A 72089-nucleotide genomic window follows, 5' to 3' on the forward strand; every position below is an offset into this window, starting at 1 on the left:
GAGGTAAAGATACTTCAATTTATTACCTTATTAATCACAGTGAAATGTTTACAGTTTCTTGCAAAAATTAATCTTTATTCTTGAGAAATACCAGTTCTGTGTCTTGAATTGTTTAGATGTCTCAGCCCAAAGGTTTTCCAAGCCATTCCCCAGTGTTAAAACTTTACTAGAATATTGCAGGAAGGGACACAAAAATGTGCATTGATAATGTCTTTTCCATATCCATATGGAAATGCAGCATCAAAATTGGACAGAAAAGTGAACTTCCTCTTTATAAGAAGGCCATATGTGCCAACACACACATTAATTTCTTTTAAAACTATAGAAATTTATGCAACTCATTTACAAAAAATCTTTTATTTCTGAAAGTACTACAAAAAAATCTTTTATTTCTGAAAGTGGCTGCAGTCGGTTTTGGGAATTGTGCATGACCTAAGAAGTTGATATGAAATAATAGCTGATATGAAATAGGTTGTGATTTACCAGCCTGTTACCTGCATTGGTAAATCACAGTATTTGATGGAGGAACAACAGAGGGAAGAAAGTATGTATATAATTAGGGAGCTAAACAATTCACACTCTTTGAAAAATAGGACCCACCACATTATGAACTTGTCCTGGACATGAATGAAAATGCACAAGCAATGATCCTTCCAGTATTATAACACTACGGTGGTTTGCACTGGACTTTCTCTAAGAACTCTTTCAAGTCATTCCATGCTCTGGGACATACAGGAGCACTATGAAACCCCAGCTCGTGGAAGGAAAAAAAAGCAGTGCTGGCACAAATGTTCCAGAAATAAGCAAGTAAGACTGTTTAATTTTAGTCTGTATGCATCATTAAGAAAAGAAATAAATCTTAAATGCAGTATTCAGGTGCTAAATGTGGAACTAGATTGTACACAGATGCATTGGCGTAAGGCTAGGGGAACATATTTTTAGTACAGGCAACACAGAAGCCATGGAGCTGATCTGCAGACCTCAGTGGGTGAAGTGACTCTCCATGCCCTTGGCACAGATTCCCCCCTTCTCTGTAGAAGACTGTGCCCAGGACAGCTGTAAGCAGGACTACTTACCTTGGCTATTTCTTTGGCTGCCATGGCAGGTTAAGTGGATTCGTGCCACAGATGCCAGTAACTCAGTTTCAGTAACTCTGATTTCAGTAACTCAGTTGTACTGTACCTCTCTTCAGAAGGCTGTTAATGCCTTCTGGAAGTGAACAGGGAGAGAACAGTTCTTCCCCTCCACAGAACAGTCAAATTGTTCTGGATAGAACATTCCTGCCCAGGGCATGTGATTTCAGTAAAAACCAGACTTCATATCTGCAGTAAAGAATGGTTGCTAATAACAAAAATCATCTCCTCATTTTTATGTTACTGTAGATGGAAACAGAAAAAAAAACCCAACCCTAAGAACTGAAAAGATTACATGAAAGACCCTTCAATCAATGCAAAAAAGTGGATATTATCCACACATTTTCAAATATAATATAGTAAATATTTCACCCCCACCTTGAAAATATTCCATAGATATTATTTGTCTTAATAATAAACTCAGATAATATATTGAATACCAGGGTCATTTTTTTTAAATTAGGCATTAGCTCCAGAACATTTTTCTGTACTGAAAACTACAGATGTGTTTGAAAGTCTAGACCTTACAGTGTCAACCTGCCAAATATAACAGGTTAGCAATAAAGAGTTCTTTTCATCTATGCCTCCAGCATAGTGCCCCGTAGTTGAATGAATAACTAGAAGGTAAGATTGCCTATCTTAATTTCTCTTAAAGGGATGTCAATTCATTTTTAGAGGAAATTCTGAACAGGAAATAGCAGGAGCTGATTTTTTTTTTATTGTTGTCATAATGACTTGTGCCTTCATGTTTTAGAACAGATGGTCTTGTGATAGTCATTGCCCCAGTGTTCAGAATCTCTCTGATTAATTTCTGTTCAGCTACAGATTCCTTTTTCTTTATGTTTAGGAGCAGGAGGATATTATCTTCACACACCACAGTGATGGCTGATGCTAGGCATGAAGAACAACAGGTTTCTTGATTATCCAGTGATGAACAATACAGTTTCTATGCTGAGTTGAGAAATTTTCCTATATATAACCATGAATGGCTTAATTTCATTCCATTTTATGAATACTGATTTAAGGTGTATTTTAAGTTCGGACACCAGTCTTTGGTGGAGACATCAAATAAGCTGACCCAAAAAGATAATTTATCATTATTGACCATTTTAATAGTGTTAAATAAACACAGAAAACTATAAAGTCTTCAACAAAAAGCAATTAATTAAATCCTATGGAGGAATTTGGAACTGCAGAAAAAAGTAATTGTCTCAGTGTCCTCTGTGTAAAATTGAGTTTGCTTCCTTCTCAAATAAGTGCGAGCTTTACATTGATATATAACAAATCTGAAAGAAAAGAGACTCTTTATATCTGTCTTTAAAAAAAATACTTAAAAGGAAAAATTTCCAAGAAAAAAAAATGTGGTCTATTTCCATTTTACTGCCTGTATATGCTCCACTTCTCTGAAAACTGCGCAGATCTTAATCTGAGCATTTAACAAGGTTCTGGTTTCCTTCCCTCTCCTTTACGAGCATTGGCACTTTTTAAATGGAGAACTGTTGTTCTCTATAGCAGTGATTGACAATATCTTTGGAACTTATTCTCACTTGAGAAGGCAATTGATCTCCCAGTTGTCACTAGTTTCAGCTCAAAACACCGTCCCTATTTCTTCAGCATCCAGGGTGAGCTACTGCATATAGTTAAACCCACTGGATTACATCCACATCAAGATGGGTGGTCTTTTGCTTCTGGCTGCAAAAACCTAGACACTGAGCTGATTCTTTGAAAACCAGGACAGATTAATTTTCTTGGGTTCTAGCTCTGAAATGCTGTAAACTCAAAAGTACTCCAGTCTCACCAGCAAGGAGTGCCTTAACAATGTCTTTCTAGTGGAGGTTATTGCTATTTGCAAGAAGGCAGAAGCAGCAGCTCCAGGAAGTACACTGGATTGAATGATCAGCTGAAGACTTCCTTGCATGAAACTGAAACCATTAGGTTTCTTTTTCTTCACTCATATGAAGAAAAAGCATTGATCAAAATTATCCTTTTCAGCTGCTCACTGCGCCTGCAGCTTGCTATCCTTTCCTTTGTTTTCTTTTCCATCAACATTATTTAAAGAGAAAAAATCAGCTCCTAAAGGGGGTGTCAAGACTATCTGCCAGAAGTTACTGAATGACTCTGTAATCTCAATGACTAAAATAATTTTCTAAATTAAAAGTTACCTTAGAACAGCTGTTGCTAAGATTTGAAGTGTGACTTGTAATGCAATCCTCCAGCTTCCAGAGGCTTTTGCATTTAGCAGTGCTGAAAAGAATTCAGAAATGACAGCAGTGTCTAAAAAGGAATTCACTTGCTTCTAAAAGAGAACCAAACACTTCCAGCTCTAAATATATCAAGAAGAACAGGTAATGATCAGTGACAATTGACAAGGGAAAAGAGGTCTGTCCATCTCATTTGCCTGATTCCAACTGTGGCCAGTAGCAGCTGGCTAGGGAAGGCATTAAGAACAAGCCAAGCACAGAATGATACTTAACCTTTGCAAAATATGTAGATTTTTCTCTCTATGTGTGCATGTGCATATATATAACACCTCTGCACAAGAGCTAAAATGATAGATTTGGAGAAGGCCATAAACATGGGGAGCATCCTGTACCTACAACAAAATATCAACAACACTACAGCTGATCTTTTCAGCAAGCAGAGGAAATTCTTCTACCTTTGATGTACCACATGAACCCATTACAGACACTTGCACAAAGCAGTAAAGTAGGATATTGTTTTTCTAACGCACAGTTTTATGATGAAATATATGTTATTAATTCCTTTCCTAAATCTGGGAGAAATCAAGCCTGTCAATGAAATTAAACAGCAACAGATCTGAAATTGGTAAAAAGGAAATTTATACTGTACAGAATATATAATCAATCTCCAGAGTTCTCAATAGGAGGAGAATTGGGATTAAAAATCTGGGATATTTTCATGAATAACAATAATATTTGCAGTTATCTTAGTGCAAAATAAAGCAGGCAGGCACAAAGGCAGACCCACCCATTTTCTGCCTGGGGCTAAGAATTATGTTTTCCTTCGAGGAGTGCTAATGTATGGTTTTTAATGATAAATACTTGACACCTTCTTCTAGTGAATTAGATACAGGCAGCTTTCAAGAAGTAGGATAATAGATTAGAAGAACCTTTGGTTTAATCAGCACCAGGTTTCTTTTTCTTCAAAGCCCCCCTTCCTCATCTACAAGGGTGGTCTTCTCCACAATGGAAACAATGCTGTGCCAAGTTATTACATAGTTATAATTTTTTTTTCAAATGGCTTTAGAGAGCAGATGTTCCCATGCAAGCATTAGAGCTCTTGCTCTGTGGATGTCTGCAGCACAAACCAAAGACTGAATCTCATCCAGCTATCACTCAAGCAAAGCTCCCACTGAGCTGACCAAGACAAGGGTTTGGCCCTCTGACTGTGACAGTCTGTAGCAGCTCCTGTCCTATCGTGTGGCTAGCAGGGAGTACACACGTATGTTAGTATTCATCATATATTATTTGGGCTGCTTGATGTACAAAATCACAGGTATAATCCTTGGGTGGAATTATTTCCTTTCTTTCTGGAAGAAACCATGGCAAATCTTCTTCTCTTATAATGGACAAATCCTTAAATACTGTGAGCTCATCTTAACTTTTCAGAATTCAATGGCTTATCCAAAGTGTACCCAAAACCCCCACATTTTAGAAGGGGTCAAGAAGTCTCATCAGAACATAATTTTAGAACAGTTTCAGGATTTCACGCTTTCCTGTTTTTCTGGCTGGTCCAAAACCAGTTAGATACACACAAGACGTAACAAGTATTTTAAAGGTGAGGAAATGTATCACTAAATTTTAGTAGGTGGGAATATGATGCCCAGGATAGTGAAAAAAATTTTGCCTAGTATTACTCATATATTAGTGGCAGAATCCTCACCTGCTCTACTCAGCTTCCCCTTGTGAGGAAAAACAGCCTCTCCAAAGGAATTTCAGACCTTCTTCCATACCCATCTCTTTTTGGGAACCAGATGTGGCAGACACTGTATAATTTTTAAATGTCTTTTTACCAGGTTATGCAAATACTTGAGTACGTTCAAAAGCCTTAAAAAAGGTGGTTAGACCAATGGACACAGGTCAGAGGATGCCACTGCTTTAGGTGAATCTGCTCATTCCCAGAAAATTTGCTTTTTTTGGTCCTTCCCTTCTGCTTTTCTGAGAGATGCTGTATTAGTGCTAAAGTGCTGCTGTTATGTTTTCACACATTTCCAGTCATTTTATTTCCTTGTCTTTAGTTTTGTGGGTGGTTTTTTGGTGCCATGAAGAGATTTTTTTCCCCATAGAACCATAAATAAGTGCTCATGTTCAAAACTCATGAAGATCCGTACCAAAGAGCTTACAAAACTCTTGAGAAAGTGGAGAATAAGTTCTTGGTCACACTCTATTACCTGAATAATGTCAATCATTGATGTCCTTACACATACCTACAAGACTGAACATTTGTATTGTTTTAAAGGACTCACAAAGGAATGTACTGAAGGCCACATGGCTTTCTTGTGTAATGTTTCAAGTACTCTCATGGGAATCAAAAGCCAAGGAAACCAAATCGTTGGGATATTTGTAAGGCCAAGAAAAGTTAGAACTAGTGTTCACAGTCCAAAACTGGCATTTGACATGCTCGGCATTCTTATTTTTCCTAATGCAATTCAAATTCCCCTCCCTGTGAGTTGTTTATATTCATAGGAAAGATGTCTCATGCTAAGAATTATTTTCTTGTATTTTATTCTCTTTGGTTTGTGATGATTCATTGGTTCCTGAAATTCTCCAGCAGGAAGGCAATCCCCACTCACACCAACGAATCCCAATGACTCAGATGGGACTCAGAGAAGCAGCAGTTGCAAAATAAGATATATTTGTTCAAACACATGGGCCAAGACACAATACAGAGAAGCAGGACCAAAATTTCTCATTCACAATGCTATAAATAAAATTTGTGATTGTTTGCCAGATAAAGACTTCATGGGGAATGATGTCTTGTCAGAGATCCTAGGAAACCTGCTGTTTACAAACTTAAGACAGTCAGTGATCTTTTAGGAAAGCAACAGATTTCTTGGTTTGCTTGAAATGAACTGGTTTCCAGCAAGGCAAGAGGCTTAGCTAAGAGCTTAGCAAAATGGAATATTTTCTTTAAAGAAAAACTGTAACTATAAAAAAGGTAAAGAGATTTTGGATTATAAAACCTTTTTACAGTTTATTTCCTATTATTAATTTCTTAAAATATATATATAAAAATGAGGATCTGACTAAATGAATCAGGACGTCAATTGATAAATGTCTGTCCTTGTAAACAAATAAATAATTATATACAGTCTTTGGCAAAACAAAATGAAATTTCATCAGTCTCACTCTCTCACACACACTTGCAAGGAAAAAAAAAGAAAAAGAAATTAAAAAAACCCATCATAAATAATTTACATAGAATAGGAAAATTATGATACAGTCCAAATATTAACATCTTCATCCCTAAATTGATGTCTCTGACAAAACAAAAAACCCTACACAGCCATTACTCATTATATTTAATGAAGTCATCCTCCCTTCCACTTGGAAATTGGAGATGCCATTTGAAACACCAAAAGAAACTGAAATATTTAAAACCTCATGAAGAGGATTTGTGAAAACAACAAAAAATCCAAAACAAAAGAAAAACCAGCAACAAAACAAATTGAAATAAAATAAAAAATATTTGATAATATGAATATTATAAAATGTGCAATAAAGCCAGCAATTGTTGATTCCTTTCTAATGAATATAGCCACAAAACCTATTTCAAAGGAGAAAAAGTTGATTCAACATTTAGCTCACTGTGCCCTAGAAGAAGGCAGAGGTACTGTATTCTTCCATCAGGTATCGCATCTATGAATAAAATTACACCAGCCTGTGTTCTTTTTGTGAACAAAGCTCATACATCTTAAACAAAACAAAAATGTTAAACATGTCTATACTATTGTTTATCTGAGTAACTGTTGTATCTGTTTAGAATAAACACTGGTACCCCTTCAGCATTATTTAAGAAGTTCTATATACAGCAGACATAGGTAACAATACAAAAATATTAAAATTAGGGTAACTGGATATATATTAAGGTTCCATTTGTAAATTCCTTATTATTATTCATTTAACTTTAAAGTATACATGACTATAATCCATGGAACTATACTTAAATGTAGGCTATGCTTTGACAATATCTACATATTGTGATATGCTTTCAAAAATAGCTTTAAAATACCATTATTTGTGAATGTATTATTGATGGATTATATGCTTTAAAATCAATTATCAGAGAAGGTAGCTTGGTGTGATAATCACAATAAATACTAACAAAATATTTATAAATGGAACCTTAAATTCATATGTTACCAAATTAAGTAATGGCAGCATTGCCACCTTTTCAAAAACCCACATCAGGGTTCAGGATGTCAAAGTGCTTTTTGCAGCAGAGGTGGAAAAGTGGTTCAGGTTCATTTTGCTCCACATAGTCACGGTATATTCTTTATTACAAGGCAATGCAGAATATGATGAAAACAGGGCAACTGGAAATAATTTTTTGAAAGTCAGACAGTAGTGATAGCCTCAGATGTTTCAATGAATCACTCTTCCCTTTCACATGAGAGTTTCTAGTTCAATTCTCTTTGGCCTAAATAAAGCCCCTACTAAAGAATGCTTTAGGTTGCAAATTTGACAGTTCTACCAATAATCATTTTAAAGAGTGCTACTAAGAGCATCCTTATCAACTAAGCACCTTTTTGAATCAAGCAATGTTTATAATTGATCTTTAATAGCCAAAGTAATTTTCACTGTTGGTGTGGCCCACCATTACTCTGCTAAAATTAGACCCAGAAGCTCTGTGTTACTGAAGTCCAGTCTTTGTCAGAGCTAGGAAGTGTCAACCATGCACCCAAAAAATTAAGACACATTTTTCCTCACTTAAACATAACAACTGACAATCATCATCCCCCCTCTTTTTCTCCATATATATAAATACATTAAGTAATTACATTTTTATATGTAAACGTCATTCTTTAAAAAAGACAAGTAAACAAACAAACATGTTTTGCTAAGTTTTCACTCTACAAAAGTGTTCTAATGTATCAATCTGCTTTTGCTTCAGTGGTGGGTCCGACGTTCACGTTTAGGTTTCATTAGTCCTGGCTGTGAGAAGGCACTTGGGTGGAAGGGTGGCTGAAGCACTCCTGGCAGCTGGGAGGATCCTGGAGAGTGGAGCATGAGGAGAGAGGACAGGAGGTACACAAAAATAGAAACTGGGAGTACCAGGGTGTACTGAGGTGTCTGGGTTGCATAGCATCTACAGTACTTTGCTGGTAATGCAGCAACCACTGCTCAAGCATCTGAAAGAAATGGGAAAAATATATTAATTGTGATTGGGGTTTTTTTTGGTTAGGAACTCAATCAAAAAAGAACTCCACCATGATACACTTAAGAGATGCAGCATAACACTTTCTGTTCTTCATTTTCCTACAAACGGGAGGACATTTATATAAAACCACATGTGCCTACATAGAGAAAGAGACAAGCATGTGTATGTGCAGCTATGTATCTAGCTGCACGAAATAATATACAAGAAAACCTGGAAAAGCATTATCTGTATTTCAAAACATTTCAGACAAGGCATTACAGACAGACGTGCTCATTAAAGATATCTGCTCTCTTTTCCATGCCTCTCGAAAGAGGGGTGATCCAGAAGTATCTCTCTGCCTGCAGGTCATACTGAAATAGCCTACAGAGGACAGTGGATATATAGAGAGAATTCTAAGCAAGTCTTTCTCAGAAATTTCTACCTCATTTTTTCCAGGTGGATAGTATTAAACATCTGGGGTTTATTATTCAAATTGCGATTATTCTAGGGGCATTCATGGCATTTCACCAAAGGTCTTTGCCATGTTATGATATTACAGATTGCTTTTCATTTACAGGATACTTTTCATTTAGACACTTTGTGCTTGTTCCACAAGTTATGAAAGGCTTAAGCATTTTTCAGACATTTTTTGTAACTAACCTCTGCATTCATATTTGAGGTCAGAGAAATAGACCATCTCTTGAGAGAAGACAAAAAGACCTAATCGTCCACCAGCAAAAGTTGTATCATAGATTGGTCCAGAATCCACCATGACTTGTTTCCCTTCATAAACCAGAACTCTGTAAAGAAGGACATAAATTAAACAAAGAGGATAATACAGTATCCAGTGTAAGAGCTGGTAACAGTCTGTAAAACCTGGAGCAGAATTAATTTTAACAAGGCACCAGAAAGCCCAACCTCGTTGTAGGGATCACTTCTCATCTCTATCTCACACCCACGTGGCTGGCAGCCATAACACATTAATCAGAAGCAGTGGGACTGCTCCTTTAGTGTTTTCATGCACACCATCTGCAAAAGATTTCCCAGTTCTTTATTTAGAACAGTCATGTCTCCTGGAATGAACTATGTCATGTACTAGCATTCACTGATAAGCCCCTGTCCCAGTGAACTCAGGGGTTAGCACATGGCCTTCCTTGTCACATCACTGAACAAAGCTGTCTTTGCAGCTGTGTGAGCAGCTGATTTATTTATCTTTAGGTGCAAGGGCCAACATCAGAAATTGGAAGAACCATCCCTTTAGATTCAAACAAAGCATTAATTGGAGACATGCTGAATCTCAATTTCAGGCATTTTAAGAGCTTAATGAAAGCTAGAAGGATTTGGACACAAAGAGCTAGACTAACAATAAATTGGAAAAGGAGAACTTGGTTTTTTTGGTTCTTGGAGGTTTTTTTTTAGTCTTTCAGGCATCGACCCTGGAGACAAAAGACCTCGAAAGTCAGCACTTCATTTTCTTTCTTTATCAGAGAGACTGAATTTCCACAAACTTGGATCCTCTGCTTCTCCTGGGAAACTTTGAGACAGTCTAGATTTTTAGGCTCTCAGTCTCCTTGGCCAAATGAGAAATTACTCTATAGTTTATTAATTAGACTAGCTTTTGGAGTCAGAGATTATTGTCCTGCTTCAACTGACAATACATTAGTTATACACAGCAAGATGGCTTCACATGAGGATGACAACACTTGAGCAGCCTCCTAGAACACAGCAGTTAGGTAGGGGCAGATTTCTGTTTAGACAGAAATATATGTCCAGCACTTGTAATAAAGTGTTCTTTTCCCTGAAAAGTGCACAAAGAAAATTACAAAACTGCTCCCTGAGATCAGTATTTAATGAATGGTGAAAAGAACAGTAAAAAAAAGACAGATTTTCATGTTCATGTAATCCTATTTAATATAATTCTCAAAATATCAAAAACCCAAAACATATGGGAAGAGTTTAATAGTTCATTCAACCCATCAAAAATTACATAGCCCTTATCATGTTCATATGGAATTTATATTTCTGTACAAATAAATTGTTTCATGACTTCATTAGTGAAAAAAATAATTAATTCATTTTCTATCAGAACACCCTAACATATGAAGGAATTTAATGCCCCAAGCCACAGAATTTGCCATGTTGTATTAATCTAATGTGACACCAGTGGTAACATCATTTGTCTGACACTATGTAGATTCTGTAAAGGAAGTTACAGGTAACAGCAAAGTGAATTAAAAAAATAAAAGTTTCTTTTTGACCTTTATCAGTCAATGCTTTGTACTGCAATACACTGAACCATAAAGAAACTTCTCTCTTTACAAAAACAGGGAACTTAGTCTATCCTAATTTGTCTACACTTTGTCTTTCACAGACAAATGAAAACCTCCTGCACATAAACACAAGAAAGACGTTTGGAGGTAAGGTCTGACTCTACCCCATGAAAAATATCCTTTATAGTTCCAGTAGTAAGGAGAAGATAAAACTGACATGGGCAGTTAATCCTCAGTCTTTGGAACATCAGCTAAACAGCTGGGCTCTACAGAAAGTCATTTGCCACATCTCCCTTTGTGCATTACAGATGTGCTCATGGCCACTTCGGCAGTGTCTTGTGTAAGCCACTACGGGAGACAGGATGCTGAAGTAGACAGGCCCTTGGCCTGCTTCCCTGAGGCAATGCTCATGTTTATAATTATTTTCATTCACTGAAATTCCACAGACTGGGGAGCAATCTCATGTTCTAATCTCGCTTTGAGTTTTGCTCAGGAATTTTTGGTCTCCTTACAGAAAAGCTATTGAGAAAGAGGCCTATTTTTTTTTTCTTTGATTTAAGGGTATTTAGTTGATGTAAATATTGAACCATCCAGACCAAATTAAATACATCTGAAAAGAAAAGTAAATTATTCTGAAGATAATAAAATGTTCCCAAAATGTTGGACAAACTGTCACACAAGTAACAATTATCAGAAACAACAATGAAACTGAGAACATAGCTTTTAAATCAACAGAGACAAAAGCATTGCTACTAGAAAATGTAGAAGTACAGAAATATTTCTTACTTTATTAATCCTGTTTTAGGCCTATGAATCAAGTGCCACCTGTAAGCAGTATAATCTTTCCAGCCAATGTTCTTGGGATCATGCCACAAAGTACGCACCTACAGTAGGAATACAAATGCTTTATTAGAAACACACCATGCCCCAGTAACTCCACATCCACCACTGTAACTGCCAAAGCTTGTTTTCTGCAGAGTATGAAACTGAAAATAGTTTAACATTTGACTGTATCATCAAAAGACTTCTTTTATGGGGTGAAAGTAATGGAAATTTCTGTCTTAAACTGTTGATCAGTTATTCACCTGCAGTTTCACAGCTAGAGTCACTGAAGACAGTTACGGCATTGAACCTTCACTTCCCTTATGAGGTCACAGAATTGGCCAAATTAGAAGAGACCCACAAGGATCATCAAATCCAACTCCTGGCCATGCAAAGGACCACCCCCAAAAGTCACATCATGTGTCCAAGACTATTGTCCAAAGGCATTTGGAACTCTTTGGGTTTGCACATACATACAACCAGGCTGACAGAGCTGATGCTGAATGAGTGCCTCCAGTGAGGGAGAGGAACTGCAGCTTGTACAGATGTTACTGCCTGTGGCTGCTAGTTGAAAACTTCCATTCAGTGACAGTCCTGTGAATTCCTATCCACAAGTGAAGCCCTACCAACATAATTTCCAAAATGCACAAGTTTCTTCCATGCTTGGAACAGCAGCAGTTTTTCTCTCTTTTTTTCAATGTCTTCTCTTTTTCTGTCACTGTACTCTAAACCATGTATAATTCAAACAAGCTGTAACACCAAAGAAGCAAGTGCCAATACAGAAGTAACAAAGGATTTCTGTATAACTGAGACATCTCTCTCGTTTTCTTTCTGATCACACCTCATCCTCTCTTTTATGTGATTGTCTTTGAAATACAATGCATGCGTTACAATTGACACTACTAATAAGGGAATTGAAGAAAAACTGATAAACATGCACAAAAATTGAGGTGTGAAAGGGAATTCTTTTTGAAACATGTCCCTTATTTTTAAAATATTAGTCATGCACTGTTGGCCTAAAGTTTTAAATCTCTCACCTGTCCAGGGGTGTTTCCTGTGTGCCAGAGAGCATTTCGTAAGTGCTCACCAGTACCAGTTGTTGAATTCACTACTTTGAGTGACACACCAGAATAGCCATAAGCCCTGGTGGGTTTGTCCTCCCAATAGGTCTGAGTGACCTGCTTCCACATCAGAACATAAAACCGACTGCTGGACTGGTAGCCAAACACAAAGCCGGCGTAGTCGTCGTCACGGTCTGTGTTAACATAGAATGTCCCGCTGAAGTCAACAGAGCTGAACTCATCGTAGCCTGGAAGAGGACAAGAGAGACAAACCACTGAGTTACAATGCTGGCTCCAGTTACACACACCCAAGAGTCCCAGCTACAGCCTGAATTTTGGCAGGAGACATAAGTGGTATTTCCCAGTTTCCTCACCTGTAGAAGAGGAGGTAATTACACTTGCCTGCATGGAGGCTTCTGGAGAGAAGTAAGTTGCTTACAAGGGCCATTGAAGAGAGCAGGCACTACACCTACAAAATTTTTTTCAGTTGGGTATTTTATGTATGTTACAGTCAGTGATGAGATGAATGGACAAGAAATGCAGACAGCATTGAGCTGTTTATACTTTGGGCATATACACTGCCTCCATCATTAGTCCAATGTTAGCAGCACTGAAAAGGTGCATTTATGTACCTTTTTTCCTACCTTTTCTACCATTTTATCTACTTTCTTTTTCCCTTTCCTTATCACAGAATTACTTGTTACTTTTCCAAAGATGATCACATCTGATACTCACCTACAGCTATTCCAGGATCAGAGTTAGCAGTCTGCACCAGTTCCTTGCCTTGATGACGAATAACCCAGTTGGGATCAATCTGAGCTGTTCCCTTGGGGTCCAGAGGGACCATCTGGAACTTTCTGAAATCAGTTTCACTGATGGCATTGTTTTCAGGGCATACATCATAGATATCTGGAACATTGTCATTGTCAAAGTCATCTTTGCAAATATCACCTCTGCCATCACCTGTAAGCAATGTGAATAAGCAGAGGCAATTGTTAGCAATTTATCCGGCCCCAGTTTATACACCACTTTGGAATCAGGGTGGGAAAAGTTGGAAGTTTGCTGTGTCGATGTAATTCACTAATGCTTGCATTACATTTTCAGTTTGATTTGTTCCAGATGTGGATAGAACACCACATTTTAACATGTGCTGCACAAATCAATTCAAAGAATATCATTAAAATCTTAATCTTCCACATATCACTAAATATGATACATTACTAAATATTTATATATTCTTGATCACATTAAACTATTTTTAGACTCTTATCACTGTCTTAAGATTCTTTCTGCAAGAATCCATCTAAGACCCCACAGATTGCAGATGTGTCACCTCTATGCCAAAAATAAGGGGGGAGATTGTTGCAGTAAAATATGCATACATGCTTAGCCACTCTCTCACTTGTAGGTAGAACAATTTGGCTTATAAATAACATAGTGCTTCAGAAAAATGCATGAGAAAAGAAGGCAGCACTACATTCAACAGGACTAGCCTCAGAAGAATGAAAAAATTAAGTTTTGTATTCGATTGTAGGAAGTTTTTTAGAGCACAAAAAAGTACAGCTCATCTATAGCTGTGCTTCTGCTCAACACTTTTACTACACTAAATATTTTAGAAAAACTAAAAATTATTTCCTTTCTTAGTTTACCTATAATATTAATGGACACCAAGAGACATGAATAGCAAGAAGTATAGCCTCAAACAGCAAGAAGTAAAAGGAGGCATCTATTAAAAAAACTCATGCCAATGACTCCATTATTCCATGGCATACAATAGCAAAAAGACCTGAAAATAATGTAGAAAAGCTTGACTAGACAAGTATAGAAACAAATTCCCAAATGGCTCCAACTTTTACAACAGAAACCACTGGATATTACATTGGGTACTAATGCAAAACCAGCGCTGCCAATTTGTTTCTATCCTCACATAGCAGAGCATCTGTTTTTTGGGGTTTTTTCCCCCAGTGTTTATGACTGCCCTAAGAACATGGGAATTAACACAGTGGGAAATAGCAATGACCCAACTCATTCAATACTGACCTACTACTAGATGTTTCACAGCAAAATGGAAAGCTACGTTACCATGACTAACCAACACAGTATTACCCGAGTATGGAGCTTTCAGACAGAAAGCTGAAGGAGTTTTAGCAAACAGCCAAAAAGAAAAGACTAATTAGAGAAAATTGAAACATCTAGTGTCTCAGGGCTCTCTGCAGCTCATATGTGGTAAAATAGTCCCATTTTCCACCTGGGATATGTACCACAGACAACTCCAAATCCTGACCAGCTGTGTGTTCCTCCACCTGTTTGTCTTAGCACTCATTGGAGAAAAGGGAATTAATTTCCTATTTTGTTTCCTTTGCCAAATCAAAGAGATAATTCACAGAAGAATCTAATTATTCACTAGAAGTCCAGCTGATGTTCATTTGGTAGTGAGTTGCTGCTGACAACATTCATTCCCTGTCAAGGAAAGTTAGAAAGTGTTTGTTTATCCAGTCACATCCAACAGCTCTCTCCAGGGCCTCATCTTTATGTGCTAAAACTCCTATCTTCAAGAGCATGGGAGCAATTTTTGGCTTTATTTACCCCTTTTCCAAGATTTCTGTTGGACTTGCTGCTAATGACAGTGATGAGCTGGCTAAACTGATTAAGTATACGCTTCTTCTGAATCATTAATCCATACATCAATGTAGTTTCTTTTACAAGAACCAGATAATGGATAACTTAAATTATCTCAGCTTGGGGATCACCCTTATTCTGGATTTATGAAATTAAGGGGCTATTCCAGGGACTGGCAAATATAAAGATATTTTGGACACATATAATAGGACTGAAAGGTTATATAAATTAAGAGCTACTACTGACTACCAACCAGAAACTTCCTACTGACAGCATTGTCTTACCAGGAAATCAGACAAGGCTCAGCATTTTATCTTTCTAAATGTACATAAAAACATATTGTGTAAGTAATAAATTCTGCTTTCAATTTCTACAGCACAGCCATGGAACAGCTCCAGCAAGTTGTATAACTGGGAACAGAAATTGCTTACCTGCATTTATTGCAAGGGTCATTACTGTAAATATATTTGGTTGTTTTTAAAGGATCATAAACATTTTCAAAATTAAAATTGTAATTGTGAAACTATTTCATTATTTAAATAATGCCAAGCACAGAGAAGTACTGTCTGAGGTGACCAAAAACATTTTACCAAAAAAAAAAAAAGGCCAATTTCGTATCCATTTTTTAACTGCGACATGTATATCATCAAGACTTATTTAGAGCAGTCTGTAAAAAAAATTTTGAGAAAAGATTCTTAGAAGTCAATTTAAAGAAAAACAATTGACTTAAAAAATCCTGAAGAAATAGTCTGTTTCTCAAAATAAAACTGTAGTAAACCACTTTTTTTTATTTTAATTTTCAGATGGAAAGTGAAACAGCTTACTTTTCATTTTTTAAGACATTGGTATTTCAAGCTATTTGAAATATTTTCTGACACTTTTAATATTTCAATTAAATGTAAAAATAAGAATATTAACAAAAAACATGGATTTTTTTGGTTTTAAAAAAATTTCTTAAAGGTTTTCTCCTGTAATTAAGTATGTGCATGTTTGAGCTCCTGTCAAAGACATTTCCTAATGCTCTAACCCTTGACCAAACCGAGCAGTTCAGTTCCATCTAATTCCTGGTATCTCAAATGTCAAAAGCAGCTCGGTTTGCTGTGAAGTCTCTCTTCACCAGATATTAATGCACCAAGATCAAAATCAGACACTAAGAACTAAATGAAATTCATATGACCTTGCTCTTACCATCTGAGTCCTCCTGCTCAGGGTTGTATCTGAGGCGGCAGTTGTCCCTGTCATCTGGGACACCATCATTGTCATCATCAGGGTCACAGGCATCTCCTTTACCATCCTGATCGTGGTCAGCTTGGTTAGCATTGGGGATGTAAGGGCAGTTATCCTGGTTGTTTTGGTGGCCATCTTCATCTATGTCCTCATTATTGTCACACTGGTCACCAACAAGGTCATTATCTGCATCAGTCTACCCCAAAAAAGAATTGCGCAGAGTAATTTTATTATTTTTACTCAATACAGAAGTACAGCTCATGGTACTTAATGCTCAACATGGTACTTAACTGCTCAACACTTCTCTTCAAGGGCTTCTGTAGTGACAAATATCACAATGACAACCGTGCTAAAAGCACAAGCATAACTTCAAGCTAGTATGGCAACTTATTCTTCGATCAGTGGGTAAGATCGGGTCCCCAGGATACTTGCAGGGCAGGGCTTTACTTGCAGATGGATTAAAGCAATCATCACTGTACTTCCCTTTCATCTGATACAAAGGGATCTCACAATATGAGATGTGAAAGTGAGCAATATAGTTCCACCTTTTCAGCTCTCAGTACAGGGACTGATAGAAATTCCTGTGGTCTTTTCTCTGCCCTTGTTTTGATGTTACCATTAAGGTAACTGAATTCATTTACCTGGTCTGGATTATGCATCAATGGACAATTATCACACTGATCACCAACTCCATCACCATCTGTATCACTCTGGTCTGTGTTGTAGACGTAAGGGCAATTATCTCGTTCATTAAAAATGTCTAGAGGAAAAAAACCAACAAAATATTGAAAAAATCAAAATGGTACAACATACAACACAGACAGCCATAGACTGTAGGAATCACCAGTGAAGAAGCAAGGCTCTTAAGGGGCTCATAAGGTTTCTGATTGCTACAACATCATTGCTAGAAATAGTTGAAATTAATCTTAGAAAAAAAATTATGGTATCAATTCCATTTTCTTATCACAACAAAATTTTCTGTATGTATTTACCTATGGAAAAATAAGTGCTGATTATGTCTTAAGAATCTATTTTTTTTTAATTGAATAACAGGTAAAGGGGTGGGGTATTTTTCTTTTAATAATTTGGTTTGGGTTTTATTCCCCTACTCTAAGAAATGGCATAGAATGCACAGCTACATCAGGCTCAAACTTGTGAACTTTTGTATAGAAACAACTGTATTAATATTCAGCTGCCTCACCATTAAATAACTTAATTTTACCAGAACATGTGCATCATTAATTGTATAGTGCGCCAAATTTTCAAAAGAAACTGTTCCTCCTCAGGAAGCTTCATTATAAAACCAATAATCTACTTCAAAATTATAAGATGAAAAGAAACAAACACACGTTGGCATATCTTTCTGGGAAAGATACAAGGACTCTTCCCTGTATTACATGGTCCCGTAAATTTGTATAATCTTTCAGCCAATAACATATGATTGGATTTTTCTTCAAATGCAGAACTACCACAAGCACTACTATGAACCTGATGATCAGAGGGAGGATAGGATATCTTCAAAATGTTCAGAACCTAAAGTCTGATAAGCATTCAAATGTTTAAAACATTGAGCAAAACCCAAAGCTAGATTTCTTCAACTTTTAGTATTTCTGTCTCTTCACACATTTGAAATGCCACAGGGATATGATTTCTGAACAATATTTAAGTGGCTTTCCCCCATTCTTATTCTGATCAAAGTGGGGTTATATAGCAATGTACTGGTGGAGGAAATAAGCACAATATTTTAAGACATACTAAAAAATGTGTATTTGGATTACTGTGAGTTTTGCATACTTATACATTCATAGAAAAGCAGATTACTTTACTATGGATATTGTCTTAACTGTGTGAATGTTCTGATGTTCTTTTCCCTTCCTAAAAGGAAAAGCAAAAGTCAACAGAAGTGTCATATTAGGCCCTGATTACTTTGGAACACAAATGAGAGAAAGAATTTTTTTAAGATTACACTGATAAAGACATGCTGTGATTTATTCTTTAGTAATATTAATTGTAGTCATTTAGGGACTGTATGGGCAACCATACTACACAGGGCAGATGAACCTCAGCCTTTTCTGTCTTGTCCAACATTTCTGAGCTGCTAGACCCGATTTTATTCCACATATAAAAGCAAGTAGCCAATCTCATCGGCCATAAAGCAAAGTGCACTTGTGGAACAGCACCTAATTCTCAAAAGTGAAATCATACCATCTCCATCAATGTCCACAGCACATGAGTCACCCTCCCCATTGTTGTCTGTGTCAATCTGAGCAGGGTTGTGCACATAGGGGCAATTGTCACAGCGGTCACCAACTTCATCCTTGTCATAATCAAACTGGCGAGGGTTGAACAGAAGAGGGCAATTGTCCTAGTGAGAAAAAAAAAATAGATTTCACAATATAAATCACAACTCATGAGAGCATACTATGACAGGGTAACTCCTGTTCATCTTGGACAGAATTCAAAAACCAAATATTAATCCACTATTTTTTTAACAGACAAGCTGTACCTATACTGAAGGTCTTGGTGGTAACAGGATGGCACCTGGACAGCCTGTACAAAATGGTCTCTTTTGCACAAACATGTGAATTGTGCTCACTATCTCATAGGGAGAGCAACAGGCATTTGAACTGGATCTGTACTCAGACATTTAAATAAAGGTGTATCACTGGTTCATGTACTTAAAAAAATCAGAACATGTTGCAAAATCAGGTCAACTTCCGCTGCATTTTGTAACTTTCGAAAAACAAAAAAGAAACAACTAGAATTATTACTTTGACTTTTTTGGAACAAACTACTGTGGGTATTTTGAAGTTTATATCACATACTTTGACTTTTCAATTTAAACAAGTATTGAATTTTTATTGGTTGTGTTCTATTGAACAAGATAATACAATATAAAAAGTTTTTAAAAATGTTAAAATGAAATACTCTCATTTCCCAAAAATCTTTTTACCTGAGACATTTAAATGGAATTTTGAAAATTTCCTATCATTTTAATTGAAAAGTCTGCCAGAAGAATAATTCTTATATTTCACACATTCCCAAATTGCTCATGGACTTTTTCACATGCACAAGAAAGTACTCAGTGTGAAACACAAAGAAGAAAGAAAGAAAACCAAAACAGTAGAAGTGAGGGCTACAACAGTGGCATGGAATCTGAAGGGAGATAATAAGGAAAAAAATCTTTAAAGTTCTTTTTTCTCTGCTAAATAGAAAAAAACCCACATTTAATAGGAAATATTTTTTTAGCACAATACTTTAAATTCCCCAGAAATACGTTTCATATAATCAAGGGCAACATATGGAGGCAAGTCAAAATTTCATGCTGTTCATAAAACAATTTCTAGCTTCAAAAACTACTCATACTATTTCTTTATCAAATTATTTTTTGCTGGGTTTTTTGTTTGGTTTTTTTTTTTTAAGTTTTCCAAATAGAGACCAGATGAACACAGCTCTTGCCCAACTTTAACCATCTGAAGTTCTAGAGCATCTAGGTTGCCTCTGAAGGAAACAAAGAGGAACAGTAAAATTCTAATAACAATTCACTCATGCTAAACATGTTCTGAAAAGCCAGGGTGAAGCAAACTCTCAAAGTGCCTCTATCTTTTTGTTGATTGTACAAGGCAACAGTTTTAGACTAAGGCTATCTTTTAGACTCTGCAGGTAAATGAATTTGTCTTCTGGGCGGATCTGAAGGAAAGTATAAATCAGGCTAGGTATTTTCCTCCCATTATTTTCCTTTGATACTGGCTGTGTTTATAGTTGTTTCAGAAAAAAGTTACAATGAATAAAAAGAACATCTTATATATAATATTACCAGCTTTTCAAATACAGTAGACTTGTTACTCTCCCATTAAAATATAAAAAATCCCAAACTACTTTCCATTAAACTGTTTTCACATACATAACTGAACTCAAAACTGATACAGAGAACATAGGTCCTGGGGCTCCCCAGGCTGCTTTGCTCTGCACAGCACTACTCTCCTTTGACTGAACACAGCTTCACTCTGCACTACCCATCATTCAGGGAAGGAAGTGCAGAATAACTCAGTTGAAGCTCTGAAAAATAAAGTTCACATCTATTGTAATACTTTTCTTTAAAATCAGATGTTTAGGTCAAACATATTGCAGACAGATAGCTTACTTTGTCATCTTCGACACCATCATTGTCATCATCCTCATCACAGGCATCTCCTTTGCCATCTTTATCAAAGTCTTCTTGGCCAGAGTTAGGCAGAAGAGGGCAGTTATCCTGGCCAAAAGAAATAATCAATACATTATGCTTACATTAGGTCAGGATAACTTGCCTGGGCAGAATAGTAGATATGGTACACCAGAGACTATAAAACCAGAGCAATCAGCTAAGTACTTTTGAAAGTGCCTGGTTTTTTGTTGCCAATTCATTTTCTGCTTTCATATTGTAAAGTAAGTGAAATGCAGCTGCAAATCATTTTATTTCCCAGCTGCTATTAGTGTGACATTTCTGGTAAATTTTAGAGGGAACTAGCAAAGAACAAACACACCACACGCACAGACATGCACTCTTACACCAACTTTTTGTAGACAATTCGTGAGATATGTTTGAAGATTACAGAAAAAATCAGCAGGTTTTGTTGCCAGAAAAATAAAAAAGCCAAGCCAAGAGAAGGTCTTCAGAAACAGCTGTTCATATGGAAGTTACTGCACAGCAATGGAAAGTACTACACATCAATGAAGGGGAAGACTCTAAGAAAGGATTTTGAAAAAAGTGTCTTTATACTGTTCTGCAAAACAGTACCTTTGCACTCCCAGGGCTTTAAAATAAAAGTCAAACAGCTCCTCTTTATTTTGTGACACAGCTTTGTAAAGAATGATTATTTTATAAAAACAATTCTTAAGTTACACTGAAAAATAAGTAAAATAGCTTGCCAAACTTTTTATATGCATTTTTTTTTAAATACTAAAATCACCTAAAATGGACTTCAACTCTACCACTTGCTATGAATAAATACATCTATGAAAATACACTCTGTTATTCTCATCTTTACTCACATTCCACATCTACCTCACCCAAAACTGAATCTGTCAAAAGAGTGTACAAATATCTCCTTTGTAACACATACTCTAAAAAATTAATATTATAGTAAGGCGTTTTCAATCTCAGCAGTTCTAATAGTGCAGACAATTAAGAAAAAGAGTACTGGAAATATTGTGATAAATATCAAATCCCCAAAATTTTTATCAAATACCTGTGAAGAGTCTTGACTATCCACCTCAACACTGGTTACCAGTAATACAAAAAAAAATTTAAATAATGAAAGAAAATAGTCACAAGAGTAAGTTAATTTTCAGTTATTATCAGCTCAAGGAAAGAAGTTTTTTAAAATCAAATTACTCAGCTAGGATATTTTGTAAAGAACACAAGGGCCTGAAAATTTGTGGTAGTATTAAAGGGTTTTTTTGGCAGGTGGAGAGGTCCTCTTAATGAAGTACTTGTGTCTATTAGATCAACACATATTACACAAAGCATTAAACAATCTTTGGAAACAGGGTTTTTTCTGAATGGGTTCAGCATGTTGTATTTAACCAAAACTAATGCTTTGTGTTACATCAAGAGTGAACATGTGCAAATTCTGATGACAGGAACTGAAAGAAATATATATGAAGTGCAACAGCTAAGTTGGCTGAATCTACAAGGAACACACATCAATTGCAGTGAGGAAGACCAACATTTGAGGCCCAAATTTCCATCCATATCTGAAACCCTTTGGCTGATAGAGCCCAGATTCATACAAGTGACTTATTCTCTCAAACAGCCTGATTTGAAACTTTCCTAGTCCCTTGGTCTGTATTTGTTTTAACCACTTTAGAAGTCTAGAGTTCAGTTATTTTTACATTTCTTTCAATTTTGTTTTTTTTTTTTTTTGCAGAAGTTGCTAGAACCTCAAGAAGATTTATAGGCAGATCACTTTAACACAGAGAAGAAGGAAAAATGTTTCAGGTCTGGGAAAATTTTCTCAGAAGAGAAAATCTTACCCTTACAGCCATGACTAATTAGCAGGACACTTGAGCTTCTGCCTAGTAATCCTATGCAGGTAATCCAGTGTTGTCAGTGGCCCCACAGGTAGGTGTTTAAAACTGAATACCTGCACATGCCTTCTGCTCTGACAAAACTCCTCCATCCCAGTTGCTTAACTTGTTGCTGCAAACAGTATATGCCCCTCTGTATTGTGCCTGTCATTCAGCCATCAGCAAGGCCACCACTTAGAACTAGGATCCAGGGAATTGCCTGTCAGGGGGTGCCTTCACCCCTCAGCTATTTGAACCATTGTTAAACTGGTGGAACAACTTTCAGCCTGGTTTCCTACAGCATCAGGACAAGAGCTACAAGGAGGCTGCTCACCATTTTTGAGCAATTCCCACTGGAAGGAACCTCAGGCCGTGAAACCAAGAAAGACTTGGTGTGCTTCAGATGAGAATAGAACCAGGTCCCAGGGAACATATCTGGTGGACACAACCTAATAAACCTACATGCTACCATTTTTAGGCTCCGTGATGCTGTTTTTTCTCATTGGTGTAGTAATGTTTCATTGTTCACTACAACAGCACAGCAAGATTGAATAGGTGCCATTTGCCAGGTGTAGAGCCAATGGGGGTGGGCAGGTCAGGTGATTCCCCTTGAGAGGGTGAGAGCTGGGATTTCACATCTCTGAAGGGCAAGAGAGGCTGAATCTCTCATCCTGCTCCTGTGAGCCTTTGCAATAAGGAGAACGCCTCTAATTAGTCACATTCATTCCTCTCTTAGGCTCCTATTGTTAAAAATGATCTCAGGCTCTGAATCCAGTTGTCACAGTGTGTGGTCTGCTTAACTCTTTAAAAGGAAGGGTAGTCCAAGACAGCATTTTGAACTCTAGCCCTTACATGGTGTCAGTGTCTTTTTACAAGCCCTGCAGGTAGGATTTCACACTGGCCTGGTCCCTGAGATCCTTGGTTGGTTCTCACTAGCTCTGTGCCTCACACCCATGCTTTAGGCAACTCCTGCTCAGTGTGCTAACTCCATTCACAAGCATCACAATTGTCCATGTGTTCTGATTAGGAAGAAATCCAAGGCAGAGGACTCTGGATTTAATTTTGATAATCCCTTACTGCATTTTACCAGATTAAGTGAATATACATTTCACAATCTCCTAGAAAACGAGCATACTGTAACAGTCAAAGCTTACTGAAAGCACCAGCTTAATGAATTAAAAGGGTTACTCACAACTATTTAGGAAAAAGTGAAAATGTTGTTAACACATAGCATTTTTATCAACCTTTTTCACCTACCTTCACACAGTGGTACGTTGCATTGGCAGCACAGACCAAGTTGTTATTAGGCCAGCCATCCAAATCTGAATCCTCACCACAGATGCGGCCATCACCAGCATAACCTGTCCTACATTCACATTTGTACATTGGATCACTGAAATGGCCCAGATAGATGCACTCTGCAGACTTGTGGCAGCTGTGTGTCTTGTCCTTGCATGGATTCTCAGGTTCACAGACCTATAAATGATGGAGCATATTCAATGAAACTTGATAATCACAGCCATCTGTGTGTGCCTCAGCTTTGTCAAAATCAGACCAGTTTTTTAGAGCTCTGAAGACAGGAACTTTGTTTTGATTGTGGTTAGTAAATCATACTGCTCTCTCAGTTCACAACTCCAACAAATATGTACAATGAATATAATTAAGACAAACCACGAGAAAAATTGGAAATTATTTAAAAAGCAATTAAAGTGGTTAACAATCTCAGAACTGTATCTGCCTTCTTCCAGATGTCACTAAACCCCAGAAATTAACTGCAACAGAAAGGAGATTGTACTCACCTCTTTTCTTCAGTGTTTTGCCTGACAGTATAAAAGGACTATCTTATTTTCTTAAATCAAAGAGACCCTAAGTAATTCTTGTGTTCACCTCATGTAGGTTTTTTTTACCTCTTCCTTATCACTGTATTTTTCATTGACAGTATGAAATGTATCAGTATCACTGTATTTTCATTGACAGTATTTGAGAATCTTACACAGATGGTTCACATGTAGAATTCACAAGCTGAGCTAACCACAGATTGATTCAACAGTAACAAAGAGATGGCAAACCATGACTCCCACTTTAACATTTTTTGTCTTTTCTAGGAAACTGTAGTCTTCAACCTCACTTCTACTTCCTGCTGTCCTTCACCACTGATAAGCTTTGGCCCAATGGAATTTAGGGAGTGAGAACGTCAGACATGTGTCTGATAACACTGAAATTAACAGTGTCATACTTATGAAAAAAACAATCCTAATTCTTCAATTTCCATTCTCCAGAACAGGTATGTTAACCTCAGAGAAAGGAATGCAAAGCAGAGAACTGTTTGCTCCTGGAATTTTAGGCTCATTTGGTAGAACTGTGCAGATGCCTTCAAAAAAAAAATCAAACTCTTAAAAAAGCCAATCCCAAATTAAGTATTTTGTTACCCAAAACAAAAATACTCTGAAACAACATTCAGCTATTTCAAGCCACTTTTGTTTGGTACCCAAGTTTATCTTATGCCATCATTCAAAGATATTTCAGATGAGAATTACTCAAAGCCATCAAATTCCCTTCAATATCACTTACTTGCTTCTCTGTCTTGGCAACTTCAAGCCCTACTCCATAGGGCTGACTTCCTTTATAGCGTGGAGGACATGGCAAGCAGTGGAAGCCTGGGTTTGTGTTCACACAGCGATGGACCTGATTCACTTTAAAGCAAACATCTGACACAGCTATACACTGCAGGTAAAGAAAGAAAAAAAGGAAAAACCAATTAGATGGCTGTGTAATTCCCAAATAATGTATTTTTCATGGTGATTTCCTGCTGTTAATGGAAACAAAGCCAATACCTCATCAAGATCCTCACAGAAGGTACCATTGCCAAGGTATCCTGCTGGGCATGCCCCACACGACCAAGACCCATCCGGGTAACTGTTGCATTCTGCTCCAGGAAAGCAAGGATTTGACAAGCACCCATCTGGCAGACACACAAAACTGAAAATTAAGTAAGGAGCATAAAAGGCACATAAAACTTCATTTAACAAACAGCGATTCTCTGATCATTAGCTTAAATCACATTTGATGCAATAGACTCTTATAAAACCTCTAAAGTTAGGGGTTTTAAGTGCATTTAAGACTACTATTGATTTAATAAGAAAAAGTTACAGATTGCTATATCTAGTTGAATACATTACAGCATATTCAATCCCTATTTAAGAAAGGCATACTTGTTCAAGAAAGTTGGTATTGCAAATATATAAAAAATCCCACTAAAAAGCACTCAAAATAGTTCAATCTCCTCTACTGAAACAAAGATATAATTAGCAGATTCCTGCAGTGTCACTTCATAATTACCCATTAAAGAGATAACAGCAATAATAGCTACTAAGACTGAGTAAAGAATGAACACCAACCAATTGGGCAATCCTTCTTATTGCACATATCATGTTGTTTGGTATCTCCCACACACGGCTTTCCTCCATACTGTGGCTCTGGACTGTTACAGAGGCGAGACCTCTCACGAATTCCTCCTCCACAGGTGACAGTGCAGGCAGACCATGGGGACCAAGGACCCCACTGGCCATTCACTAAGATATGTGAAAGAGCAGAAAATCACAGGCAATAAAGTGGGGACATCTGGTGCCAATGACCACAATCATTCATCAGATCCCTGACTAGAGACAGTTCCTCACTATGTATGTAGGAAAATTATGGCAGATGTTTGCACTGAGATAGCAATATTTCAGAAACAAACCAATAAAAAATACCCAAGTGCTTCATAGGCATATTTTGGCCAATAATTCAAAACAGCCTGCCATGCCCACTAGATACACAAAGAGAAAAAAAGGAGGAAAAATTATATGAAAGGAAAGTGAAAGTGTATGGAATGAAAGGTCTCTAAAAAAGGTTTAAAAGTGTAGATGAATAAGAGAATTATAATAACAATTAACTGTGTTGAATGTGTAAAAAATGTATTCACAAATATCAAAGAAACCTGACTATTGAGGGATTCTATGTCTATTCCTAACAAGTACAGAGACAGCTTCCTTTTAGAAAGTGTTTATTTTTGATATGCAGAGACATGTCAGTAAATAGGAAATTTCTCAAACTCTGAGTATTTAAAGCCAAATTATAACTTGGAAGGTTTACAAAACCTCTGACTGCATTGTTGCCTTCGTTTTCAAAACACCCTTATGTGTTATTTCACTCATAAGATAAAATTTTATTTTCCATCATGGAAATTCACTGCCATTTAGATCTGAACAAAGAGAAGGAATTCAGCTGGAATATTATTGTGTTACTTTTGATTCAAGACCACAGACATACCTGGACATGGAACCTTCTCACACTTCTCTGTTTCACGCCCATTTCCCACACAGTTTTTCCCACCCATCTGGGGAATAGGAGAATTGCAGAGACGGATGCGGGTGATATTTCCCACTCCACAGGTAACTGAACAGGAAGACCAGGGAGACCAGTGACTCCAGCCACCATCTTGACGTACTGCCAGAGAAAAGAGCACAACTCCAGCAAACAGCCCACCTGCAGCAGTAATACAAACTCACTTATGAGGTTAGCCTTCTATGAGCCTCTCATCACATCTGATGAATGTCCCATCTCTTTCCCACCATTTCACTTACAAAGCCCAGGTACTGAAGAACAGCTTTCTCAGGAATTTCAGTAACCAACGTGTGACTAACAATTATGGCAGATATTTTACTTAAAAATAAACTTTCCAATGAAACAAACACTTGTTCAAAATGCACATTTGGACATCTAGCAGTCTCAGATGCTATATATTGCCTTAGATACTATATTAGCCTGGATATCAAAGGTAACTTGCAAAAGCATTAACTACACTTCTGGAATATCATCCTTATAAGTGCCTTAAATATAAAAGTAGTTTGATATTTTTCAGAAATCTTCCATGATTACTGTATTCCTAGACACAGTTAAGTTAATGGAATGGCCCAACAATCATTGAATGGCAGATGTAAACAGCCTTGAATATCATGTTTACAAACTAAGTGTTATCTTCAAACTGAGTTCAAACAAAAGACTCTTGTTCATAATGTTAAAGAAAGGATCACTCATCTTTTTTTTTTTTTAACATAGCTAAGCCCAGAATGTAAATACCTATTAAATTGTCAAGAAAGGGAGCAATATTTGAAAGGGGAAAATTGGCAAAGACTCTAATGACAGCTATTTAATTGTGCATATAGGATTTCTCAAGTACATACTGTCCTGACTAAACTTGGTTCTGCTTTGAGATATCAAAAGAAGCTTTTAAAATGGAACAAATTTATCAAATTTATTACTTACTGCGATGGTCACATTTCTTAAAGCTGCACATCCTTGTTTGGATGTGTGGACCTGTGCAAGCACTCCTGGTGACATCACACGACCTTCCCCGCATCTGTGTCCCAGAGCCACAGGTAACTGAGCACTTTGTCCAGTCTGACCACGGTGACCAGCCCTCCTCACTGTCATCAGCTGCAGAGCAAAAGGTAAAAAGAAGTGCTTAGCTCTGAAAGTTGCTCTATTATCCTATTTAGAAGATATTCTGTTCTCTTTTTCCACAGAACATGTACTTTAACATTTAGATCTCTCCTTTCCTAATTTTGCTTTCCCAAGCTGCCACTGATGTCACAGAATTTTGGTGTAATATAATGAGAGGTTAGTTGAAATAAGAATCCTGGATCTTCATGAATTTGTGTGCAGTGTGTTTGCACGAAGCACTGATCTCTGAAGGAAGAACATTTCTCTAGAAAGGACCGAGCCAAAACCTGAGTCCAAACTGCCTTTGGCTTCAGAATATAGGTCAGTGTGACATGTGGCCCCACCTTTGAAAGCCGCATAATGGTGAACATGATGAAGAGCACACTGTAAGTATATGCCCTATGCTCTGAATGGGAAAAAAAAAGTGAAACATGACTGGGGAGAAGCATACTTTTAACATTTTATGCCCAAAGTAGCTAAGCAGGTTATAACCTTAATTCTAAGTAACCAATATAATCAGTGAAGACATACCAAATCCTTCAGAGGGTAACTTCAAGCACTCAAATTATTTTGTAAGATCTTTGTATACATACAAGTTCTATATTTGATCTTACCTGCCTTGGCATCTTACTTGTTTTGAGCTTTCAAGAACACTAGTAGTGATTTTAAATAATGCCGAAGACTATCTATTTTTCTCCTCAGCTAAATACTCACAATGAGAGCAGACTGGACAGCATTCACCTTCAACAAAAACTGGATCAGCACAGGAAACTGCTGGGCAGGTGATTTGATTGCACACAATTTTGGAATCCTAAAGGCAAAGAAATCAATTTACTGATTTATGCTCACGAAGAGGTAAATGAAGGTGGGCATCTGGGGAAGTTTCATGTGGAAATGTTTTGATTTATTCTATCATGGACATGGAGACTCTTTATAAACATCATTACATCCAGCCAAGCTCTAAGTAAATATGATCTGACAAGGACAGCTGAGCTGGAACTCCATTTCTGCAGAGAATATTTCCAAAACCTTACCTGGCAAATGCACTTGGTGCAGCTATCCACAATCCAGCTTTCATTATCTGCAAAGACACGACCATCCTGCCAGCAAACTGGTTGGTTCTTCGTTGTTTTGTTAGGCCCAATCAGTTCCCACATAATTTGGTTCTCTTCAGACTAAAAGATGAATTTAATGAAAACAAACTGTGTATTTCATAAGCACACTGTTTTAAATAGACAAAAATGAGTTACAACCAGACTAAATTCTTCCATCAAAAAAATTATTTTTATGTCCATAAGGAAGATGGTCTTAAGTATTGCAGTCCTGCATAGCAATTCTTCTAGGAATGGTACAAATACAGTAACACAACACTAAGGGAAATCTGTTCTTAGCCATTTTGCTTTACTCTAACACAGCTCATCTTTGGGTGAGAAGATTTTAGTCCTGACACATATGGCATACTAATAAAATTCCTTCAGAAAAATTAGCTGATTCAGAATAAGAAGAGGGGCAGACTTCAGCAAAACATCACCATCATACTACAACCATAAAAATCCCATACATTTACTTGCAGTTTAGGTACCCCATGCAGCCACTTACTGAGGTAACCATAAATGGTGTAAACATGGTAAAAAGACTAACAGTATGCAAGCAAGGTTGGGATTGCTAGCTTTCAATTTCCAAACCTGTAGAAGGATTTCCTCTGTGTATGAGTGTATGTGTGTGTGTGTGCTCTTTTAAACCCAGTGTGTGAAAACCAAGCCTTGATTAAAGTGTTATACTCAGGAACTAGCAAACTAGTCTCAATGAAAAGAAGACATCTTTACATTATCTAGATAAACTAACAGGTGTTCATATGCAATATAGAAATCTCTATTAAATACCCCGGCATAAAATAAGGAAGGAAAGAGCACTGCACAGGAGACCTCCATCAGCTCTCCAGACTCGCAGGTACCTACCACTTTCTGGAGGTTGTCAGCCAAGTTGTTCACCACGATGCGCAGGCCGGTGAGCTCTGTGAACATCGATCCCAGCTCCTCACAGGAGCGGTCACAGAACTCGGCCTTCCCTGGTTTCTCACCCACGTACTCCGTTGTCACAGCGGGGCTCAAGTGAAGGATTTCAGTGCTCTCATTGATGGTGTTCACTTCAGCTGGTGGCAAGAGAATGAAAGAGAAGAGCAGCATATACAAAGCTCTTCCACAGATTACAGATTCCTGCTGAAATCACAGACTGGCACCCATAGGTAGGGTTTAAACACATCTATTTTGGCACAGCTTCTTGCTTATTATACCCATGAATAAAAGAGGGGTTAGATGTCAGCTGGTTCCAATTATAGGCTTTCCCTTTTCAAAATTAAGAGCCAAGCTGCGTCTCACATGGCCTTCACTTTAAAATTGTTGGCACTGCAACACATTCATTTATGAAGAAGGCTAACAAAAGGATGCAGTATCAAAAAAGCAAACCCATTTTATCCACTGAGACATAAAAAGTTTCAGATTTTTTTCATGACCTATCACATTTCCTTAAGGCAGAGAAAAAGGCAGGAGAAAGTTTCCTTGCAGAAAGTCACTGTCCTTGTTCTTCCATAAATTCCAAGGCTGGATCAAATTTGGACCATTATGCAATGTATACCAGACTGGGCTGCTCTGTATTGCACTGTCCAGTGTTAAGCTCAGAGGAGCTGTTATAAAAACAGTTTCATTCTAAAGTGAAATGGAGGTCAAGCTAAGATCAGACAGATTATTTAATTTGTCACTCCAAACACTCCTCCAAAAGGCAGATTGTAATTAAAACAGAATTTTGCATGCATTAGACAGGGAGAACTGGACATGTTCTAATATAATTTTGAAAGACTTCCCTGTCTACAGTAAATTCCTGAAAAATAACATAGCAGAATGCATAGTTTTTTAATTAATAAAAAAGCAAAAAGCACTTAGATAACTAAATAAAACAGTCTGTGTTCTGTTAAGCATTTTAATCTCCATCAGGTAAATAACTTATGGATTCCATGGACACTTTCTCTAAGGACTCCATGAGAAACCCAAAGTTGGTATCAGCTATACAGCAATCCATACTTCTCTGTCTCTTAATAAAGACTTCTTTACCACATTTAGTGGCATTGGAATAGCTCAAGGTTACCAAAGTGGGAAGACAAGCAAAGGATATAGCAATTTAAAAAGAAAAAAACAGCACAGGAACATGTGCCATAAAACATATGTGTCAAAACCCCAATACCATTCAGTGTTGACAAATCACCAAAGGTGGCAAATCTTCAGAAATGTTAAGGACTTGATTTGATGCTTTACCATACAATGTCAAGTGTTATATATAAATATAAAAGGAAAACAGGAGCAAAGTATTCTTCATTTGGAAGGCTAAAAATAAAAGAACAAAGAACCAACACACAATATGACATTAAGTGATTACTTCTCGACCAAACTTAAAATTATTGGCTTGATGTGCATTTAAATTAGCTATGAAACATCTGCCACCAGCCAAGGCCTACAAAAAATTGTTCTCAGTTTTCCAAAGTTGAAGCAATTGTCCAGCTTCACTTACAGTATGGGAGAAAACCACATAGCAGATCAGAACTCTGTGTCATAACAACTTATTTCAGCTGCTTTTTGATTCCCTGGAAAGAATGCAATTTTCCTACCACATTGGAACACTAGATTTCTCAGATCCCCCCACAGCACTTCTCAGATCATTAATTTCATATTTTTCAAGCCAACATGGAGTATGCCTTGACCGGAACATTCTGAGGACATTAATAAAGTTGCAATCTCAGCAGGAAACATAAACCAAAACTATGTTAGAAGAACTAAATCCTCACTTCCTACTGGTACTTGGCAGTGACTGAAAGAAGATGCCTGGGGATCACTGGGAAATCAGTTCTCTGCTGCTGGCTTCCTGCTAATTTCCTAAGGACCAGATGATTAAAATGAGAAACCAGAAGAGTAAAATGTGCATCCTCTCACATATGCAAATATCATTCTATTGATATAACTCAAGAAGGGATTTTATTAATGTTCCTATTTAGGTGTGTTTTTGTCATCTTTCCTATCCAGTGCAGTGTATAAATCCTGCCTAAAGGATCAGTAGTCATCACACTACACACATACTTTCCTACCCTCAACCAAACAGCAATCCCAAGCCACCATTTCACCAGATGTCACATTCCCATATTAGGCTTAAAGATACATTGGGAAAACAGTCCTGCCTCCTTTTGTGTTCTTAGGGCTGAGGGAACTTCATTGGTAACATCAGTCTTGCTGTCATGGGACATTAACACATAAATATGTCATCTTAATGCCTGTACTTCAGCTCAATGAGTCTGCCATCAAAATGGGAAAATATCTTGTGATCAGTAGCATCATTCATGGCTTTTCAACTGTGGTAATTGTCATTAGCAGCATCTCCCAAGTTTCAATACTGGGCCCAGTCTTGTTTAACTTATCCATCAATGACTTGGATGGACCGATGCCTCCTCAGCAAGTTCACAGATGACAAATCCTGGAGTAACCAATACCCCAGAGGGCTGTGCTGTCCTCAAGGACCTCAACAGGCTGGAGAGAGGGGCAGAGAAGAACCATGCTGCCCCTCTCCTCATCCTCAGCTATATCTGAAGTGCTGTGTCCAATTCTAGGCTCAGTACAAGATATGGAGCTCCTGGACTGGGTCCAACCACAGACGACAAAGTAAATTAAGGGACTGGAGCCTCCCTATTATGAGGAAAAACTGAGGGAGCTGGGCCTGTTCAGACTCAAAGAAAGACAATTGAAAGGGGACCTCATCAAGGTGTATAAATATCTAAAGGGGATGGAGCCAGGTTCTGTTCAGTGGTGCCAAGCAATAGGACAAGAGGCAATGGGTAGACCCTGATGCACAGGAAGTTCCACCTGGATACGAGGAAGAACTTCTTCACTGTGTGGGAGACCAAGCACTGGAACAGCTGCCCGAGAGATTGTGGAGATTCCCTCACTGGAGATATTGAAGAATCATCTGGACACAACCCTGTGCCACGTGCTCTTGGATGACCCTCCTTGAGCAGGGAGATTACACTGATGATGCCCTGCAGTCCTTTTCAACCTGACCCATTCCATGAGTGTGTAATTAATCTGGATAGGCAATGTCAGACTCTGACATGCACATAAAAATGCACTCTCAAGTAATTTTGATGGCCTCACTGTGCTATTAGTTCTTTTCTGTTACTGCACAAGAAATTTCCATATTCTATTATTCTCTTGGTGTTGCAAAGTAAAAGGAGAATACTGTGAACTGAATTATTTGCTAAATAATTCCCAGTAAGGATAAAACAAAAACCCCAAATCTGTATCATTAATAGAACTGATAATTTGGCAATTGACAGATGTGATAACAATACACTAAGAAAATATTATCTGTTGGTTATCAGCAGCTTACAGCTGTACAAGAATTCCTCCTAAGGTATGCATTAGCATGAAGTATTCAATTAATCCTTTAGGATCCCATTGGTTTCCTCTTCATTGTAGAGGTATAGTAACATTCCATTTCTACTTGGTGATATTTCAAAACATTTAGTACTCCTTTGAAGTCAAGATCTGCTATCATTTAATTTCTGGGTTTTGCATAAACAAGGAAAACATTGAATTCAATCTGCTTAACTGATTTTCTATATACCACATATTTGAGCAAAGTAACAGAAATAATGGCTTTTCAGGTGGCAGGAGTTTCAAACGAAACTCTGAAGTCCTGTCTTGTGCACCCACAACATTCCTCTGACAGATTGAGCTGGCTCTGATTCTTGACTGAGCTCTTGTCAGCTACAAGCACTGGGAAGTAAAACAGTCAGCACCTCCTATAAACTTGAGTACAAAACCTTAGCACATATTTGACAAATAATCCCAATTCTTTTATGGGGAATCCACTACACACCCACACACAGAGTACTCCCCTCCTGGCAGGGTAAGCATGAACTGGACTAAGAACATGTCAGCCTGTAACATACAAGCCTTCCATCTCTCTTCCTTTGATTCCTTATTTTCCTGAGTCTGTTTTGATTAACAATACTTTGGGAGTCAAACCCAAAGCCTCTTTCAGTTGAAGGTATTGCCAAGGAATTCAGTATCTTTAAAAATGGCAGACTAGTTTGTGGGCCCATTGACAGTCAGCAGCAGAATTCAGAAGCAAAACTACTGTCTGGTGTGCAATGAATTGCAGAAACCTCATATACAAAAATATGTATTTTCCTGTATGTGCTTTTTTCCCTTTCATTTCTACTAGATTATTGCTCAACACTTTTTTTCCCCAGCTTAAAAACAGAGGTTCAGAGTTATAAACCTAAGTAACTGAACTAAAATAATAGGCTAGAGAGTAGAAATTACATCATATAAACATGTAAGTTCCCATTACCACCAAAAAGCAACTTATTCTCCTTTTCATTTCAAAGGGATCTGTTGCCTGGTTTTAGGATAATATTTCACAACTGACATTTCTGATTTTCAGATTCAACTGAACAGTATTAACAAGATAACAAAAGCCTTACTTGACTGGCTTCTCTGGCATCCTTTCTTACGCAGAACGTCCTCTATTGAAGTATCAAAGATTAACTGAATATTTTGCAAGAGACCCTGTAATAACAATTTTTAAAAGCAATTAAAAGCAGTAAGATTAATTTTTGAATAACTAATAACTGATCTGTCTCAATTCCATGCTACTGACTGGATTCAGACATAAGCAAATACATAAAGAACAATCTACAAGGCATTAAACCTGACACACAGGAAAAAAAATGGTTATAGCTTTGTTATATACAATTTCAGTTTTATAAGCTACAAAGATAGGTATGTTCTGAAACATGTATAAATAAAATATATTAATCTGCTACAAGCTAAAATCTCCATTTTCATAGTGAATTTTAGATTCGCCATAGAGTCAAAGCCAAGTTTTCTGCACCATCACACTTCCATCCTTAGCCAGTCATTTCAATGCACCACAGTTCCCTGCCTGCTCAACTGTGCTGGCCCTACTCTGAGACAACACTCTAAAACCAGACAGGTATCTATTTCACTTGGGAAAAAAACCTTCAAAGAAAAAAAAATAAATTAAAAAACAGCTTGTTTCAGTGAGTCATTTAGCAGTACAGCTTCAGAACCAGTTGTATGAGCACTACTGGTGGAGTAACATAGCAGGAATGGAGAGGCTTTGGGCAAGAACTTCTGAAGTCCCTGCCAAAACTGGTCATCCCATGGAGCCAAACTCCAGCATGCCAGGCTCTGGCTGAAAACCAGATGGCACAACATGATGAGAAAGAAAGGGCTTTTTGAAATTTTTGGAGCCATGAGTTCAAGTCTGACTTCAGCTGTGACTGAAAAAAAGCCATCCTTAAAGCAGCTGGGCCAGATCACATCACCAGATTATGAGGCAGAAGGTTGCTTTCATTTGATAGGAAAACCAAAAAAGCTTGTAATTGTTTAATCTCAAATGTTTTCCACAAAAAGAAAAATAAACTCATTTACAGGACTGATCAAAACTTTTTGTTGTATTTCTTTTCTCAAATTTTTCCTCTTTAAAATTTAAATTGAAAAGAAACAGTCAAAATGGTAAAACGGGATGTTCTGTTACAGGATGGACCAACACCACATGCTTCAGCTTCATTAAAAATTCTTTCTTTTCTTCTTCCAAATAGAAAAATAAAAATGTTCTCATTATTTGAATAGATTACTTCAATGTGAAAACAGTTCAAGAAATTTGCAAAAAATTCTACAAATCACCACAAAAACTCAACATCTCTAGAAGTCTTACATCTGGAAGAGAAAAGGGATGGTTGCACAGGAAACCCAAAAATTGGTTTTGCACACTTTTTCTGGATTTAGACTTTGCTTTTTCCTTGCTTTCAGGAACCCCAAAATCACACAACACAGATCCAGCAATTAATAAAAGCACACTGAAGAAAGTCTTCTTGGGAACACCTGTGACCCCATCAAATCCAAGAGGCACTGGGACAACAAAACTGTTCCCATTGCATCTTCCCAAACTACTTGCAGTTACCTTCTTACCACAGCAGAGACCCAAGCTTCTGCAGGTCACCTACCCTGAAATGATTCTCCCGAGTGGACCCTTTTGCCACGTACAGCCTGCTGCTCTCAGCTTTCAGCTGCTCATAGAAAGGCTCCTCCAGGATGAAGCTGTCAATAAGGTCACAGCCAACATAGAGGTTGTAGTTCTCCCCCGTTATCTGCACGGTGAGGTTCTTCCACTGGGAGTCAGCGAGGTCCACGTCTTCCAGGGAAATCACATTCTGGAAGCCATCCACCCAATAGATAAGGTCCAGGGTGTTGGCCCGGCCATTGGAAATGATCTCAAACTGCCTCTCACTGATGCCGGGACCCTCTAAAGCAAGGATAGTGCCTCTAGATTGCCTGTCCTGCCTCAGGGTGGCTGAGAGGATAAAGCCCTCATTCTGCCGTATTAATTTTAGCATCTTTTTGAGTTTCTCGGGCTTACATGGAGGTATATGGTCAAACCGAATGAAACGGTACGCTGGCACAGCGGGGTCTGGGCCCCGGAACACCTTTGCTCCAATTGTCTTTCGGTTTATGTTACTGACTTGAAGTAAATCAAAGGTGGTCTCCTCTTCCTTGTCACCATCTGAAAAAGTTAACAGCGTGTGACAGTGTGTCTGCAAAAAGTCTTACAGGAAACAGCACCATACAATACACTGAGCAACTGCAATTGTATGACAGACATTAAGGAACAGCAGAGTAAACCCAGCACTTTCTGGCCTCCACAAATGGAATTGCTCCTACAAGAAGGCAAGTAAATCATATTTTCTACCTGACATTTTCACTTACATGAAAATTCTCTCCATGTGTACAAACACTTTTCATTATACATTTGCTGTGGTAGCTTCATACATTATGGCTATACATTATGGCTTCATATTTGATAGCACTATATGGTACATACTTTTACATATATATCTATTCTGTAGGCCATGTATATGCCTACACATGGATGCATGCAGCAATTTATTAATTAAATATTTTTTAATATATGATTGGATAAGGAACTTGAGGCAATTTCTATATTTTGATTACGAGATAATGGAAAACCAAATTATGAGAGTCCATGTGCCTATACGATGACCAAAAAAAGAGATTTACTTTTAAAGACTGCAACCAAGAAATCAGATGGAAATTAGGGTCTGGCACTGTGCCAATTTGAATTCTATTTATATTTGGTCTGTAGATGTCTATTTCTCTACTTTTATCTTTTTAAATTATCAGTGATTCTGTTTATGTTACTTTCACCATACATTTCCACCACACAGAAAAGTATAACATTAATTATTTCTGGAATTATATACCTTTTCATAAATAATTTCTAAAGAAAGCAATTTTGAGATATATTGAGAAATCTTCATTTAGCACTGGCAAGGTATGGCTACCAAAAATATCCCAGGCACTTCTAAAAAAATCCTTTATGACTATTTTGCCCACTGTAGTTCAGGTAAGCCAACACTTTATAACTTTTAACTTTGGGAGTTAGTCTGTATCCAGTTAAGAAGTGTCAGAACTTACCCTGAGCATTTGAGGAAACCCACAGGGTTATCAAGACAACAAGGCACAGCAACCCTCTCCTCTTCAGCATAACTCCTATGAATAAAACAAAAAGTAGTATTAGGGAAATTATATTTATCAGCTATAAATAATGCAATTTTCCTCATGAAATGCCATAAACAGCAACTATATATATAAAATAGATTTTTAAAAAATTTTTATTGATTCTTGTAACACTTATTCTGGGTCTATTCTTGATGGTAGAAGTGAAATGTGACATGAGGTTAAGGGAAGAGGAATTATGGCAATGTCCTTAATAAAAAGGAAAGGCATACAGAAAATATACAATATTATTTTCTTAATGAAATTTCAGTAGCTGGCATAGGGACTATATGACACTACAGGAGATACAGCTTATTGCTAGCACATCGTTACTTTGGAGCACAATATTCAGCCAAAAATCCTTGCAGAATAATGGGATCTAAACTGGATGTCAGTTCCAAGTAAGAGGGGTACTTTTCAGTACCTTTTCCAGTGCCAGGATACCAACACTCTTTTCCATATGTATAAAAATATGTACAATCCCCTGTACCCAACCACAGCTGGATAAAGTGACTCTTAACGTGATGCCGGGCTCGCCCTGTAGCACTGTGCAGTTATAAACCACATAATTGCATCTCCATACGCGTCTCAGCTCACAATGAATGGAGCAGAAGCATTCGCCAGAATGCGCAGAAATCCATTTCTCTGGGTACAGCCAAATAACTTCAGCACCGCCAACTCCACACGTTACTGCAACGACTCAGGGATGCCGCCAGCGCTTCCTGTCTACATTTTCTTTGTTCTACACGGAACTCTTACTACCTGGCATCATCTCCAGGGTACCACGGCTACCGGCGGCCGCCAGGATGCCTCTCTCACCTCTCGAACCCAGGGGCTCCCGGCGGGACAGACCCTGCCTGGGGGCGGGCGCGGCGGCGGCAGGGCTGCTGCGGGCAGGTGCCTGCACACACCGCCTGCCCCGCGGCTGCTCCCCGCACCCCGAGCTCCCGCGGCGTGGGCAGCGGGGCGAGTGCCCACGGGGAGCTCCGAGCGGGCTGACAGCCTGCTCCGCCCGCCGAGCGGGCTCCGCGGCGGGTACGGCACCTCCGCGCCCTGCACCTCACCTGGCATCGGGGAGCCGACGGCGGGCTGAGCTCTGCAGGGCGAGGCGGCCGGGAGCGAAGCGGGATGGGACGCTCTGCTGCCGACGCCGCCGCAAGTCCCTACACGGCCCCGCGCCCCGCGCCTTTATGGGCTGCGGGCCGGGCCCCGCTGTCAATCAGCGGCGCCGGGGCGCGCCCCCGGCTCGCCCCTCCGCGGCGGTGACATAAACCCCGCCGCCCCCTCCCCACCTCGCCTACCTGCGGGGCCATCGCCGGCCCGGGCCGGCCCCCGGCGGGCGGTGCAGGGGCGGTGCGGGGGGCGGGCAGGGCGGCAGCGGCCTCCCCCCGGTAGCGGAGGGGCGGGCAGGCGAGCCCGCGGTCGGTGTGGCGGGGGCCGAGCGCGGCAGAGCCCCCGGGAGGCGGCGCCAGGCTCCGCGGCGGGGCAGGAGCGCGGTCCGGACCTGCTGTCGGGGCGATCCGAGCCCGGTTCCTGCGGCCCCTCCAGCCGGCCCGGCTCTCCCGGGGACACTTGTCGCTTGAGAGCTCCGTGCTCCTGCCGCCACCGCGGCAAAATCCGGCCTTCTCCAGGGCTCTGTTATCTCATTTTTATCCTTTTTAGTTTTAAATTGTACAACAGCCCAAAGCCGAGACTTGCCCCGTCTCCCGGTCAGTTGGCAAAGTGCCCTCTGGATATAAGCCAGCGGCTCCTCAAGTGAGCCCAAGCACCTCGGTCCCGCTGTTCTGCGCAAGAAGCACCATCCCCTTGCATTCCATGGAGGGCGATGAGGGCTTACTGAGGCGTGCTCCTTGAGGAAGGAGCCTTGGCTCAGGGCTAGTGAAAGAAACCTCACTCTTAGGCTGATCCTAGACACGTTAGGAGAACTGGGAACTATCTCCACAAGCAAGCACTCCAGTCACAACCATTGAATTTTAAAGGTCAATGTCCTGAGGAGCAGCCAGCACAGCTTCCAGCATCACGCTCCACAGAGAGCAGGCGGATGGATCCCTGTAGTAGGTCGACACTCAGAACCTGCCATGACACGTGGATACATTTCAGAAGTCAAAGGAGAAAACCATGATCCCAGCTGCTGAGTCGTGAACTGGGGTTGCAGAATATCTGTGAAAGAATCCTGCAGCTGGTGTGAAGAGGCATGGATTTGGCTCAGTTGCCCACAGAATCCAAGAAATGTAGTGCTGTCAAATGTATAGGTGGACAAACTTCACAAATCTTAACACACAAAAAACCAAAACTCAAACAAAACATTACCCCCCCCCAAAAAAAAAAAAAAAAAAAAACCACAAAACCCAAAAAAAACCAGAGCCTGGGAAGTCATTAACTTCGCCCATCACAATCTGAAATTCCAATAGAAAAAGGTGTTGATATTTCAGAGCTCAGAAGACTTCAAAAGGCTCAATCTGTCACTACAGCAGAAAATGCCAATGCAAGCAGTGTTCCCTTTCCGTTTGCCATGGAAGCTCCTTCCAAGTTGGCTGGCCTTGGCCTTTCAGGGTAACAGGAGCCAAGGAGCCTTACCCTTTCTCACAGGGTCCAGGGGACTGAGCCAAGATAGTAGGGAGAGGGCTTTTTTGTCTTCCTAAGACATTTGGTTTTCAGTTTTGCAAACCTCAAGAATTTAAAAAAGTAGTTAATGATGTTCACAAAACCTCAAATTCTAGTGGGTTTACTCATTCCCCCTGCTATATTAAGACTTAGTCTTTATATCTATATATGTAGCTGTGTGGTGTGTTTTCCACTAGATTGAACTGTGCTGGGATAACTCTCATCAGGAAACTGCTCTGGGATTACAGCTGGAGAAGAGAATGCAACAAAGTGTTTAAGAGACCAAGAAGAAACTCTGGGATAATTTCATGAATTATTTGTACATCGATATGGAAAGCCTTTTTACAATAGAAATTTTTAAGTCAATAAAATAACAATAAAGAGACCAATTTTATTGTGTCAGCTTCTAACCAGCTGCCTCATAGCAAATCTTTCCTTTCAATCTCTGTGAGTGTTCTAGGAATGAAGGATGGATAGCATATTGTTTTGAGCTGAGTGGTTTATATATAGGATGATGGCCTTTGAGTAGACAGTTTTGATTGTGGTCTTTCCACAACCGTAAAAATGCTTGCTTGCTCACTTTCCCCCGGCCACCTTGGAAGAGGAAAACATCTTCTTTCCAAGATTCCGGGTGGAAAGTCTCAAAGAAACAAATACACACTCTGCTTTGCGCAGTGAGCCAATGTACACATGCAAACATTGGAATAACATTCACATGTGTCAATTTACCTGATTTTTCAGTGTGAAGGGAAAGTGAACAATGGTAATTAGAGAGATTATAAAGCCAGATTTGCTAACATATAGGACCACAACTGAGATAACAGTAGATCTCATAGTGATGGTTTTCTGTATTATTTTACCCTTCACTGCTTCAGACCAGCATATCAGCCATGAGCACAGGTCCTTAACTTCTCATCTCTTTATGCACCTCCCTTTGCCCTTTTCAATTGGCTGTTTTCCTTTTGTACTTGCCCTTGGGACTTTCCATTTTGGATCACGTAAACATTGTACAAGGTACACTTGTACCTTGAAAATCACTGAAGAATGTCAGGATTCTGTTATGGCACTGTCTCAGAAAGAACTGTGATTTGATGGATGTCCACCAAATATTCCATGGTTTTGCCTAGGAGTTTATCACTGACTTTTTGACTTAGCTTGACTTTGGAGAAGACTTGAACTCTCCTACATTAGAAAGAATCCAAGTAAAGTGGAATATGCTTTACATGCTATATTTTTTTTCTTTACTGCTTTTCTGATAAAATTGAAACACTGTGCTTATGGCATGATCCAAAAGAAATTCTGTGACTTTCGCTGGGTGAAATTCTGATCTTTTTTTTTTCTTTTTTCTGACAAAAGCATCCCCACTAGTTGAAATAGGTCTAGTTGCATGAGCATGATAAGGTCCTTTAAGTTTTATCCTGCAGTCCTGGATTTCTCCTGATAATCATTCTCACAGAAAAGCTGTGAAAAAGCCATGAAGAATTTTTTTTTTTTCTTCCTGTGGTGGAATTTGATTTTCATAATTCACACTATTGAGGTTCCAAAACTGAAACAGGTAACTTGCAATTAGTATGTGACTCAGTCACTGAGTTTTTTGAATGAGCTAGTAGGGACAGGGAGAGAGACCTGAGTGCTTCCTCTGACAACATGTTGTAAGTACTTCAGCTAAATGCAGATTTTGAGTCCTGGAATGGAATCCACAAGGGAGAGTGAATTATTCTATGATGAGGGAGAGAGGTAGTTTTGACAAAGCTTTATGTATGCTCTAGTTTAAGTTCTGGTGCCAGGTAAAAATGGGTATCATAATCAGATACTTAGTCTTCTGCTCTTTGTTTCAGAGGAAGTGTTTTGGTCTTGTTTTAAACCTTCCTTAAGTAATTTCCAGGTATAAAATATATCCAGACACAAATGCTAATGCATTCTGTCAGAAAAAATGGCCATCAACTGCACAAGCACCAACTGGTATGCTGTTACAATAAACTTGTCAGAGAGGGAAATACTGCTACCACCCATTTGCAAATTTCTTCTTTAGTTTAAAAAGGGATGTACACAAAAACTTGTGCAGTGTTTCAGCAGGAAGACTTTGAGTTTAAAGCTAAGTCCACATCTGAGTGTTTTGCTACATTGGTTCCTACATGATTTAACTGGTGTCATACAGTAAATTATGGAAAGAGCCAAACGTAAGTGGAACCCAAGACTCTTTAACTCATGGTCAAAAACTTGGATCTGGAAACCCCTTTTATTCCCTGTTCTTGCAGTACATATGACAAAACAAATATCCATCTACAAACAGTTAACTGTGTCCTTAACCATTTTACAGAATTTTTGTACTCTCGCCCCACGTGAGCTGCTGAACATATTAAGAGTGCCAAGTATTTTCAGCCTCCAAAAAGGAACATTCCTCTACCAAGTGCAGTGCAAATGAGCATTGAAAATGCTCTGTAAATCCCATGTTGCTACTCTGGGTTAAAAAAAACCCCAAACCTTTTACCAGATTCAGGACAGATTTATTACCCAAAGACCTGCTTTATTCAACTTTGTTACACAGTTTCACATTCTATCACAGAAGTATTGATGTTTTCAGTTACAACAGGAAAAAGTCACTAAAGCACTGGCTTTTAAACAACTAAGATTATCCTTACAGGCTGTAATATAATAATTTTTATTATATTTCCAATACTGTGCTTTCTCTATGTCGAATGGGATTTAGTTTGTTGTATCTACGTATGTTCAAAGCCAACCCAATCGCCAAGCTTTTAAATTATTTGGATTAAATCCATATTTAGAAGTAAAACATGCTGAAGTTGACCGTACCTTTAGCTGAGGGGTAAGTGAATACAACTAAAATTATGACTTCAGTGGTCCAGCTGGATTTTAAAAGTTGTTTGGGGGAACAGATACCATTCATTTCAGGGGGATGTAGCGCCAAACTACTTTTGAAGGCTTGGACCTAGTTTCTTTTCATTTAGTTAGGTGAAACAAAACAAATGCTTACTGAGAGCTCAATGAGCTATTACAAATGTTTGAATGATCTTAGTCTAAAAAGAATTTTTTATTGCAATGAGACCCACCCTTTTGTTTCCTCAGAATTATGATGGGTCCTTGCCTTACCTGCACAACTGCCCTGTGAAATGTGGATTATTCCCACTGCTGCATATGCTGACTGTTGGGGGGGGCTCATCCTCAGGGGACTTGAGGTGCAAACACAGGAGAGGACCCCTTTTCTTGGCAGACATGCAGTCCCTTGACCAAGGGTGCTGCCTCTGCTATGCTTTCCCTCTCCTTCCAGCTAGGGCCTGGATAGCTGAACTCTTCTCCTGGACCCCATTTTTCTATAGGTACAGAGGTTGGCTGGCTGGCAGCAAAATATGGCCTCACCAGGAACAGTGTGTCCCTGAAACATGGGATTCACAGAGTCTGGAGAGACTGGGAGGCATAACTGTGTAGAGAAACTGAAGAAGAAGAAAGAAGAAGAAAGCTCCAACAGGCCAAGAAGAAAAAATGTACTGAAAAGAGTTGAAATTGTTTGCAAAAACTTTGAAAGGCCACAGAGAACAGTCTGGGGGTTTGATATCTCTCCATATGTTCAGAACTCCCACAGATGGAGTCATGAGTCCCACAGGATGAAGTGAAGAGATGAAAGAAGGCAATTCATGAAACTGCTACTGCTGGCTGTGTCTCTAACTGGGAGAAAGAACATCATTAAGCTGTGGCCTGATAATGATTATGAAGATTAAAGCTGAACAAATAATTCCCATATTATTTTTTTTTTACTCTAATATGTTTTTGCCTCTTTTTCCCCTCCTAAGAACATCCACACTCAGACCACATTTTCCTCTAGCACATTAATAATCTGGGTGTGGTCATAGAGCTGTTACTTGCATTGTTGATAAATATTTAAAATCCAATTCATCTTGCTTTGCTGTAAATGCTTAGAGGAGTCAGATGGCAGCATTCACGCTCCCCAGTTAGCAGACCATCACTTCCCAAACAAATACTTGGCCATACATGTTAAAAGCAGGACCTTTTATGGTACTTATGCTTACAAACATCCATTTGGCTCTGAAATATCTCTGAAAGACATCATCCACATAGAATTAAATAATTTCAACCATCCTCTGAAAGAGTTCAAAGGTAAAGAAAGTAAGTTTTGCTGTTATATTCTGTGTTCCACTGTAGTTTTCTCTGCTCTTGAAGAGGGAACAGGGAGAAATTTGCTCTGGTGATTACCATAGACTACTCAATTTGATTTAATCATATAATGGAATGCTGAAAAAGTATTTCTTACAACATACACCAGGAACAAAGCCATGTACCTTCACGCATATTCATTGCAGATTTGCCACTTCTTGTAAGTTACTAGCTTTTAATTTATTTATTTATTTGTGATTAGCTTTGTGTTTTGCTCTATTCAAGGACTAATTGCCTTCACATCCGTGATAGACTACAAGGAAACTGCAATTTGTTCCCCTTGCTATGAAACATTCTCTTGGTATTTCTATACTTGCTCTATGACAATACGAAAATTATAAGCTAAACAACAGAGATGTAATTCAACCTATACGTGGTTTACCGATACTAATATTTTCACTTGTTTACTTACTTTACAGAAATTAACTGCATTTCTTCTTTCTTAGCATCACTTCACTTTCCTTTCCATGAATGCTTACAATGAGGTGTTGGAAATGGGGGCACAGCAATGGAATGCTACTTGGTCAGATGAAGAGGCACATTAGTATTTATTATTGTCTTGCATTTATTTAGTTAGTTATTTTATGATTCTTAAGGCTCGCTTCTATGAAGCCCCAAGAAAAAAAAAGCTGTCTCTACTTCAAGAAAAGCTCTGCTGAGCATAAAGCTTCTAATTTTTCTTTCAGCTAACCACATAATACATCTGAAATTTGCATGGCTATTTGCATGGTTCACAGCAATAAGGAAAAGAGAAGTAGGGTTGATGATTGTGGCTCTTTTGCAATTGGATGAATGATTTGCAGATGTTGGGGTGATCCTGTGTTGCATGTTGCTGGTGGTGGAATCCTGTGTGTTGTTGAGGTTTGTGTGGGGTTCTGTTAATGCATTTGTGTGAGCACAAGTGTGTAACTGTTCAAAGATGTGTCCATTGCATAAACCTGGAAAGCTCCCTGTGTTACGCTATGTTGAAGACACTGAATTTCAGACTCAGCTTGGGTGCAAATATATAGCTTTACTTCTTTTTGTTTTGGTTAAATATATACTACATGTTAATCTTGTCATCCTCTTGTTCAAATACAGCAGAATGTCTTTCATATGATTTTAATTTGAATTTAATACATTTTTTCTCAAAAATGAAATAGAAAACAAGCAATTATTCACTTAATTTTAATTGTTTGTACTGTTGCTCCTCATTTTTCTGTGCCCACTAAAAAGGTCTAATCCTTTGCATGTTTATAAAACTCTACCCAAAAACCATCAGCTCAATAACAGCCATCAGAAAAAGTTGTGCCTGAGGCAGTTTCCTAGCTACTTCTCTGCCAGCCTGGATGACTCTTCATTCAAAATTCCAGCTCTTGTAGCAGTCTTTATTTCCTGCAATTTAACTGATAATTCTTCATTTGCCATTGGGCCTTAATGTTTTGCTAACAACTGCAGAATTAGATATTTTGCATTTTCCTTCTCTACAAGGTCTGTCTTAGCATAAAAGCCACCATTTTCCTTTGGTAAATAGATCTTGCTTTTATCCAGTTTTGCTCCTGGTTTCAGTATTTTAAAATTCATTGTGCTTTACTGAGATCTGATTTGCTCTCCTCCTTTATTTTTTAATTTTATCCATTTCCTGTGAGACTGTCTCAGATAAGACAGATTCAAATTACTCACTTCTTGATTTGGAGCCTCTGGTACCAGTTCCTTCAAGGTCCTGATGCAGAAATTATTTGGTGATGTGAATTTTGGGAATATCTGACTCAGGGAGTTTAGCCTTTTCTTCTACCTCAGATGTTATATTATTTTTCAATACCTTTTATTAAATTATTTTTCCTTTTTTTTTCCCTTTTCTTTTTCCTTCTTGCATTCAAAATCCATGTATATTTTTGAAATAGAAACACCAGAAGCAGATATAACTCTTCAGTGAAATATGTGATAAAAATATTTTCCCTGTTCTACTTGGTATTTGCCTATTTATGTGTGTCCAAGATGTAAGTGCTTTTTCATAATCCTGTCGTAGTTCTTGATAGATTATTCAATTAATTATTGCAGTGCATCCCTTTACAAAGATTAGAGTCACCATTTCCTATATTCTCATATTTCAGTGGATTAAACTGCGTATTCTTAAGGGACACCACATCAAATATTTGTGTAATCTGAAGACCTCAGCAGTTTTGGTATTTTTTTTCAGGTGTATGCAACTAGTGAATGTGGCTGAAATGAGAAGAGCCCCTTGTAAGATCTCTCTGCAATACTTTCTTCAGCACCCACAGTGAAGATCTTTCTCTTATAACTATTACTGCAATCAAAAGAGTTACTGTGCTCTATTTACTACTGCTTTTAATCTATGATGGATCTATGGTCAAAAGATTCTTGAAACAATAAATGACAAATTCTTAATATAAATGTCAGCAGAAGAATTTAAATTTTGCTCAGAAATGCCTTTAATTATTTTCTTGATCTTGCTCTCAAAGAAAACTAAGTTTCTGTCTGGGAGAACATATTTTTGTACTAGCTTTCCTATTAAATTTCTTAATAAGTGCTCTCTTAGAACTGAGGTAGAAAAAGTCAACCATATTTTTCTTCCAAAGTAAAATATGTAATTTTGATCAATTATTCTGTTAAATTATGCAAATGCTCTCTCCTTCCATTGGGCCCCAGAATTACTGTGGCACTTTTCTGTACTCAAGGATGGCAAAGGGAGGTACCCAACTACCACCCTCTGCATCCCAGAAGTATTGAAGTGCTTTTTACATAAAGCTGGTTATATGTCTTTATTTATTGTTTCACACACATGATTTTGAGTGTGTCAAAACAATAAATCATACTAAAACAATAAATCATACTAAAATGCATTTGGCTCCCACATTCAAATAAACAAGTAACTGAGCCTCTGTTTTTTAAGCAACTCAACACACCTTCAGAATCACTAGTTCCTATAGTGTAAGTCTGTGGAAATACAATTCTATAGTTCATTAGAAACAGGCTTTTATGATAGGTTGTTTTTCAATGTTTTTATAAAACTCTGCAGAAAAAGTGATATTCTTGCCACTGAATTTTGGAAACTAAGTGAAAAACAACATGTCTGTTTGGAGTACCTCCTCTTAAGGACTTTTAGACTTTGCTTAACATTTCAGTTCTCTCTATGGCTTGCAACATATGACTTGTGTTAAAAAGATGTTAGTAGATAGTCTATAGTCCTGTTCAGGTTTAATCTTGAAGAAACATTCCTGGACAACTGTTTATGCATTTCTCTTCAGACATAAAGTAAGCACTAAGGCATATTCCCTGCATCAACCTTTCACTAAGAACTGTAGCTAAAATTTTCAATAACTAATACCTGTGTGAGTCCCCTTGAGACCACATTCTTATATGTTAAGAGGAGCTATTTTCAATGTAATAAAGTTTATGATTTTAAAGTCAGTGGCAATTTATAAGAGATTTAAAAGTTGGTTATTTTTTACACTATCAGAGATGGTTAACTAAGTCCTGTTTTGTGTTCTTTCTTAATTTCTCAGTATTCTTGTGATTTTCTCAGATTAATTTCCAGTATAAGTAAGTTAGTGGAATATTAGTTGTGTCTACATATTTTAATCCAAAATTAGATTAAGGTTCTTTGTTTGTTGGAAATCAATTTGTTAGTAATTAATAAAAATCTAGCTGCCTGACCTTTGTTTAGAAATAGTAATTTAGCCTCTTGAGTTGAAAAGTAAAACTAGACACCACCTCTAAAAGAATGCATTTCCCTCTGTAAATGGAAGTGGTGCAATCTCTTTATCCAGCCTGGAGTTCCTTATATGGAGTAGAATATATTCAGCCAAATACTGCTTCCAGTCTCTTAAACCACCTTCTGATGGGAGCTGATGGATGACACATAACCAGAAGATGAGGTTATTTGCACCACGTGTCCTAAGTGGCTTTCACAGAGCTGCGTTTTTATGCTGAAGTGTAAACTTGTCTTTCCACCCTCCTTCCTTCTCAGAGGCATGCAGCACTCCAGTGTAAATAGGATGTAAATTTGAGTTATGTCTCTATTGTTATATGTTGCTTAGAAGACTGCCGTGATATGATCTGTACACTGACAGCTTCAACACACCACAGAGAGACAAAAACAGTTAAACTTAAAAGTTTTTAGTTCAAACAAGCTTGAAAGACATCTGGCTAATTATGTGAGTAGTGTAGTCATAGGTGTATGTTTCTCATTGACCATTGCTACTGTCTCAGTTATGGGGGGTTTCTATTATTTTTTTTTAGCATACAATAGTGTTTTCTTCTCCTGGTAAGACACAGTCTGACTTTGGCTGATAAATCTACAATGTTTTAACAAAAAAATCAGTAGCTTCTAACTGCCTTATATATATATATATATATATATACTCTCCAAAAGTCAAATCTATGGAAGAATGCAAAAGAAAATTATCTCAATTTATTGTTGAAAAAAAACCAATGAAAACTGTTTTCTGAGGCTTGGCTGGTTAGAATGCTGATTTTCTTAGAAATTCAGTCCCAGATATAATTAAAATGTCATCAGACTTCTGCATCACTGAGGTCCGTGTTAGGTTGAACACACAGCCAAAAGGAAATGTGTTTTAGAACTTTCATAACAGAAGGCCAGCCCAAGATCTTCTTTGATCTTTACTGGATCGCTTTATAGGCAACCTATTTCACAACTGCATTTAGTCATCTGTCTTCATGATAAAAAGCACATTTGGTGTACGTCTGTGCATTGTAAAAATGGTAAGCAGGTCATGGCACAGCACCATGGAATGGGAATTTTAAAACTAATGAGACTATGCTTGCTGAGAAAGAAAAAATGTCAAATAGGAAACTGAGATTTTGGAAAATTCCAATTGTGATGTATTGAGAGCTGCCCTAACTATAAAAATATATTTTTTCTCAGTTAACTCAGAAGCTGGTTATACAACACTTAGCTGTACAACTTCTAGTCTTTCTGTGGTCAACAGAGAGACACAGGCATTTCCAGAGGGTGACTCTCCCCCTCTTAAAAGCTAGTCTGAAATGAAAAAGATCCAAAATGCTTACCAAAGACCAAAATTAACAAAACATGACTTTAAAAGTTGCAGTGACGGTAAATGACTGCGTTTTCAGAGTTCACACATTGTTCTGATAAGCCTGAACATAATTTTTTCCATAGTGTTGCCATGTATCCAACATTTTGAAGGCCCTTTGGGTCTTTCCTGCTCAGTCTCTGAGATAATAATTTGTTCTTTGGCTACCAAGTTGTTACCTCCTCTCACAATTCAACATGTGGCCAAAAGAACAAATGTGAAAAATGCAGATAATGAAATTTAACAGTGAAGAACAAAGAAGTGATGTCTAAAATCCCCAAGTGAATGAATGAGGACGCTAAGTCCATAACACAGAAGCAGAGAATGTTCTAAATTCAGGTACAGATTTGGATGTTCAAGTCAGTGCTGGACTCAGATTCTGAACGGGAGTTAATTTCCTTCATTGAAGGAAATTGACCTTCTAAGCTCTGTTAGAGCAAGATAAACCAAGACAGACAGGCTGGAAGGATACAAAGTGCAAATTATTCCAGCTCTTGTACCACACCTCATTATTTAGAAGTTCTAAAAGTAATACATGACCCAATGAAAACACCCAAGAATTCCTTTATGTCAAACATTTGCCCACAGGTTGGATCATCAGTACAGACTTCTGACAAAAATTGCAGATACCAAAGAGTGGGAAAAGTAATGGCTGAGTAATGATGTAGGCTTTGAACAAGGATAGTCCTACCCTTTCCTGCAGGTTTCACACAAATATCTCTTGGGAGTCATGAACTCAAATTCCTAAAAGTTCAATTCCGCAGTGAGGGTGCTAAAACTATCTATAAGAATTCTCTATCAAGTCAGTGTCTCTCTTGGATGTCATTTCTTATTCTCTTGCTCCTATTCTCCAATGTCTTTCTCTTAAAGAAATGCCATTCTCTGTCCCCCATGTGTGACATCAATCACATGATGTGCTTCCTGCCTTCATCTCTCATCTAGTACCCAAATGTCCTTCTATCTCCTGACCAGCACTACTTTCCCTGACTCCTGAGTCCCCTGATCTGATCTTCAAAGTAACTTCCAAACTACTTTCTCAGCATTTCCAAGTAAAACTGCTTCTTGTTCTTTTAATTGAATTTTGATACTTTATTCCAAAAATGGGGATGCAAAACTGCTTCTAAATGATGGTTTTCATATGAGTTGAGGATATCAGATGTAAGATGTGCTCATTCCAACTTTATAAACAAACTTCCCAAGTTTTTTCCCTCAACATTTCTAAAAAAATGTCTCTGGGGCAGCCTCAAAACCAGAAAATTTTAATTGAGAGTATTAGCTTAGGATAAAATTAAAAGCTAACAAAAAGAGAATCAAATTGTCTCAATGCTGAAATGTTGATATCTACACTGCCTGTGACATTTCTATCATGTATATAGCAGTTGTTACTGGATCCCTTGGGATAATCCACAAGTATCAGATTATCTACACTACCAACTATTAAGCAAACAGAAGAGATTTATGTCAGTAGGAAATAGAAGTTGACCTTCACTGTGTAGGAATGTTCCTAGGAAGGGAGGATCAAGGAATTTTTCCTAGGCAGACCATGATCTGTTGAGTGATTATTCTGATGAGAAATTTATCTCTAAATCTTTGCCTACTCCAAAAGGCTGAAGTTAATAATGGCTGGGGGGAAAAAACTGACCAAACCAATGCAAAAACTGACAAAAATATCCTTGAATTCTGTACTGATTTTAAAATTAATTTGGACTTATTTTAGACACAAACTGAACTGGCATCAATACAAATCTTAAAGCCTGAAAGAAAATCCCCAGTAAATACACATTCCATATTTCAAGCAGGCAAATGAAGAGAAAAAGTGATCCTCATTGTATAAACCTCCAGAAGTAGAAGGAGTCTTGCAGGAGCACTTAGATATCCCAGAAAAGTGGCCAGGCACATTTCATAAAGTCATAGAAAACTGCTCACAAAGTGAAGCTGATCCTTTATATTGTTCAGGAACATTTTGCATGCCTGACATTTTTTTCTTGTCAGTTCTATGTATTCAACTTACATAAAAATGCTCAGCTACAAGTAAAATCCACAGGTGAAATGTCTGATGTTTCTTGCACCACAAACATAGAAGATTTTGTTTTGTTGGTTCTTTCACCCATGAGACTTGGGAAGTCTCAAATGGTCGCTACTAAATTGTATCCTAAAGACCAACATGAAAAGAACTTCTCAATTTAAATGGACAGCCATAAGTAACTCCTCATTACAGCTGCTTTTGGCAGGGAGTGGGAAGAGGTCACTAAGCTCTACATCAAACTGGGAAGTCGTGCCAGGAAAACATGCATTTCTGTAGTTGACACAGCAGTGTGCACTGTCTCAGCATTATGGTGTATGGAACAAATTCTGATGTCCCTACTCAGTTTTAATCATTCTTTAGTCAAAAATGTCACAGAATGAAACAGGAACAGTGCCAGAATAAAGACTGAGTTACTGTTGGGATTGACAGTGGTTTACTGTTTCAAAGATGACTATTCCAAGTACTCCAAAATTCACATATAACCCTGGCTGTTTGGAAAATTGTTGGACTCCTGAGGCTGAAAGTAGGGTTTGTGTCCCAGGTCCAAGGTTATTTAAGCAATTGATTCCAAAGTGCCCCCCTCCCGTACCCATGGAACAGCACACAAAGCCACTTGATCCTTCATTTTCTATGTACAACTGAGCCTCAAATCTCGGCTCAACCTTTCTCAAAAATGAACCAAGATCTTTTGGATATCTGTCAAGCACATAATAGCCATGGCCTTTTAGGCAAAGAGGTGGTGGGAAGGAGTTCACATAAAAACTTTCTCAAGGTTTAAGTTGGAAGTTCAAAGCCAGCCAGGAAAATGAACCAAAAGAAGCAACACATTCATGTTGAGGCTTTGTTTGTCTTGAGTTGCAAAGGAGCTTCACACATGGACTGAGCCACTCAGTCTCCGTGAGGCTCAAAGATACAGGTAATCTAACTTCAGGTTTGGTGCCTCTGGAGACCCTGCAAGATTCCTGCCACCTGCCAATGGGTGTGTTCTGGGAAGTTTCCCATGGTCACGTACAACTGTACGGAATGTGCATGCATCTGTGCACTGAGCCATGGGTTGTCCAGTCTAGGCAATGACAGAGATGAGTTATGCCTACTTTCTGGCCTGCAGGATGCATTTCTTTTCCAAGAAAATGAAAAAATGAGAATACATGAGGTCATAAGGAATGGCCTAGAATTTGCATGGATGCTGTTTGAAACGAATTACATTAAATCATATCATATTTTGACTTTGAAGGGACCCACTCAGATCATCAAAGTTCAACTCCTGGACCTGCACAGGACAGTCCCAAGAATCACTCCATGTCCTTGAGAGCACTGCCCAAACAATTTTTGAGCTCTGTCAAGGTGGTGCTGTCACCACTTCCCTGGGGAACTGTTCCAGTGCCCAGCTACCCTCTGGGTGAAGAACATTTTCCTAACAACCAACCTAAACCTTCCCTGAAACAACTTCAGGCCATTCCTTTGGGTCCTGTCACTGGTCACTGCAGAGAAAAGGTCAGTGTCTGCCCATCCTCTTCCCCTCACAATGAGGTCTCCCCTCAGTCTCTTCTTCTCCAGGCTGAACAGACCAAGTGATGTCAGCCACTCCTCATAGAGCTGCTCCTCAAGGCCCTTCACCATCTTCATTGCCCTCTTTGAGACACTGTAATAATTTAATGTCTTGCTTACATTTTGGTGCCCAAAACCATGCAAATTATTCAAGGTGAGGCTGCCCCAGTGCAGAGCAGAGCAGGACAATTCCCTCCCTTGCCCAGCTGTGATGCTGTGCTTGATGTCCCCCAGGACAGGGTTGGCCCTCCTGGTTGCCAGGGCACTGCTGACTCTTGTTCAACTTGCCACAGACCAGGACCCTCAGGGTATTGCAGGTACTCTTCAGGATTCTGCAGGGTTGCTCTCCAACCTCTCATTCCCCAGTCTGCACATACAGCCAGGATTGCCCCATTCCAGGTGCAGAATCCATCACTTCCCCTGTTAAAATGCATACATCTGGTATGTGCATGCAGAGCTGAAAGCTTGGAGCATACAAAGATATCATAATGTAGCTATAACCCAATGCATATAAAATCAATTCTGCATTTCTGGACACAAAAGACTTTTTCAAAGTGTTTGAAGATCTATATATAGATTCTCGTTTTAGAATTGCTTTCCAAGGAAATTAACACTGATGAACTAGCTAGGATTATCCTGGCATACTTCCTGACAAACAGAGATGAATATAAACAAGGCACAAGTCACTAAGTTGTGTGGTCAAGGGATCCATCATACAGATCCTGTAGAAAAAGCTCTTCATAACTCTTCCAGATGCTCCTCAGATGTTTTCTTGGGATGTACAGTGAAAGAGGGTGCTACAGAGACAGAAGAGGAGAGTAGATTCATTAATTACATTTCTTGGTTTTCAAAAGTTGAAGTTTCTATTACATTGGGTAGCAGCTTTTGTGTTCTAAGCTCTTGAATAACAAAGCTCAGATAATTTTTATTTAAATATAGTTACGACCTTAAAATTTTGACACTATATCTGTTCTGAGTGTTTTTAGAAGTGTCTTGAAGGAAATTTGATATTCTAAGAAAACGTATCATTTGTCTCTGAGTTCTAACCAGTCAGACAGCCACTGAGGAATTCCCATGGCTCTTTCAAGTCCACGTAATTTAAAAATTACAAACCATGGAAAGTCAAAAGTCTGCAAATAGTGTAAGTACATCAATCCCCTGGTTGTTATGTAATGCATATTTTAATTGAGAAAAAATGTTATTGATATTTATCATAACTGTATGTTTAAATATTGTGGCTAGCCAACTGTGAAAAATATCTCCATCAGCTATTTCCTTTCTCTGTCATGGTTTGCAAAAAGTCTTCTGGAATATTTTAGACAAGAAATATGAAACTACTTTTTTACATATTCCATTAGGACTATTTCCTCGGTCCAAGAAAGTGATGGACGATAAGTTGAGCAGGGAGTAGACTCATCTAGTCAAATGTTCATTGTCTTGTGTCAGAAATCTTGGGCAAAATCTTGACAATTCTGCAGAAAAAATACAGTTGCATATCTGAAAAAAATTGACTGGGGAAGGAATTAAAGGTGTGAAGCATTCTCTTTGTATATAGGGGTTCTTTGGCTGATGTAACAGTACAAGCAATTTTTTCATTGACTAGCTTTTTGGATTTGGCACAAAGAAGTCTTTACTGACATGCAGTGATTGATGCTGTACATGACAACAGTAAAATTCCCTTCACTTTCTCTTCTCTGTCTGCATGAGTGATGACCGTAATGACTCTCTCTGTTCTTCTGTTCCCTCCTTGAATTGCTCTTTTCTGTTGCCAAGTTGCTTTGCACCTGATTTGTCAAAATAAAATCTTCTCTTTAGCACTCAAAACTAGCAAAAGAAATCATCTGAGGTTGGTTCAGTGGTTTCCAGAACAAACCAGTCCTCACAGGCTGCGTGTTGTTGGCTTGCCTTATTCTCTTACTTGTTATAATCTTTTTGATTACTTCTGATTCCTTTTCTTCTCTCAGTTCTACATGTCATGGTGGTAGATCTAATAAAATTTTTGAAATTAAATAAAATAATGCTTTTGGACCTGCACAGCACTTACTTCTCATTAAACACCTCTGAGAGGAGTCTGAGAAGTGAATTGTTTGACGCTAGGAGGAATTTCCTGCTGGGAAAATGACAATATGCAGAAATGACACTTGCAGCTTCTTAGTTCTGCCCAGATGAGATCCTTCTCACAGTAACACAAAGGGCAGGGTTTCCAGATGTCACTGTCTCCAAGGGAAATGAGAACTTCCGTTTACATGCCCCATAAAATATGTTTCACTTCAGTGCACACTACTACGCCAGGAGTGCAGTACGGCATCAGTTCTGTATCCCATAGCCTTAGGGGATGACAAAATATAGGACTACAAAGAAAATCTGTGGTGGGTGAAGTACAGTTCAGTGGTTCAATTCATGTTACGTTGTATCTCAACATTTGAAATCAATTGAGGAGAGACTGATTATATTTAAACCCTGGATGCCCTTTCTTAGAAGAAACAAAATGGTTCATTAGGAAAAAAAGCCAAACTAACACCTGTGCTCTCCGAATCTAGCAAATAAATGCTCCTTGATATCCTTGATACAGCCAATGAAAGATTTGTGACCGCCATCTACTAGATGACCTGAAGGCTGTAAGGAAAAAGCACCACTTGCATTCTGGATAAGCTCAGCTAAAGCTGCCTACACTAACTTAAATGTCAAGTGAGGCAAATGCACATTCAAGTGCTATATTTTGCTGAAAAAAATATTGTAAATACAAGCCAGCATTTTTTTTGTTCTAGTCACTGAATTTGCAAACAGGAGAAGGAGAATTTTCCCATTTAAAACCTTGAGTACAACTTAATTTGGCTTTTCTCTAGTGACTGTGTCAAGGCTGGGTCAGTTTACTACAGCTGAGGAATGAACCTGATGTGCATTACAGGAAAAGTACAGAAAAATTTCTTTCGTACAAAGCAGTACACATTTTCATTTGATGCCATTGGATCTCCATATTCCACTTAGAATGAGCTATTTATTAAGCACATCCCTCTGGGCCCATTTTGAGAGTTAGCCCACAAACATGGTCTTTAGAGGGCAGATTTTCTTTGCTTCCTGCCCAGATTCAGGAGTAGTTTGGTCACTTAACAAAAGGCTTCCTGGCTTTTGAAAAGTCTAGGGGTTTAGATGTGTCCAAAACTCATTTTGCTTTCTTTTTGGTTCAGACACTGAAATGAGATCAAAACCGTGATGCTGGCATGCACTTGCATAATGAATCTTGAGATCCCTGAGGGACACGAACAGGAACCAAGAGTTATTGATATATGAACCAGCATGCTGTAGGTGCAGGGCCCGGGTAACTGCAGTGCTTTCGGTGATATTGGATACAGTTACCTCTGTATTTCCAGCTGTTTGTCCAAGTTTTGTGCACAGAATAATTTAAAAGGCTATATGGAGCTGTGGAAAGTACATTAAGAAAGCAGCAACTCCTTAAGTACCTTCCCTGCCTATGCACTAATAAAAAGACCATTACAATACTTTCCTCCATTTCCCTTTCTTCATTTGCTCTTAGTTCATCTATCTGTAGTTGCCGCATTGCCCTGCACATGATTAACACCCAAATAAACATAACAAAGAAAATGTTATGGGTTGGGGCTGCTATTTGAGAAGGAATTAAAGAAGCTTGCTGAGAATTGCATCAGTTTTCAGAAGCTTGCGAAGGGGGAGGTGCAAAGATCAAAGTTATGAGTAGACCAAACATATGAGAAAGGTACAGGGTCTAGATCATTCTTCACTTCTTCACTAGCAACAGAAATTTTTTATTTTTTTTTTTCCTGAAGAAAACTGTTACTGCAGTCCTAAGATTCAGCCGCTTGTGAGCTAGGATCCTTTGCAGCCAGTTGGAAAAGCTGATGCTGGCGTTCCTCAATAGCAATGATGGCGACTGAAAGGAAAGGTGAGTTACAAACTTCTTTTCATATAATTGTAAGATTTGCAGCACAAAAGCCATCAGGTCATCTCTTCAGATTGAATTCAGCATGAACAGCATGTGATGTTTCCTTAAAGTGATGATCTACAGAAGAAATAAAATAAAATAAAATATATGCAGAAAAGGAAAGATTGAGAAGCTGGAGAGAGAAAATTGCAGAGAGGAGAAAAAAAAAGTAAGGCACTAGAAATGGGAAAAACCCATTAATAAAATAGGTGCTATAAAAAGATTTCTTTTGCTATGCACTATTCAAGAAATATTTCTCTGGCCTACTGGAAAAGCAATGTCATTTTTGGATGGCAGTGATGTTCTACCTGAGTCAACCTGGTATGTACCATTACCCCATATTTTGAGAAATGCCAAGTCAGGAAGTAAAGACTTCATTTATGTAGACATGGAAAGGAAATCCTAAACCCCATTCTTTCTACCCATATTTTTGCTGAGTGGAATAAGGCTCCCTGTATCTTACCATCTCAGCCAGATAAACATTCATGTTATTTCACAGACCTGAACAGAGCCCAGTCTCCTCATGGGCCATTTGCCATACTGTCTGACCATTCAATCCAAATAAACCACAAATACCAAACAGTGAAAAAATAGAGAAAAGGATTCAGTGGAAAAGAGTGAAATAAGCAACTGTATTCTATTGTGAGGAATTATCAGAGTTTCTAATTACTTAGTTTCTCAGCATGGTGCTAGTGATGTTATTACGCTACAAAAGATACATTCTGCCAGTTTAAGAACCTGGCTGGTGTTTTAATAATAACATGGTAGCAGCATTATCTATAAGTTTTAGTGGAAAGACAGAGGAAAAATGGAAAGCAATCTTTTCACTTAGATCTAGAAAGGTGGACTCACAGAGGTTTCCCAGTTCTAGGTATGACAATAGACAGACATTGTCTTTACTGTCATAATAGCAAATGTGACTAGGACTAAAAAAATTTTAAAGCAAATTAAATAGTCATTATACGCCACCTTAAATTTCCCCACAGATAAAAGTAACACACTAGTTTGGTTTTTCTAGACAAAAGAGATTCAGTTCCTGAGGCTCTGGGTAAGAGGGGAGAGAGACTCACTGTTATTTCTTATTTTCCTTCTGTTCTTCAATGGTTTGTGAGGGAACAGAAAATAGCAGCATCAATGGGAAGGGAGTAGTAGCTCTTTCTGAGAACATTTCCATGCTTTACATGGCCAATGAATGAAGCAACTCAATAGAATAAATCAAAATGCTTTAAAGAGATGCAGGACTCTCCCCCACAACTACTCTAGATTATACTGAGTAGCAGTTATGCAGAGGGTAAGCACTTAGTATTCTATAAAATATTTTTTCTTAAAAAGTTAGTCCAGCCTGAAAATGAGACAGAAAGTGAGGGATAGAGTTTTTGTGAATGTACATGCATGCATGCATGTAAATAGAATGAAAAATAAAATACATAAAAATTAATTTGTTATTGGGTAAAAAAAAAAGTAGTAAAAAACGTATTCCCTATGCTTGAGGGAAAAAATAATTTAATGCAGCTTTTCACAGCAATAGCTACACAGATCAAATACCCACAGAGATCAGGGGCACTACACATTGTTGAAATGCAGATGTACCATGCCCGTGGCTTCCTTCATGTGTCTACCAAGAAATAGCAGGAACATGAATGGTGTCATAACTTGAGTAGAGTGAAGAAATAAAAAACAAGTATTTCCATTTTGAAAACTAAATTTTGGAGAGAAAAAAAAATAAAGATTTCTTGCACAACTTTAATATGTCTTGGGGAAAAAATTCTCTTGAAACCACAGGTTTTTTTCCTCTCAGAAACCTTTTACTAAAAGTAATAATAATGAAAAAAAGAACATTCCTAAGTCTGGACAAAAACATTTAACCTTTCTAAACATAAATCATCGTCTCCCCTCACTTCGTTTCTCTAGCACAGAGCACCTGCTTTTGCTTTGTCCAGCTCTGGCTGCATATTAAATCTCCTGACTTTTCCTAGAGAAGGAATGTGTCTTCTCTGCAAACTGCCCTGCAGTCAGCACTTGGTTTGCAAGAGAAACCTAATCTGTGAGAACCGTCAGAGAGCAATCCAGTTTCCTAAATCACATAGGTCTAAGTGGTGGAATTGCTTTAAAATCCAATTTGGTTTTTGTGTTTGATTTGGTTGGGCTTTTTACTCTAAGTTGCATTGAGGAGCCTCCTCACCCCCTCACTGTGAGTTTGCTTTTATATAAATTGCAAAATGGGAACATGCCAATGTCATCAATAACATAATTTTGTTGCCCATAAGTTTGATGAACTTTGTTATTGCTATAGCTCTATGCCATCTATAAAATGTCTGCATGCAGGTTAAAGGTGATTTTTTTTTGTGTTACTCTTCCAGAATAGCTCTTGTGCTTGAACAGCACAAATGTTCTCACCTTCCATACTTGGCAGATAAGCTGCAGACCCCACACCATTCCAGTCCATATGTTTTCCAGAGAGGAAGATAAGGCAACAAACACAGAGCCTGTGAAGTAGAATTTGCTCTTTTTTTTCCTTGTTGTTCATGAAAATCTGCTCATACATTTCTCCAGTACTTTTTTTTTTTTTTAGTATTTAATTACAGAAATGAGGCACAAACCAGCAGTATTTGTGTACCCTTGTGTACACACAATTTCATTATTAAAAGCAATGGCAGACAGCACAACTGTCTCCCTCCTCCTTCAGTTTTGTAATGGACATTTTTCTTTTATTCTCTCCACTTCTCCAGCCACTCTTCAATATGACTGCAGTGCTCCACTCCAGCGTTGCATGCTAGCAATACATGGAGTGCAGATGCCCCAACATGAACAGTATTTCATGTTCTTGGGTATAAAGTCAGTATTAGTGGCACAGTAGACTGCAGTAACTCTGAGTGATGTTTCTGTATGTTTAATTCTACTACATCTCTATCTTCTGCCCCTTTTTTTCCTCCCACGTTATATTCCATTTCAAGAAAGCATATAAGCCAATAAATAAAAAACTTAATAGATTTATTGTTTTCAACAAGTTTACCCATGTGCATGAAATTTAACATGTGCCCAAGCACTTAGGTAAAGCTGCCTTAATGGCAAAATTGTAATTACTGTCAAAAGCCCTGTGTTTCATTTAGAAGTCTGTAGTTTTAACTGTGATTCTTTTACTTGAGGATTAGCATTTTATAGGGAAAAGAACAAATATCTGTGTAATCTCTAACCAAATTTCACATCTGCCCACCAATAAAAAAAACAGTTTGATTGGAGAAAATTCTGTGAAGTGGGTTTTTCCTTGCTTCCAACCTCTCACATTGCTGCTATATGAGGTAGGCAAGCCCTGGCAGCTCAGCACATCCATCCATCAACTTTTGTCCAGTGTTTTGTAGCATTAAGATACATTTTCCTGTCAGATTTGCATCTGCTGAGTCAGATACAGCATGCCAATGCCAACTGATACTGAGGTCAGGGGAAGGCCTGTAAAAAATGCATATTGATCAAAAATACCAAGAACATATAGTGACTGATATTTTGAGCAGGTAAAGGAGCACATACTCCTGTAGGTCACTACTGTTTATTTGAAATTAAAGGTCCAAGAAAGCTCCTTTTTCCATGTGTCATTTTGTTTGTGACACTGTTCATTGTGTTGGTGCTCAAGTTACCTTATGTATATAAAAAGGGGAGAAACTGGCCCAGCTAAAGTTAAAAAGAGAACTGCCAAGCTGCCGTGCATTTTAATACAGCTAGGAATTCAAACAATGTTCATAATGTGAATGCAAAATAACTTCCAAAGATGATAGTGCTCTTCTAATGTTACAAGTTAAAAGGCATAAGCCAAATCATGTGTTCTTTGCTGCTTTTAATCAGTAGTGTGAAAAAAGAAATGGCTAAAACCAAAAAAGAAGATTAAAGGCATCTGACTGAACTCTTTTGTCATTTTCTTTCTGTAATGTGTATGCTTTATCAAGCCTCAGGTTCAAGTGTGTTCATTTAGATCATACTCTATATTGTGCTTTATTCTGTCTGAACTTAAGTTCTCATTTTCTGCAAACTAGTAGCAATGATGTTATTACACATTTTCTTGTGCTTTTATGTACAGATTGCATAAAATTTTCTGATATATTCCTCTATTTCAGTTGGTGACATAATAATCTCATCCCATACTCACTTTATAGACCTAGTAATTGAAACAGCAGATTAAGATTTTTCATACTTTAAGGTCTCAGTCTCATTTATCATGAGCATTTTCAAGGAAAGAAAGAAAGAGAAAACAAGCTTCTGTTTGATCGTTTCCCCAGACATACTTTTTTTCCCAAATGGACTTGAAATGTTTTATGACCAGCCCATCACTTTGCTTTGTGGGTAATTAAGTCATTACAATGACACATTATTTTACCATACAACAGACAAAAATGCCTGCCTTCTGTCAGGAAACTGTGAAAGGCCAGATGTTTCTAAGAGTTCAAGCAGTATCACAGAGTTATCACTAATCACTGGACTTCTTTGTGTAGGAGAAAGTGAACCCATGAAGTCAATGTTAAACTTCCTACACAGTTAACCAAATCCATAAACTAAATTACAGCTTATCTTTTGAATTTAAAGTGACAGAACTTAAAGCTAGGCAGAGATCAGAAGTATCTGTGGCTTTCATGTCTCTCACATCAGATCTGTGTACTGCTATTTCCCTGAAACATATATATCCAATGAAAAATCAATTCTGGGTACACAATTTCAGCCCAAGTATTCAGGACACAGGATATAGATTGCATGCCAGCTTTATGCTTTTAAGCCAACAGTGTGCCAGCTGTGGGAGACATATGATATTCATATTGGCACAAAGCTTGAATGATTTAGACAGAAACAGTTGATTCAATGTTAAACTTGGAAGGACAAAATTAGCAGACTGGAAGTTTTTTTGATTAATTTGAATCAGAAAAATGAACCCATACCAGGTTATTGCTGGTATCCTGTGGTCTCAGAACTTATTAATTAGAAGCCCCAGAGGCAGCTTATTGCTGGCCAGAAAGCTTGTGAATTCTAAAGGGAACAAGGAACATCTGAGCTTTGGAGCGGTGATTGCTTACCAACTAGGATTCCAACACTGATCTACCCTTTGTGCTGCTATTTAATTAATTTTTACTTTAAATGGTTCATTATGGGCAAAGAACATCGAAGATGCATCATGGTGAAATATCATTAAAAGAATTGATTTCTACCTCGTTGTTGACAGATATATGTGTTTACACTAGGAAAACAATTCACTCTAGATCTTCAAGTAATTCGGTTTAAGTTCTGCAGAACAAACTAACAACTAGATTGTGATAAGCAAATATTTTCAATATACATACTTACCAGGAGAAGAGGAGAGAAGGGATGCTTTAAAAACAGCTGCTTCTCAAAAAGATTCAAAGTCCCAAGTCAGAGCTCCAAAATAGTTGCTCAGAAGTGATTTCTCTTCAAACATGTTTATGTAGTTATAAATTTACAGCATTTCCATATGATGAAAAAATATTTATTGCTTTGTTTTATGCAGTAAATATTTCCATGTGGACCAAATATTAAATTTCCAAACATACAAATGAGTCAATCAGCTGTAATTAATTAAAAAATGCAGGATGTTAAAGTTATTTTTCTCAATTGTGTTGTTTCTGTTGCTTAGCAGAAGGAAGAGAGATTTTGCTTTCACTTGGGTAATGTGAAAATTGCAGTGGCATCTGGATTGCAGTAACTTCTCCAATTTAAGGTTGAAGAGTGTTTTTCAGTATATCAGTTGCTGGTCTTAGTTGCAAAGTAAGGTTTGTTGGTAAGCAAGAGCTTTTGAATGACAGCTGCCTTTCGGTATGAATGCAGCAAGAACTGGTAGTCAGTGCTACCCATAGGGAAAATGTCTTTTCCCTAGCAGCCGGATTACTATTTCTGATTTCTGACCAAATCATAGTCCTTTAATCTAGCAGTAGGTGCCCTTGGGGGAGCTCAGATTTTCTCTTCCTATGTGGTAGGATGTGCCACTTTGACAGACATTAGATAGGAGTAGGAGATGTGAATTCTGAGTGCTCCTAGGGAGCTCAGAAACTTACCTTCACTTCTTTCCTTTCACATGTTATACACTGGACACAACAGCAAGGCAGTGAATTTTGCTTTCCACATAGATGATTTCACTGGTGTCATATCCCTCTTGCTGCTTCTTCATCTATGTTTTCATCTTCCTGTTAGAATCAGAAACTTTGTCCCAGTGGGTCGCTGGTTCTGCAAGACTTTTAGCAATGGCTGGAGCAGGAAGCTGAGGATGAAGCAGGGCCTGCACTACACAGGGGCCAGAAGCTTTGGGCAGCACTTAGAAAGAAAACTGAAAGATGCATGGGTTTGTTGCCTCCAGGCTCCTCTGTCCCTCAGAATGAGATGCCAGGTTTTCCTTCATGCCCACAAAGCCTGGCTGAAGATGGTGTCTTAACAGTAGAAAGACAAAGTCAGCAAAGCAATATCAGATTTAGATGAGCCAAGAGCACAGGAACCTTATGTGGCTGGTGACCTTTTCCTTTCCATGCCCACTTGGTGGCAACTTGGCAAGGCCTTGCAGATGGAGCTTGGCCACAGACTACTGCTTGAGGAACCATGCCCAGAGCACCCAGCTACAAGAAATGGTCTGCCTTGCACATTGTACCAAAATTTGTCTCACTCTTTGCCAAGAAAATGCCTCACATATCTAAGGCATTCTAGAAGCAGTAATACCATACATGCTCCTGTTGATAGAGACCCTGCTAGCAGCTGTTCAAGGAGTCTTTCTCAGGACTTGTCCTGAGTACACCCCTGAGAACACCTTTGTTCTGCTGCAAAGGAAGAGCTGGAGACCAGGGCTTGGCCCCCTTTCCTTGAGGCTGCCTCGAATGTGGCTCCCATCCTCCTGCTTCATTTTCCTGCAGCCATGTCTGTCTCTCATTTCCTTCACTGAACCCAATCTCAGTCAGCACTGGCAGGCCCTGTCCTGGCCCATCCTCAGCCCATCTCCATCCCCAGAGAGGCACCAATGCTCCCCGCTGGCCTGCTCCTTGATGGGGAGGTAGGATGGGCTCTGGCTGCTAAGCCCTGCCCCAGAGGTCCCCCATGGGGAGTCCCCACCTTCCCCCAGAAGCACCTGGCCCCAGTTGTCCTCTCTTACTCAGCTGTGCTTCTGCTTTGGCTCTAGCTCTTGTCTAGTCCCTCACTGGCAATTTCAGACCATTTTTCCTGCAACCATTATCATTCTGCTATGCAGTAACAATTAGTGCATTACCATTGTTCTAAAGAAAACAACAGCATTATGTATTCATCTTTACATGGATATATCTGTAAGGAAAGATATACAAACCCAAAAATTATCACAGATTACATTGACAGTGCCACAGATAACACTGTGTTTGCCAGAGAGTACTTTTGAAGCCTGATTTGCAAAACAGAGACAGCCAGAAGAAATCAGGAAGGGGAATGCCATGGTTCTCAGCAGACAAGTGGATCTTGACTGGGCTCAGAAAAGGAAGAGTGTTTCTCACTCAGAAAAGGAAGAGTGTTTACTGCTTACAAAGCACACTTCGTTCACTGTGTCTGATTGCACCAGGTCATCGTTCCAAATAGGTGAGCAGGAATGCAAGACTGGCCTAAAAGCTGTTTAGTCATATTGGAAAAAATGCACATAATGATGAATATTAACCACACATATCTGGAAAGCTTTTTCGGCATCTGCAGCTTACTTGAATTACAGGCTTTTGAGTAACTTGTGGTCCTCCCATGATTCTTCCAAAACATTCCAGGCAATGTTTGTGTTTATAATTTATTGTTAGATATAAAAGCAGCTACAGATTTAGGTCAACTATCTTGGAATCCTATAACAGGACAGAAGAAAGACTTAGGAATGCATAATTGATGTCGCACCATCAGCATCACGAGTTTCAATGTTGTTCAAGGACTTTGCAGACCTAACATGGGATATGAATCCAAGATTGTATCCCTGATAGTTTTCACTCCTGCTGCTACACAAACCTGTGGGCAGGTAAACTACAGGATCTGACTCTCTAAAACTCCCTAGGTATGTCACATTCTCCTGAGGAAGTGTGGAAGGTTGTCAGGGTACATCAGTGCCTAAATCACTGGGACCAGAATTGAAGTAATAGATGTTTCTTTGTCTAAAAATATCAAGAACCATAAGGGCTCAGCTCTGTTGCACACATCACAAATACCTGGAAGCTACTTGAAATAGCCACAACTGTGACTGTTTTAAAACGAATCCCTTTATATAATGCCATGGGTATTAAAAAAAAAGGGAAACAAATGAAAAACAATTAAAAAGCCAAGGCATAGTATGTAGAAGGTGTGGTTTTACTCTCTTCCAGTATATATAAAGATGGAAATCCTACACCAAGCAATGTTTGACAATGTTATTTTCTGTACTAAAACAATAATTTGAAAATAATATTAAATAACAGAAAGCAGAAAGAATAAAGCAAAGGAACTTTATGTCCTATCTCACAGAACATGTCACAAAAACAGGTGTAATGTCTCATGCAGCACATAACAGGGAGATGTATTTTAGAGTTCAATAGTAAATGGGTAGTGGTTTTCTTTGTATAAGATTCTTGCACAGAATGTATGTGAATAAAAAAATTATAAAATTGAATTCTCATCCTACTTGCTAAACTGGTCTGAAGATACTGTGGAAGTTCTTTCTAATGAAGCTTGTGACTTCATTAGAAAGCTGTGTAATTTCCCAACACTCCTTTTTATTGCTGCTAATGAACTATTCACAAAATAGAAGTTAAAATATATTGTATTTTCTCTATGACCATAACAAATTCTGAACAGCTATTGACAACCACACAAATCTTTCACTTAGGAAAAGATTATTGTTTTAATGCTAGTTAATGTAGACTGAGAAAGATGATTTATAGATGATTGTTTTAAGCCAGTTAATGTAGACTGAGAAAGTGAAATTTATATCCTGACTTAACTGTAAAAGTGAATGTTTACACTACTTATATTCAGGAGATAAGGAGTGACACCTCCAAATGGTAACTGATCTCACTTATTTTAGGCATCAAACTCAGGACAGGATGAATCATACTCTGGAGTTATTTGTCTGCTGCACTGACGGTATGGACAGCCTATACAAGTAGCTTGGGGTAGATATTTTTTTTCAAATGGCCAAAGTCACATTCAACTAATCCCATCACAAATCAATCCTATCAATTGCATTTGGCATCAAATTAGGATCATGCAAGTGATTCTATATAAAGCTTCAAGATACTTAGAGCATACTTGTTTTTTCTTTACCAAAACTGAAATGAAATACTTCTCAAAGTAATTTCAGCAATTCCAATCACACCTCTTTTCTTGTGATTGCTACCAAGACAAAGAACATAAGTCATGAGAGGTCTTTGTTGATTTCAGATCAATTTCATTCAAATGTTACCTCAAGCTTTTTTCAAATGTTACCTCAAGCTGATTTTTTCCCCTTGTAATTTTTTGTCTTAACTTCTTCTACCCCCTTTGAGTACCTTCCTTTCATACATTCCATTCTGGGCTGTCCTTTCTTTTTGAATCATATTTGAATGTTTGCCCCCTCTTCAGCTACTCCTTTTTTCAAGGATCTTAAATCATACTTAAAGTCAGTCCAGTGGCTTCTAACCCAACAGCTCTGAGCTCTATGTGTCCCATATTATATTTGCTTACTTTACTGAAAAATACATCTTTTCCACTCTGGGAAAGATTACTGAAAGATTTTATAAGTCTATAAGAGTAGTGAACCAATTTTCCAGTAGCAATCCATGGGGTTTCTATAAAAGAGAGTATGAAAGGGGTTCTTTTAAGATTTTTTTTCTTTAGGAACTATGAAATAGAAATTAAAAGAAGCCAAACACAAATAAAAAGACATAACATAAAAATTTGAAGTGCATTTTTTCTCTTAGGACTAGCTCAGGAAAAGGAACAAACCAGGGTTCTTCAATATTGTACGTACATCTTCTCTTATTCAGACATCAGTGTGAATTTGAATGTCTTTAGGAACTTGCAAACCCTCCTTGAGGTCAATAAATTATTAATGTCCCTGCATTTACATACTGCATGTCCCTGCATGCCCATACATTTACTGTGGAGTGGATGCTTTCATCTGTGTTTTTATTAATGCTAAGGACAAGTTGCTCTGACCTCTTTAGGGATGGCCACGTAATTAAGACAATGAATGTATCATTGACAATTATTTTTTGGTTAGAAGGAAAAGAAATTTTGTTCCACAATAACTGGTTGATAGATTTGATTTGCATATTTGACTTGTGGTCATTTTAGACAACATTACAGACACATGAAGGCTCCTGGTAGTTGCTAGTTAGCTGGAAAGCCTTAGGCACAAGTGAGCTGGTGTCACAAAGAACTGAAAAGACATCTCAAATGATACTAGGCACAGATAACCAAATTTGTTTCTTGTAATTTTTCAATCCACTAATCTGTGACAGATGTCAGCTACACTGCTTCATTTTGCTGTCAGCCAAGATAAATATTTTTGGGATGAGCTTCACAGAACAGGGTAATGGAAATTTGTTTGGAGATATTATGAAACTAAAGAATAAAAGATTATTAAACAAATCTTGGGCCTTTGTAATGTGTTCAAGGATAAAATCCAAAAAAAGTATGTAAGCATACAAATTATCATTGATGTTCCCAACTCCAAGATAAAGAAACAAACACCCTCTCTAGCTTCCTGAGGTGCCTAAAGGCCACAAATGCCTATGTTTCCTTCACAGATTTTCCTTAAGTACCTCAATTAGTGCTGTTTTCCCTGTGCAAAAGGGATGCCCTCTTTGCCAGGGCTGAGCATGGAAGCAGCTGTCCCATGGCAGGGAGTATGGCACACTGGCAAAGTGACCTTGTGCACCCAGTATGCAAGGACTTAAAGAAATCTAGAGATAAGGATAGGGGACTGGGAGGAAGGAGCTGTAGCCATGGTCATTTTGACCAAAAAACATGACTGCACTTAGTCCAGGTGATCATTTTTAAAGAGGAACAGCACAAACAAATAAAATTAATGTAATCATAAAGTAACATCTCATGACTGCCAGTGAAAAATGGGAGGAAGCTGATAGTGTGTGGATCTACTTTTAATGTGTAGTGACGCAAAGCAAATACTTACTTGACATGTTACTAATAATTAATGCATTTTGCAGTACTGATCTGGCTTTGAAGAATTTTTCCTGAATATATTTTGGCCTAAGAGTATCAGCTGGTATATAATTTATTTTCTTTGGCTCTCTAGTGATGCTGTCAATTACATCATTGTGGAGCTTGGACTATATTATACTTATGAAGTTGAATATTAGGGCACTCAGGTTCATTGGCTTAGTATTTGATGCGCCCACACACTCATCTGCTCTTTGGGAAATGGTTCTGAGGCATGACAGAAGTACCAGCAGTAAATAAAAAAACAATGGTGATTTTTCTGGCTCTGTTAGTGCTAAGGAAATTGAAAAATTAAAACCTTATGATAAAAATGAAGGTATTCTCATACCTGCATAGAACTATTCTTTTGCTTTGATTATTAGTTTTTTGCATTTGTCCTGCTTCCATTCGATAGGATGTGGCACTGTTTGCACTTACAAATGGAAATCATTTAAATCGTAGTTTTGCAAACCTTCCTTTTCAAATCTGAAGAGCAGATATTTCTGGTGATATCCTCAGCACTGAAATTTTCTCATGCCATGTTCAAAATGATACTTCCAAGACTTCTAGAAATGCTGATAATTCCTATGTGAAAAAAGTATGTGTGTGTTTTAGTATTTAATTCCTTTTATTTTCTAATTTTCTTGCTTATGTCTGTCTACTTTTGAAATTTTAGTCTTGATCATAGCCAGTTAATCAGGAACAGAACAAGAAAAATGCTACTCCAAAGAAATATATGTAATATTAATCACTGCAAAGAAAGACAAATTAGATCTAAGAGGGCTTAAGAGAACAAAATTATATAAATCACCCTGTTGGCTGAGGAGGTGTCAGATTTTCTGCAGGTATTAGCACAGAAGAGAATCCCAAGAAGAAACTTACAGGAAAGCAATGATTTGACTTTTAGGGAGGTCCTTCCATAGAAAAGCAGTAACATGAAAAAACAGGAAGAATTAACATACTGTTGGAAATAACAGGTGACAAGGCCAGGGCTCATTAGAAGCAGGAATAGAACTTTCCAGCAACAAATAAAAAATGACAAGAGGTTATTTTGACAGTGTCAAAAATGACATCCAAAATGGAGATTGGCTGTGAAGGGCCTGAAAAGGGAATATGCTTAAGCTACAGCTGTTAGGATACAGAAACAGAAACCAGTAAAGGGATCCAAACAGAGAGAGAACTTTCAGTGGTTTAAGAAAATGTGAATTTGCAATAGTTGTACTGGGGTAGCATATAAGAAAAAATTATATTTGTCTAGATGGGCAAAAAAAAGATTTTGTATTAATTTAGGTGGGAAATGAAGTTTTAATTTGAGGGGAGGAAAGCTTATAAGAGCCATATATTTGAAAAGCAGAAAGAAGCTGCAAGGTTTAGATGCAGGGTTGTTACAAGGAACCAAGAAACAGTCTGAATAACAATAGCACACTATCTGCATGCCCCAGTAACCAGCAGTTTCCCCATGGTGTCCACAGGCTGTGCAAGAGCCAGAGGGAGAGGCTGGACTGTCTGACTGGCTCCCTGCTTCTTTAACACATTATTCCCATCCACTCTTCTATTTTAAGAGCTTGACAGAATTTATTAGATCAGACAAATCTGATGTTTGGGAGACAGCAAGAAAGGTATAGCTTTATAAGAATTATATCAGTTAAATTGTTTTACTTCTATTTTCTGTAAACCCAAAGGTATATGCTTCATGAAAGTTAGAAAATATATTACCCTGGAAATACTTTTATACTAAAACAATAAATGGCAAGGAGATAGAGGAGTTATTTTATGGCAATATTAATCAAAATAAAAAGTTACATAATTTTGGTTTTATTGTCTGATCATTCCAAACCCATTAATCTCCTGTTCTGTTGTCAAATACAATTACTGTCTGACTAGAAGCAATTTGAACAAAATGTTCTGATAGATGTCTACTAATCATGTCCAGAAATTCCACAATGTTCCAGAGAGTTGTTTTCACAATGTAGGTGAAAATGTCATGTGCTCTTCAGTGTTCTTATCATCTTGTCTCACACAGTAACCTCCTCCATTTGTGGCCTGCAGGAGAACTCTTTTGTGCCAGATCTCACCTGCTTTCCTGTGCAGGTGTTCTTTAACCTAGTGAGCCCATTGCCAATGCTTGGGTCATGAACATAAAGTGCTATACTTAAACTGTGTCTTGTGCTGCAGGACATTTCAGAACATGTGTTAAGCCTACTTATAAACCCAAATCTCCAAGCTCCTGCAAAGGCTTTTGAGATTAATTCCAGTATTTTACCTCACTTTCTAAGTCAGAGTAAGAAAATATCACTCATTATTGCTTTCCTCTTTCAGTAGCATCTTTTCAATAATTTATCAAGATAAAACATAATAGACTGATTTATTTGACAGTGAAAATTATTTTCTCCAGAGCTGCTTTGGAGTGCCAGACAGCTGCAATCTTGAAGCTACATTTTAGCCCCAAATGTTGCCCATGAAGAAGAAAAATTGGCCTCCTGTACCAGCCTGAGCCTGAAACAAATTTATGCCAGGACAATCAACATAATATGCTTTACAATGTTCAGATTTAGTGTTTTGAATACCACTTGCCACATTTCTATCACCATATAAAAAATAAAATTAAAAAGGCAAAAAGGACACATCAGGGAAACCCTCTAATTCAGGCATGGAATATTCAGAGGCATCCATGTGTCTTCTATGTCCAGCCAAACTGAGACTGGACATAAGTATCAGGAATGCCCCAGGATAACTTAAAACTTAAGAAATCAATCCAGAGTTGCTTCTTATACTGAATTGTGAATTAACTTGTAAACAAACTGCTCTGAGACTGCTATTACTTTTGAAGGAATCTAGAAAAAATTTCTGTGGTTTCTATTCCTTAAGGGTGATAATGAGTGAGATTCTAAAGCTAAGGACAAAAATTAGTTAGAGTTATTATGAGTTCTACATGTATTAAGTATTTTTGACTTAAATATGTATTATATAAGAATTTTTGGGTATTTATGCCCTTAAATATTAAATTCTATTATGGATTCCTATTTCAATTAGCCAAGAGGTAGCGAATCTAAAGACTAACATATCTGGGTGGCTGGTGCCAGCCGTGATGAAAAAAAAGTCATTTTGCCAGGAAGGGATAAAAATCAAGGAGTCCTTACTGTTGGTCCAAAACAATGCAAGAATGACACTTTTGCTTTAAACCAAGGGTAGTTCAGCCCACAATCCTCTCTCCAGCAATGGCCACCAGCCAGCAAGCAAGCAAGAGTAAGAACAAGCCAACCATATTTGCCAGCTCCCTCTAATGCTTTCTAGGCCACTAGTGAGGGTCACATCATTGGCTTCTTTAAGCAAATGTAATGGTGCATATTTAGGAACTGTCAGTGGATATATCTCTCAAATATGTATACTGTGTCCCCCTGATCTGAGGTAACTTTTTCACAATCGCTGTGGGATTTAGGTCTGTTCCACAGGTCTGTTGTCTGCTCTGTGAAGAAGACCTGTCCCCTCCTCTTCATTTTAGATCAGCAGCGTGCACGTAGTTTCAGATCTCCTCCCTTAGAGTGGAAAAGGGAAACAGTTGTCTGTCTATCTACCCTCTATAAAGCTGTTCATGGTTTTTAAAATCACAGTGTCTCCCAAATTTGCCAGATTTGAAGAGACTAAACTTTTTTGTCCTTATACAGATGCTATCCCTTACCTTTCATCATGGCATAATTCAAGATGCAGGTGACTTTTAGATGTCTTTGGGTCCAAAATCCTGCTCAAGAGAGTCACCTTCAGTGTTAGGCCCAAGTTGTCATTTTGGTACCTGCAGCAGCGGAGTTTCCACAGCTCTTCTGTGCAATGTTGTGACCCTGTTAGAACATTCCCCACTCTATCATACCCAC

The 72089-nt window shown here is 38.2% G+C and overlaps 1 protein-coding gene across 3 annotated transcripts; it reads right to left on the reverse strand.

Annotated features, from left to right (window-relative positions):
* Positions 1-5987: 5987 nt before the first annotated feature.
* THBS2 (thrombospondin 2) lies at positions 5988-39146 on the reverse strand. 3 transcript variants are annotated; one of them, XM_071431177.1, is made up of 22 exons: positions 38990-39146; positions 37608-37682; positions 36119-36675; positions 34571-34655; positions 30003-30196; positions 29079-29219; positions 28759-28855; positions 27868-28038; positions 26872-27048; positions 25959-26132; positions 25395-25522; positions 25132-25284; positions 23818-24036; positions 20657-20764; positions 18718-18877; positions 17154-17272; positions 16474-16708; positions 13402-13629; positions 12643-12914; positions 11570-11667; positions 9174-9313; positions 5988-8505 (listed from the first exon to the last, which is right to left on the reverse strand). In XM_071431177.1, the coding sequence occupies exons 2-22, from the start codon at positions 37675-37677 to the stop codon at positions 8498-8500; spliced, it is 3534 nt and encodes a 1177-aa protein (XP_071287278.1). In that variant the 5' UTR covers positions 37678-37682; positions 38990-39146; the 3' UTR covers positions 5988-8497. The 3 variants fall into 3 exon arrangements, with proteins under 3 accessions (XP_071287278.1, XP_071287265.1, XP_071287273.1); XM_071431164.1 differs by lacking the exon at positions 38990-39146 and adding an exon at positions 38753-38911; XM_071431172.1 differs by lacking the exons at positions 5988-8505; positions 9174-9313; positions 38990-39146 and adding an exon at positions 38753-38912 and having other exon boundaries at positions 11566-11667.
* Positions 39147-72089: the final 32943 nt, after the last annotated feature.

The sequence above is a fragment of the Agelaius tricolor genome, unplaced genomic scaffold (genome assembly GCF_023055355.1).
Source record: "Agelaius tricolor isolate 1412-34295 unplaced genomic scaffold, bAgeTri1.0.p SCAF_1, whole genome shotgun sequence".
NCBI lineage: Eukaryota > Metazoa > Chordata > Aves > Passeriformes > Icteridae > Agelaius > Agelaius tricolor.

Coding starts and splice junctions, on each gene's coding strand:
- THBS2 (XM_071431164.1), bottom strand. Junction 24,037..25,131: donor TTGCCAAGACAGAGAAGCAA/GTAAGTGATATT, acceptor CATCATTTATAG/GTCTGTGAACCTGAGAATCC. Junction 9,314..11,569: donor CCTAAAACAGGATTAATAAA/GTAAGAAATATT, acceptor CCTTCTTTACAG/AGTTCTGGTTTATGAAGGGA.